Below are 72089 nucleotides of genomic sequence, written 5' to 3'. Positions count from 1 at the left end.
CACCTCGAAGGATTGGAAAGTTGTTTCCAATGATTCTTCCGCTGCTTCTACATATGGTGCGGAGGAGGGGCAGCTCACTAACATATCCTCTTTGCCTGACACTATCACCAAAAGTCCACCAACCGCGAACTTCAATTTCTGGTGAAGCGTCGAAGGGTCCACTCCCAGCGCATGAATCAAAGGTCTCCCCAAGAGGCAGCTGTAGGCGGGATTTATGTCCATCACTTGAAAAACCACATTGCAAGTGTGAGGGCCTATCTGAATGGGGATGTCGATTTCCCCCATCACTTCCCGCCGACTTCCGTCAAAGGCTCGTACCACCATCGAACTGGGTTTTAGACGCGACGCACTAAAAGGAAGCTTCTCCAAGGTGGTCTTTGGCATCACATTTAAACTTGAACCATTGTCGATGAGTACTTTAGCGACGACATGGTCCATACATCTGACTGACACATGTAGAGCCTTGTTGTGCCCTCTCCCCTCAATGGGAATCTCTTCTTCCGCAAACACGATATAATTATTGGTGGTTATATGATTAACAATGCCTTCAAAACCCTCAACTGAGATGTCGTGTGCTACGTGGGCTTCGTTGAGGACCTTCATCAATAGTGCACGATGAGGCTCAGAGTTTATGAGCAGTTCGAGCAAAGAGATCCTTGCCGGAGTTTTATTCAGTTGCTCAACTACTTTAAACTCGCTTTGTTGGATGAGACGAAGGAACTCATGAGCCTCTTCCAAAGTCACTGCCTTTCCTTGAAGACCTTCTTTCTTTTCAGCTCCTTTTACCACCGGAGGATCCACTTCTTTTGAGGGGGTGGCTACGTCTGTGGGCTCTTGGATCATGGGCGCCTTCCCCTTGGAGGATAATTCCGCCGAGTGAGGGGGAGCGAACACCCGGCCACTGCGGGTTACGCCACTAAGGCCGGTGATGTTGGTCACCTTGGCTGACAAAGAGTCAACTTCGGTTACAACTCTTTCTCCAAAAGCGGGAGGAGTATGCTTCCACGGAATGGCCTTATTGCTTTGATATGCAAACGGTGTTGGCTTGGGTGCTGTCGGGGGGTACATGGGCCTGGAGCCGGTCCCTTTCCTAGTGAAACATATTACTAGGGCTTTAGGGGTTGAGGGAACCTTCTTTTCTTCTGACTGCATGCAAATATGTGGTTCTTCCCTACCTCCTTTGGATACTTCGAGCTGCCCCCAGTCCATGAGTCGTTGAAGCAATTCTTCCACCGCGGGACAGGTTTCCATGTCGTGTGACTCCCCGAGATGAAACAAACATTCATCCCTTTCGTCTCCGCCACGAGAGACCATGCATGCCGCTTGCAGCGATTGGTAGATGAAGCGTCTAGACGTAGCCACATCTTCTAATCTCTTTTCCCCTGACGGCCCATGCTCTTCGATGGCGTTTACGCTAGCCCCTCCATGACTGGCTAGTGGGTTGGTTTTAACGTTGGGGCCCTCCTCTTGGAATAATAGCCGGCTGGCATTTATTAGGTGTTGCACCTTATATTTGAACGGCAGGCATGAGTCAATGTTGTGTCTGGGAGCTCCACTATGGTATGCACACTTGGCATCCGAGTTGTACCACTTGGGGTATGGTGGCTGGAAGACCTTCCCGGGTATGGCCACCACCAAATGATTTTCCAATAATGAAGGCCACAACTCGGAGTATGCCATGGGAATAGGAGAGAAATCATCTCTCGGGGGTGGGCGCCGTGCATTATTATAGCTCGCGCCAGGAGTTGTATTATTGGTTGGCCGGGGAGTGGCTGGAGTTGTGTGTTGGGCAGGCATTCTTTCTGTTGCGGGAGGTCCTTTCACTTGTGTTGGGAGGGAGCTCCCGGCTCAGATTGAAAAGTTCGGGGGGTTGTGCTGGTATGAGTTTTGGACATTTTGGGGCGCTTTCATCCATGTTGGGGCGGTGGTGACCGTGTGGGTATCTCCTTCCTTTTTCCTCGTGCCCACACTGGGGCTCTTCTGTTGTTGTTTGGGGCCACGTTTGAGGCATATTCAAACTTGCCTTTTCTCAGTCCGGACTCGGTTCTTTCTCCGACGAAGACGAGGTCAGCAAAGTTAGCTGGCATGTATCCTATCAGCTTTTCATAGTAGAACGTAGGCAACGTATCTACCATAATTGTGATCATCTCCCTCTCAGTCATGGGCGGGACGACTTGGGCTGCGAGATCTCTCCACCTTTGGGCATATTCTTTAATGGACTCATGTTCTCGCTTGGTCATGCTCTGAAGCTGGTTCCGATCAGGAGCCATATCCGTGTTGTATTGGTACTGCCTAATGAAGGCAGTTGCCAAGTCTTTCCATGACCGGATCTGAGAAGCTTCCAGATTGGTATACCATGCCACTGCTACTCCGGCTAAGCTGTCTTGAAAGAAATGCATCAACAGTTTTTCGTCCGTAGAATATGCTCATATTCTTCGGCAATACATCCGAAGATGATTTTTGGACATGTCGTCCCCTTGTATTTATCAAAATCTGGTACTTTAAACTTGGGAGGGATGACGATGTCAGGTACCAGACACAGATCCGCTAAATCCGAGAACGGGTAGTTGCCGAGGCCTTCTACCGCTCTCAGCCTCTCTTCAAGTAAATCAACCTTTCTTTTATCTTTTGCAAAGGGAACAGATTCTTTAACGGGTGCGAGTGGAGACGGGACATGGCAGACTATGTTTGGTTGGGGCAATTTATGGGGGGCCGGATCTTTGAGGGGAAGTAGGGGGCCTAGATAGGCATCTCCTTCTTCATCTTCTTGCAGGGGATAGTCGACATAAGGAGGGAGTTGCCCCTCGAAGGTAGGGGCTTGGCTCAAATCGTCCGGAGTAGTATGGGGAGTGAAGTCCGGAGGCAAACCATAAGGGTAGGCTTGAGGACTATACCTCCGACCTAACACCGTCGTGTTTCTGTCTCGGCCCAAGTTTATTGCGGGCTGTAGCACCGGTTCCGCTTCCCTAGCTGTATTGGAGGCGGCCGCCGTGGCATTATCTTCTATAGTTTTCTGAAGCTTTAGCATGGCCTCCGTGATGGAAGCCATTTGATCTTTTAAGGCCGATAGGTCGGCCTTCATCTGTTCTTGCACTCCCTCTTCATTATCTATTTTTCTGGATCGAGTGTTATAGGGGTGCCTTTGCGCTTTCTTAGTTATGGTGAGTTCCCTAAAGAAACAAACAATGGTGAGTATGCCACCAAAACATGAATATGCTAATGAATGATCAGAGCACTTGGATCAACCTCAAGGCCCCTTTTTAGATAACATGATGAGTTTCAGAACTTCTCGTTTTATAAAAAGGAACAAAGCTTTTATCTTGCCAAGTTCATACAAAAGTGTTACAACAAAACCTAACGGTTTCTAATTATATGGGCCATCAAATCTATCATGTGTTGACAGTAATTGATTAGCCTGTGAATTTCCTCAGGGGCTGAACACACTTCAGTGATGGCCTTTGCTTTGGCTAGTAGTCGCGGGAGGTCTTGACTTCCATTTAAGGTCAAGGCGAACCTATCCATCCACATGGTCGCTTCTTGATGCAATGCATCAATCACCCTCCCTCTTGCTTCCTTTTCGGCGTACGCTTGTGCGAAATCCTCCACTAGCTTTTGTTCATGAGTCACAGACTGGTTTAACTCTTCCTTGTACTGCCCTATGATGGCTAGCATGCTTCGCTCCGTGGCTTCCAAGTGTTGAGCCAAACTCCTCTTGGATCTTGAGCAAGTAGCTAATTCTTCCTTTAAGATCATGCCATGTACCCGTGACTGGTCTGTTTCCTCTCTCCGGAGCTGGAGCTCATTATTTCTACCCCACAAAGCTCCTCGGAATTTATCTCGACCATGTTCTTCCTTGCGGGCCCTCTTGGTTTCTTGTTCAAGGGCTCTTGCAGTGGCCGCGTTTTCCTCTCGTAACTCGGTGCACTCTTTCCGGATGTTCGTAGCGGCTGACTTGAATTTTTCTTTGGCGAGTCTTGCCTTCCCTACCTCTAATTTTAGAGCTTGGATTTCTTCATCCTCTTCCGGAGCTTCGAAGTTCTCCTCATTGACAACTTTCAACTTGGAGAGCCAATCTAACCCTCGCGTATGAACTTTTAGCCATTCATGATAACCACCGATGATGCCATTACGGATGCCCCTAAGTTCTTTATCTTTCCTCAACGGACTTCTCCACGCCTTGTGGACTCTTTGTACAACCTTGAGACTTTGCGCGCCGAAATCTCTCACAAGGAAAGGCGAGAGGCTCTCTTCCGTTGGTGCTCCCCTCATGGGGTACCCTAGCTGTCTTATGGCAAGTGTGGGATTATAGTTAATACAACCCCTCGTCCCTATCAACGGGACGTTAGGGTAGTCCCCACATGAGAAAAGAACTCCCTCATTTCCTTCCTTCCATCGAGGAAACCAATTGATTGTGCTGCCTCCTATTCCAGCCAAGTGTTGGTCCCAATTGACTCTTCTCTTTACGACGCACGAGTGATAACTTTGAAGCGGACACGGGTGTCTTATGTCTTGTTGGAATAGGTGCGAAACCAACCACACACAGAGAGCGGGTAAGCAGTTGACGATCCGTGCGCTGTTCTTCTCGCACCTTCGGTCAAATGTATCAAATAAGTCTGCCAAGATAGCCACCACTGGGCTTTCCTTGCTATGGTGATATGCAAGGAAAGCATCAATTGCGGCTAGGTCCACCAAACCGTCCACGTTCGGAAAGAGGACAACCCCAAAGATTAGCAAAGCTAGTATATCCGCAAACGGAACCCACTTTTCTTGACTTGTCATATCCCTTGCCTTGCCTTCCAAGTATTTCTGCGGTAGGCCCACTACGCCGTTTCGAGTTTGCTTCATGCGATCCAACTCTCTTGCCGAATCTCCGACCACAGCTGCATTCTTACTCAAGGAGGGAAGAAGCCTGGAGAAAAGATACGGTTTTCTTCCCCCAAGAAGGCATCCTAATATCTCCTCAAACTCTTCAACAGTCGATACCATTTGGAAGTCCCCAAATGTGAAGCATCTCAACGGCTGGTCATAGTATTGGGCGAGGGATACAACAGCTTCCGTAAATACCTCCGTTGCGGTCAATTCCAAAATCTTTCCGTACACTTTGCGGAAGGCTTGCCTTTGGAGGGGTCCCATCAACCGTCCCAACTCCTTAAGGCTGGTGACATCTAGACCCTTAATCTTGACTTGATAAAATCTTTTTCCGTTTTGATTTGTCCCCATCATTTACCTAAAAAAGGGGTGGATCAAGACTCCGATATGAATGATGCAATGCGTATGCATGAAACGGAAAGAAAACAAAACAAAGGGGTAATTTACATATACGAGACCAAGAAGATCCATCTTTTTAATACTATGTTTTAGGCATTATGGCGCCTCAACGTATGTATTAAAAAGTGACGTATTACTCTAGAGAAACAAAATATCACTAGCAAAACTATAATTTATGTGCTATTCGTAGAAGAATGCATGAGAACAAATGGCACGGAGCGTGTTTGCTCTATGCCCCTATTTGGGAACCTATAGGACAATATCTAGGGGTCTCTAATAACTACTCCCAACGATTCATAACTCACATGGCTATTTTCTAGAGGTATCATCACTCAAGATAATAATATTGTGGCGGTATGGAATACCAGCGACAACACATTATAAAGAGAGAAAGCTCTAGACGAGGTTTCACTATTGTCAAGCAAGTCGGAGACCTAGCATGACCATAGATTCACCTCCACTCCTTAGATTCCTATGAACCCGGGTATAGGGCCACTTTTTTACTCAAACCCGTGGGTGCTTAGAATGTAGTGTAAAAATGTGGAATAGACAACAATTATTACATTTTACACAGTTCAACAAATGCACACACAAAGTTTCACAATTCCACAATTCCTTAAAACAGGCCTAACTCATAAAAAACAGTCCCCAGTGGAGTCACCAACTGTCGCAACATGCCCTTTTGCGGGCGAGTGAGGTGAAGCTCACGGGTGCGCTTTCCAAAGGAGGAAAATGCGCGGAGTCGCCACCAATGTTTATTTTTGGAAAACATCGGAAAAACCGAAGGAAAACTGGTCAAAAAGAATATTCCAAGTTCGGGAGTTGTTTTTACGTTTGAGAAAGGTATTAGCACCTCTCACGTTTGTCTCAAAGGACAATAGCCTTATTTTTAGAATTGTGTGAAATTGTGTTACCTTAACTTTTATTTCTTTTTTTATTTTTGATGTCGACAAAAGCGGGGCTCTTGCTCCTACGTACCCTCCATTGAAGAGGAAATCAGACCTACGTAGTTCTTTTTAAGGATGAATCAAGTGATTCTTTTTACTTGGAAGACGATCATTTTAAGGCGTTGGACCTTAAAAATGATCCATTTACTTGGTAAGAAAAACTGAGATATTGAACTTTTCAAATCCTTTTTTTAGTGATTTTTTGTGGACGAGCTTGACTTTGCGGGTTGATTTTAGCCTTAGTTTCACTTTAGTTATTAGTCAATTCAATTAAGAAAGAGAAATCCCAAAGAGAAACGTCCGATTGATTTTTTCGCTTTATTTTACTAAAAGGTATTTTTTGATTATTATATTATTATTTTACCTGTTTTTTGATTTCCAACGTGGTTACGGCACGACCGAACGGTCGGATTTCATTTTAACAGAAATTAACGGATATTACAAATCAAATGATCGGTGGAAATTTATTTTATTTTTTGATTAGGCGAGAAATGACTTAAATAAATGACTGAAGCACGTTAAAAGGGGGTACGGAAAGTAAATGAAACAAGAATAAAAGTACACGAAACAAATGGGGACCACCACGGGTACATGGAATGAATTGAAAAGCTCGATTTGGGGTACTTACCGGTTGAAGACCGAAGAAAAACGAAGAACGAACGATGAATGTCGAAGAATGGTTGAAAATCTTCACGGAATCACCCACGGAAACATACGGGAACGTTACGAAAGCGCCTCGGCTTGGATTTCCTTCACGGAAACAATTTTCCTCAGCAATTTCAAGTGAATACGAAGTGCCAAGAAGGTTGAACCATTTTCTTCTTCACTCCTCCCCCTATTTATAGCAAAATAGGGGAGGAGCTTGCCACCCAGCTCGCCCAGCCGAGCCAGGTTGCTTCCTCCAGAAGCAACCGCCTTCTGGAGGAAGAATCTGGAAGGCCCAAGTGGGCCTGGTTTCTATTTGCACCCCTTTTTTGCTAAATACACCCCTCTTTACTTTTTTTGGTGATTCTTTTTCCGTAACGTTACGAAACTTTACAAATTTTGTAACGATACTTATTTTCTTTCCGTAAGGTTACGGAACCTTACGGATCATGCATTTACTCTTTTTTAGCTTTCGAAAAAGTTACGGAAACTCACGGATTGCGTAACAATACTTCCTTTTGGTTTCTGTCACATTACGGAATTTCACGGATTGCGTAACCACGCTTCCTTTTGATTTCCGGCACATCTCGGGACTTCACATATTGTGCAACAGAGGGTGCCATGTACCTCGAAGCGGTCAATCAAAGGTTGCATGCCATCAAGCAATAGTCCCCGGACGAAATTAGGGTATGACACATTGTTTTGTAGATGCATGTTCTAAATACATCAATATTGAAAAATGTAATAATAATTTTGGGTATGCAAGAATTTATAAGAGAGCAAGAAGGAATGCCACTTAATGAATAAAATATAGTAAAAACTTTCCTAAGATGGTTTGGTCATGTGAGAAGAAGACCAATAGAAGCAGTGGTAAAGAGTTAATTTGACAGAAGATAGCCTGATAATTATAGGTAGATGGAGAGAGGAAAACCAAGAAAATCTCCAAGTTAGAGACTATTAAGAAGGAAGACATTGGCATTGTTTGATCCATATAGCCGTCCTTACTTATTGTGATATAAAATATTAAAATTACAGTGGAAATGTGGTTCTAATTCCTTCTTGCTATTGAGTTTGTTTCATTAATCTGGGTAGCAATTGTTACAAGTAAAATTCATTTTGAACAACTAGATTCTTGCATACCATATGCATTATTATAAAAGAAGTAGGCTCATAAAGAAAACAGTTTCATATTCTTGAAATCTTTTGACAGACAGGCTTTCTATATTAGAGTTTCCATGCATTAATTTTATTTATTACTTACTTATTCTTTGCCTTTGTTTGCTTGGTGCCTCTGGTATATTATGGTTTGGTATATAAAATTAGCTTTTGATGTATATATATATATATATATATGCTCAAAATGGTTGGAGGTTAATTTACTCTAAAATCTAGCAATATTTGCATTAAATTTTTTATAAAAATATGTCAAATATCCTATGTGCTTCACACATCTCTTAAGATCATAGTAACCAAAGACTATGCCAAGTTATTGAAGTATGGTGACTCGCTTTACCGGTGCAAGTGTCTTAAGGTTGCTGCTCTTGGCAGCATGTGCATTGTGATCAAGAGGGTTGGCGCGAGTTTGGCTTATTTAGAACAGGTCAGACAACACATGGCTAGGCTTCCCTCTATTGATCCAAATATGAGTACTATTTTGATATGTGGATATCATAATGTTGGTAAGATCTGATGTAAGCTCCATTGGAGCTTGTAGGCCTAGGATCTTCTTCATCAATGGATTCCTTTGCTTCTTGGAAGATGAATGGCAGTGAAATGGAGAAGGAAGAGAGAGAGGAGACGCCACTTCAAGGAGAAGATGAGTCTAGAAGAAGCTCACCACCATAGGAGACCATGGATAAGAGCTTGGACGAAGAAGAAGATGAATCAAGGGAGAGGAAGAGAAGAGCACAAAATTTTGTGATCTAAAAGAGCTCTGAAATCTGAAGTTTAATATTCAAATGATCAAAGTTGAAAAAAATGCACACACATGACCTCTATTTATAGCCTAAGTATCACACAAAATTGGAGGGAAATTTGAATTTCAATTCAAATTTCACTTGAATTTGAAATTGAATTTGTGGAGCCAAAATTTCACTAATTATGATTAGTGAATTTTAGTTATGGTTCAGCCCACTAATCCAAGATCAATTCCAAAATTCTCCACTAAGTGTGCTTAGGTGTCCTGAGGCATGTAAAGCATGAAGGACATGAACAAAGTGTGACTATATGATGTGGCAATGGGGTGTAGTAAGAAAATGCTCACCTCCCCCTCTAGAATTTAATTGGATTGGGCTTTTACCAATTCAATTAAATTTATTTCCAACCACACACATCAAATATTCACTTAGTGCATGTGAAATTACAAAATTATCCCTAATACAAAAACTAGTCTAGGTGCCCTAAAATACAAAGGCTGAAAAATCCTATATTTCTAGGGTACCCTACCTACATTATGGAGCCCTAAATACAAGATCCAAAATTAATGAAACCTTAATCTAATATGTACAAAGATAAGTGGGCTCATACTTAGCCCATGGGCCAGAAATCTACCCTAAGGCTCATGAGAACCCTAGGGCCTTCTCTTGCATCTGGCCCAATCTTCTTGGAGTCTTCTATCCAATGCCCTTGGGGGGTAGGATTGCATCAAGATCTCATTTATTAACAAGATTACAAGAGCTGATGTGGATGTGCATCCCTATGCTTTCACTACCAAGTCTTTCTTTGTGGGTCATACTAATTGTAAATACCTGAGGTACCAAGTAATTGATACGCCAAGGATTTTGGACAGGCCTTTTGAAGATTGTAATATTATTGAGATGTGTAGTATCACTACTCTAGCACATTTGAGAGCTGCAATCTTGTTTATCTTGGACGTTTTTGGATCTTGTGGTTACAGTATTGCTTAGTAGGCAGTGCTGTTTTGCAACATTAAGTCTTTGTTTATGAAAAAGCCATTGATTATAGTATGCAACAAGACTGACTTGCAGCCACTGGAGGGGATATCAAAGGAAGACATGAAGTTGGTCAATGAGATGAAAAGAGGGTTTTAGAAGCTAAAGCTAAGCTAAGCTAACCTAAGCACTGTAATAATGTAATCAATTACTGAATTTCCAATTTGTGCTTGAGTGAAACTGGAACTTAATTTTATTTTACTTTTTTTTTTAATTTGATGCATAATAAATGAGGGAAATTGGAACTTGGGTTTTGCACTTTCAATTGTCATTTCTTTATACTTGTTATTATTAAGAACTTGGATAGGATTGATGTGAAACGAGATTTTGTTGCAAGTTTGTGGGCCTTGTAACTGCTCTTTCCGTTTTGTGTGCAGTTCAAGTTTGAAAGCAGTTCAACTTTTGTTCTTCAAAAGAAAATTATCCTTTTGTTTTACTTTTTCTCTTTCTTGTGTTTGTATAATTGCACTTGTTAATTGAATGCTTGAATTTTGATATTCTCATGTCCAATTAATTGAGGGTCTTTTGGTTGTGATGATATCATTTGGTTGTTACATTAGTATGTCACTACTACCTTCACTTGTTTTTATGTTAAAAAATTATCCATAATGGTCATATACACCTAGAGAGAGAAAGACAAAGAAGAGAAAAGTGTTTTGGACTTCAGCTTAAGTGGATAAATCCAAGAGTGATGTAGGCCAGGGGTAGGACCCCGCAAGTTACTAAAATTTAGTTCAAGAGTCTCAGTATAATTAATTAATTAGTTAGTTATGGTGAACACTTGTTGTCCCATTGAGTTGGAGCATAGGACACTGAATCAAGTGCAGTTCACTCAAGCAAGGGTACATGCATAACTTCTACCTCCACTATTATTTCCAAATTATTTAGGTTGTACATTTGCTTTGGAGGCTTAATTTGTTAATATTTACCTATGATTATTGATAATCTGTGTTGTTTCTTGCAGGAAGTAGTTGCAGAGGTGGTTCAAAAGACTTAGTTGTTTGTTGTATCGATAATTTTCTCAAATAGCTCCCAATTGCTAGCTATTCCTTTTGTAGTAATTATATCTAATTAAGTTTATTAATTTTGTTTTTCATTTGTGAATTTCATGGACACAGACACAATTTTCCTACAGTTTATAACACAGGTTTAGCTTCTTTTCTAGCAAGAAAAAAGATCATGTATTTCATTTTTGGGGTCTTCTTTTCTGATTTAGAGGAGATCATCACTGATTTTCGAGATTAGGTAGAAACTTATATTGTTAGAAATTACATATATGTTTGTGGTGTGGGCAACCATATATTCTTATTCAGTTGTGTGTGAGGTTCCATGCCATGCCATTATGAACCAAAGACTTAGTTGTTTGTTGTATGGGCAATTTTTGACGCCTTTGGAGCCCATAAAGAAACTCGCTTACCAGAATGACCCTTTCATCATGGCAGAACAAGCTAAACAGGCATTTTATGTTCAAGACCCTTGTGATGAAAGATGGTCAGTGGTTCTACACGGAAAAACAATTGGTGTTAATGTTGAAGATGATGATTCATACATTCATACTTATGTTACTCCTTTGTCAACACAAATGTGGCCTAACATCGTTGGAGAAGAAGAAGCTGGCAACGTTCATGCTAATCGTAATGATCATGATGAAGGAGAATTAATTAACATCATCTAATGTAATTTTCTTATTACGTATTTCATTTCAGTCCATTCATTTACATAAGTTATTCAGTTTTGTGATAATATTAATTAACTAATGTTTTTTTCTTTACAAGCAAATGGCTACACCACCCAGCTCTCCTCCTCCTCCTCCTCCTCCTACTGGTGCAACATCACAGTCGCCATCTACCCTGAAGCGGACAAGAAAAGCCACACGACTAAGACCATTAGCGACTAGACCAGTTGGGGCAGAGAGACCGATGGTCCATGTTGATCCTACGACCAGGGATGTCCCTGAAGCATATTTGGGGATCCTCGCTTGTGATAAGGTGGATGTCACATAAGAAACAAGTCCCTATTGCTCAGAAGGATTTGTTGTGGGAGGATATTAAGGTATTTTAGTTAAATCTTGCATTTTGTTGATTGACAATCAAATTGTAATTTAGTAACAATAGAATGTAATTTTCTATTTGTCATGCTGAATTTGATATCCCTGAAGCATCTAATCTAAGGACAAAAAAGAAAATACTTCAGACTGTGGGGGAGAGGTGGAGACAATTTAAGTCTGATTTGACGTCGAAATGGACACTTGCAGCTGACAAGGAAAGTGTCGACGACACTGTATGTGAAAAGCATGACATTAGCAAGGAGAAGTGGACCCAATTTTTTCAGACCTATAGAGACCCTTCGTGGGAGGTAAGTTTGTGATTTTCATTGCTATAAACTTTAAATTGTCTTACTGTTATACATTGTAATGATAACTTTCACTAATGTTTAATTTCCACAGGATGTGCGAAAAAAGGCACAAACCATCCAAAAACAAAACATTGCTCCTCACATGTTGTCTCACGGGGGTTATGAATATTTAGAAAACAAGTTGATGGATGAGAAGAGAAAGATAAAATTGGAGGAAACTACCATTGGATGACCAGAACACCCTGGTTGTGTGCGTGCTATTGGAGCCAGTGTCACAATCAAGCAATACTTCGGACCGGCTCCTAGGACCTCCCACACGTCTTCCTCCATGGCTCCTGAAGACCTGGAGCAGCTAACACAACAAATTAGGGACCAGCTGGAGGAGTCGATCACAAAAAAATGACTCGACAGCTAATGTTATCCTTCAGCCATATGCAGTCCCAATTTCAGTCGCAGATGCAATCACAGGGACTCGTATTGCCTCTTGAGCCTGAGGTTGGTCCTTCAACTACTCGTGTCAGCACAAAAGAGAGTTGTGTTGATCCCTCAGGGAACGATCTAGACACGGGTGACTTAGAAAAATACGGGTTGTACATCAAAGAAAATCCTCCCCACCTAGTTGCCCTAGGAAGACTTTATAAGGGATCCACAATCGTTCACAACATTCCTTTGCTGCATGATCAAGTCAAGGTTGGTGTTGAGGAGGTTAGAGATACAAATGCTCCCATTCCTATACCAACTGAAGAGGTTAAGTTAGTGGGGCAGACACATGACACCTACACATCTTGTCAAGCGTTTATCATAACAGATATTTCAGTGTCATTAAATGCTTCTTTTTTCAATTAAAGTGTTCACTGTAATTAAATTATGTTAATTAACTATGTGGGATAAATATGGAGCTGTGGGACCGACGAAACCTACAAATAGGTCGATCATGATGTCGATGATCCCCTGTATCTGATGACATTAACCATCCCACAACTTTTTTTAATGTTTTTGCAAGTTATGTGGGATGCTACCGTGTTTGGGGTGTTTAATGATAACTTCCCCTTGTACATAAAGCATGAAGATATGTCTGAAATAGCACACGGTGGTCAATGTCTCAGCATCTTTGTTATATAGTTGTGGAGTTTGTAAGTCAGTTTACATTATTGTTTATTACCTAACTTATTGTTTTAAATTCATACATAATTTACTTTATATTAACAACAATAGGCATATGAATGAGACAAGTATCCAAGTGGGGAATGCTGATGTGTATGGATTCCTCGAGCCACAGTCCATCCAGAGATTTCGGCAATCACAATTTGAATAAGAAAGTTACATTAAGAACTAGATGTAGGATTCAAAATGGGATGTGTACCTAGGAGCCTACTTGAATGGGTAAGTTAAACTGAACAAATGAATTTAAATAATGTTTCATAGTATAATAACCTATATTGGTCTCCACTGCAGTGCATATTAACAAATGGTCGTCATTTTGCCTAAGGAAAATGTTGTCATCTAGTTTTGTTCATTGCATAATAGGCCAGACAACTACCTCAAAGGAATAATTAACAGGTCGGTGTTGTTTTTCAATACATTTGCATTAGCATTAGTCAGGAATATCAATATTTTAATTGTACAATAAGCATCCATGTTTGTATTCAACAATTCTTTGAAAGGACTTGACGATACTCCACAAAGTAAATCCAAGGCTGCTGCTAGGTGGATTGTTGTTAAAGTAAGTCATTTAAACAATGCTTCTAGTTATATTTTAGTATTGTGTAGACTAATTTGTACTTAGCATTGAATATCTATATTTTATAATGTATTTAGTGTAATAGACAAAAAAGGAAGCACTGAGTGTGGGTATTATGTCATGCACTAGATGTCAACTATAATCTTATGAAGTTTCAAGAATAATTGGAAAACGGTAATTGTTTAATTCAAACAAATTTCATTTTCTTATGATTGGTACGTATTATATTATTAACTTATGTTTTATTATATCATGCGATATTTCAATGATGCTAGACCATTGGAACCAGAGAGATTGAAGGCGCTTCGCATCTAGTGGACAAAGTATTATTTGAAAGTTAAAAATGAAACTTAGGATGTTTAGGCAATTTTGTAATTGTAGTTGAATTACTTTACATTTTTTACAATTCATGTCTCTTTAACAATAAATATTTTTTTCATTCATAGTAATCAATAAATTTATGGTCAAAACTGTTTCAAAACAGAATGAAAATTATATGTTGTGTGGTTTGTTTTTAAAATTTACAGGTTAATTTTGGAGTTATTGAAAAAAACAGACACTATATTAAAAAAATCATAAAAACAACATCGATTTTTAAATAAAACCGATGTTGTATGTCATTTTAACATTGGTTTTTTAAAATACCGATGTTAAAATTCATTAACAACATCGATTTTGAAAAAAACCGATGTTGCTGGTAATAAAACAACATCGGTTCTTACCAAAAACCGATGTGTGTTATAAGAAAACAACATCGGTTTTTAATAAATGTCGATGTTGTTTTACTAGCAGTAACATCGATTTTTACTAAAAACCGATGTTGTCTTCATGTATTAACATCGATTTTAGTGAAAACCGATGATGATTTGGATATATATAACTTTGTTTTTTGATAATTCTTATTATATAACATTGGTTATTTAAATAACCGATGTTGTAATTTTATATTAACATCGGTTTTTGGAAAATCGATGTTAATGATAATACTTTCAACGTCGGTACTTTCAACATCGGTTAATAACCAATGTTGAAAGTCCTTAATAACCGATGTTGAAACCCTATTTTTTAGTAGTGATAAACTCGATCAACCTAACCCAATCTAACTACATTTCAATGAATTGGGTTCGTTTTGGTTGACCAAATTAAAATTGAGTTGGTTATCAGGTTAATTAATTCCTAACCCAATTAATCCGACCTAACCTTACATATATATTATATTAATAATTAAATAATGAACAAAATTTCACCTTTGGTCTTTAATTTATCTTATTTTTTTGTTCAACTTAGTTTCTTATCTCATAAAAATAATCTAGTCCTCTATTTTCTAAATGATTCAAGATGGTCCCTCCGTCAATTTAAAGATAATATTTTTATTTATTTTAGGATATTGACAGTTAAAAATTATAACAAAACAATACTTTTTTTAAAAAAAATATTCTATTTGCGTAATTAACATTGTGATAGTTTCGATTGTGTTACTATAATATTTAAAAACTCAAAAATATAAAATGGTGTGGCAACCACTCCTCACAGTGCTCGTAGAGCCTGTTTACCCATCCTCATTTTTTCACCACCGTCGGGACAACCATTGTAAGCAACACACAATTGAACAAACAAAAAACAAACTTTGTAATTAAAAAACCCGGGTTGATTGTTGAAACTAATATGACATTTTCTCAAAGAAACGCTAGGGAGAATGGTTGCAACATCAACTTGCTAAGCATGGTTGGGTACCATGGCCCTTAGGAGCTTCACCTTCTGCATTGCCACGCTGAGGTAGCTTAATAGAGATTTTATGGGATAGAAGGTAAATGAAGTTTTGCAGTTGGTGGCAATTGACGACAAAGATGGTGACACTATAGGGAGGATGTGATGGCGTTGAAAGGGGAATATAGGGAATGGATCAAGATGACACCAGATTGGTTGACAGAGTCGATGGCGCAACAAATGGTTTGGAGGAGCATGGTGATGAGCTTGTTGGAGGGGGAAGGGCATGGAGGCTGGACTAGGAGAGGAATTGGAGGAGGACATTGGTGACGGTGGCAGAGGTAAGGTCACTACTAGAATTTATAGATTTAACAAAAATGCAGTGACATTCTGGTAAATAACATGAGTTCATTAACATCGGGTTTTTAAAATCGATGTTAATGAACTCATGTTAACATCGGTTTTACCAAAAACTGATGTTAGCATTAGTTAGCTAACATCGGTTTCTGAAAAAAATGATGTTGTGTTTTACTTAAATTAAAACCCCAAACCCTTTTCTTTCCTCAAAACTTTCCTCCTCAGTTGCCATCACCACTCACTACTGTCACCGCCGTGTCCTCCTCAGTTGCTATCGTCAGTCTCTTCGTGGCTTCGTGGCTTCGTGCAACCCTCTCTCACATTTTTTTCCTGGCTTCCTAGCTTTATGTCATTCTTCACTGATTATTGTTGTTTCAGGTTACACGCAGAACCTGCAACTGTTGGAAGAGTTGCACTTCGCCACCACCGCGAGAAAACTCAAGTTTGAATGTCATTTGGACTCTGACATCATTGATTTTAAGGTACTAGCTTCACTTGTAATTGTGGTTTGTTTGATTGAGATGGTTGTGCTTGCGGGAACCTTTGGCACCAATGTGGTTAACATTGCAATGCTGAATTTGTATTATGTGATGCTGAGATAGGATATTGGGTTATATGTTATTAGGCAAACTGGTGTTGAAGCTTTGTTTAAATTGATCCACGCTTCTATATCACACTATAAGTTCTGCCAACTTTTTTTTTGTTAATTTGATAGAGCACAATAATATGTTTTGAAATTGGGAACTGAATGTTGGCAAGTAAGAATAATGTGTCCTTGCCAAGTGAACCACCGGTAAATTGAATCTGATTTTGTTTACATTAATTGTTGAGCGAAGGAATAGTTTTTGGATAATTTGATGGAGCACAATAGCAGTATTTGATCATGTAACTGAAAAACTAAGCCAAATTTGGTGATTGAATTTATTTTTTAATTGATGTTGTGTGAGTCTGACTGTAGAAAGAGAGGGAGAAAGTTCTTTTTCAACTTCATGATGTGTAAAGTCATTTTGTTTAGTTCATGGCACATTATATGTTATGGTTATGAAATATAGCTGGTGGGGATAATTTCAAATGTGAAAAGTGTGACTATTTGGTGTATGATGTTTGTGTGACCATGAAATTTGATACACAAGTGTGATAGCAAAGACACTAATTCATGTTTCCAAGAATCTTATACGAAAAGGTTTGGGACTTTCATTTATGTTTTTAGGAACTTGAGTTATATGACGAAAGCAATAAACTATTTTATGCTTTATTTTAGACATATTGTGTTGTTAATAAATTTCTTTTGGAATTTTTTTCTATCCTTTTATAATTTTCTGTGTAGGTAGAGTTCATGGTTTTTGAATACTCAAGTCATAAAAAGTTGTTAACACAATTTGGTTTATCACTTAATCCTTTAATTAAAGTTTGGATAAAATTTTCAGTTTTGGACATTGAGTTGTAATTAAAAAAATATCATTTTATCCTAACAGAGAAAACAAAGTGATAATGACATGGACTTATAATTAAAGTTTGTATTTTTAAAGGTTGTTGTATTAACATGCTCAATGTATGTGATATGCACTTTTCATTTTGTTGTTTGCATCGTGATAATGATATTCATTGTTGGAGAATGTTAGCGAGCATTATCACAGGTATGAATGTCTTTCATACTTTTGATAGGCTGCTTTTTCTTATGAGTCCTTTTTAAACTTGTTTTATGTGATTAATGACTATTGCTTTGTATATAATTAATGTTCATCATGAGTGAACCTTAGATTCTCATTTGAGATTTAATACAATGATTCTTGCGGAGAGATTATATTAATCGTTGTATTGAATCTTGAATTGTCTTAGTGCATACTTGATAGTTGGGAATTAATCTTACTGCTTTCATGTTGTGTACTTGGAGATCAATGGGAAATGTTGCCGAAATTTCGTCAAATTTAACAAAAGAGACTTAACCTTGATGTATGAATCTACCATAAAAAAATGTCTTCCTGAATGGGATAGGGCCACACCTTTAATGAAAAAGTAAGATTTTCATTTATCGAATAACTTTGTGAGTATCATGGAGTTATTAATTAGATGGATCAAAGTTGGATGAATGAAAGTTGCATGAGTCCTGCGTACGAGGAAGACATGGAATAGTTCTTGCAATTTGCTTCCGAAAGAAGTTGACCAGATGAGGACGAAAAATATTTTTGCCCTTGTATAAACTATTTGAATGGGAGACGACAAGTACTAGACGACATATACAAACATCTTCTATGTGATCGGATTAAGAAGAATTATACGATGTGGATATGAATTGACAGATATGCAGAGGGGGTCAAAATTTGAAGCGTTTGATGTACAAATGGGAGACCACTTGGAGGATATCATTCGTGATCTTGGACAAGAGTCTTTTTAGCTAGCATATTCCCCTATGTATGATACATTGCAAAGTGATTTGAAGAAGCCTTTGTATCCAGGGTGAAACAAGTCGTTGACGCTGTTGTCAGTGGTGTTAAGTTTGGTTAATGTCAAGGCCAGATATGGGTGGAGTGACAAAAGCTTCATTTCACTACTTGAAGTAGTGCACGATATGCTTCTAGAGGGAAGCACGCTACCAAAAAGTTACTATCAAGCAAAGAAGATATTGTGGCTGATGGGTATGGAGTATCAGAAGATTCATGCTTGCCCTAATGATTGCATATTGTACATACTTGAGTTTGAAGAAATGCACAATGGCCCTTGGTGTGGGGTATCACAGTACAAAGTGAAGGATGATGACAACTGTAGTAGTGACAACAACTAAAAGAAAGGCCCCCCAACGAAGGTATTGTGGTGTGGAGACGACACAAAAGACCTTACATGGCATGCAAATGGGGGAAACAACGATGGAATGCTCCGTCGTCCTACTAATTCCTCCTAGTGGAGGAAGATTGATCGTTTGTATCCAAATTTTGGCAAGAATGCAAGAAATTTTAGGCTTGGAATTGCCACTGATGGAATGAATCCATATGGTAGTTTAAGCACTCAACACAGTTTGTGGCCAGCTTTACTAGTAATTTATAACTTGCCTCCTTGGTTGCGCATGAAGCGAAAATACATGATGTTGCCTATGATGATACCGAGCCCAAGACAGCCAGGAAATGACATCAATGTTTATCTCAGTCCCTTGGTTGAAGACTTGACAAAGTTGTGGGACGAGGGGGTTTCAGTGTTTGATGGATTTCAAAATGAGACTTTGCATGCAATGCTTTTTTGTACCATTAATGACTTTCCAGCATATGGGAATTTGAGCGGGTACAATGTTAAGGGCCATTGTGCATGCCCCATCTGTGAAGAAGACACAAGCTACATACAATTGAAACATGGTAGAAAAATAGTATACATGAGGCATCGACATTTTCTCAAACCTTATCACCCTTACCAGCGATTGAAAAAAGCATTTAATGGAAGTCAAGAGTATGAAAGTGCGCCGATACCGTTAACTGGTCAGCAGGTTTTTGAGTGGGTTAAAGACTAGAATACTATATTTGGAAAGACCCAAAAGAAGGAAAAAAGTAAGAATTGCATATGGAAGAAAAGGTTGATTTTGTTTGAGCTTTCGTACTGGTCCGATCTAGATGATAGACATTGTATTCATGTTATGCATGTAGAGAAAAATGTTTGTGATAGTGTCATTGGGACAGACACTTAACACCTTCATTGCTTGGTCGATGCATCTTGTCAAGCATTTCTCAAAACAGGTATTTTACTGTCATTAAATGATTTTTTTCATTTTAAAGTGTTTACTGTCATTAAATTATGTTAATTATCTGTGTTGGATAAACATGGAGTTGTGGGATCGGGGAAACCTGCAGATAGGCCTGATCATGATGTCGATGATCCCTTCACTACTAGAAAATACACTTTCAACATCGATTATTTAGAACATTCTACATCGGTTCTAAAACCGATGTTGAAAGTGACGATGTTGAATGTATGAATGTTAACATCGGTTTTGGAGAACCGATGTTAACATACATATGACAACATCGGTTCTCCAAATACCCGATGTTAAACACAATGAACAACAGCAAAAAAAGTGTAGGCATGATGAACGTTGACATCGGTTTTCCAGTAAAACCGATGTTAATATGTTAGTTTAACATCGGTTTTCTAGAATAACCGATGTTAATGTATGCCCTTAACATCCGTTTTTCTAGAAAACCGATGTCAACGTTGATGATGCTTACACTTATTTGGTGTAGTTCTTTGTGTATAACATCGGTTAATTATAAATAACCGATGTTACTATTCAAATATTCACATCGGTTATTTATAATTAACCGATGTTAATGTATAATAGTTGACATCGGTTATTTATAATTAACCGATGTTAATGTATAATAGTTGACATCGGTTATCCACAGATAACCGATGTTAAAATACAAACGCTGACATCGGTTATACACAAAAAACCGATGTTAATATACAAACGTTAACATCGGTTTTCTATTATAACCGATGTTGGTTATGATATTAACATCGGTTTTTGTTAATAACCGATGTTGTTTTCAAATATTTTATATATATATATATACTTTCTGTTTTTACAATAAACCCAAAATTGTACCTGTCAAATGCAATTTCAGGAGGCCCAATTCACAACAAATAAACATTTTATTCTGCTTTCAAGCAGTTTTAATGATAATAAACATCAAATAATTGATTTATATATTATAAAGAACAATCAACAAATGAATTCAATGTTCGTGTTACATAGAAAATGTAAAAAATGTAAAAAATGTTAAAAAAATGTCCCTAAATCCTAAGCCTGATCTCTAACTCGGAGATAAAACTGTGCCCACTGAATCCGCAATGCTTTTAATCTCTCGGGCTCCAATGGTCTAGGGTCGTCAAAATACTGCATGATTAAATAAATCATATTAAGTTAATAATGTAATACAAATTATAAATAAATCGATTTTCTTTGAAATAAACTTACCGCTTCCCAATTATTTCTAAAACTTCCTAAAATGATGGTGGACATCTAGTGCATGACATAGTAGCCGCACTCAGTAGTTCCTTTTTGTCTATTACACTAAATACATAATGAAATTTGGATATTAATTAAACAACTAGTGTACAGACACATAAAGAAATATATATAAGTGGAAGTTTTATGTAAATGACGTACCTTGACGACAATCCACCTAGCAGGAGCCTTTGATTTAGGCTGTGGAGCATCATCAAGACCCTTGATAGCACTGTTCCATATGAGTAACAATTAAAAACTGGTGTTGTACGTTGAGGTATTACAATGCAAATGTATTGAAAAGAACACTAACCTATTAATAATCCCCTTAAGGTAGTTGTCTAGCCTGTTATGTAATGAACAAAACCAGACAACTAAGTGTTCCTTGGGCAGGATGACCACCATCTGCCAATGTCCGCTGCAGTGGAACCTAAAATGGGTTAGTACATTAGTAAACATTAATTAAATTTTGTTATTTTGTGACTTACCCATTTAGGTAGGCTCCAAGATACACATCGCGTTGTGAACTCTGCATCCAACTCTTTATGTAACTTTCAGATTCAAACTGCGATTGCCCAGACCTCTGAATGAACTGAGGCTCGAGGAATCCATTGATATCAGAATTCCCCGCTCGCATACATGTTTCAGTGAGATGCCTGTTTATGTTAAGTCAAAGTTAAATATTTATGAATTGAAAGCCATAACTTAGGTAAATAAAAGCCTTTTATATAAAGACTTACAGAATCCACAACTGTAACACTGATATGCTGAGACATTGACCACCGTGTGCAATTTCGGAGAGGTCTTCGTGCTTTATGTATAGGGGGAAATCTGGATTAACGACCCCGAACACGGTGACATCCCATCTAACCTGATAAGGCCTCAAGAAAAGCTATGGGATGGTCAATGTCATCAGATAAAGCAGATCATCGACCTCCGGATCTGGCTTCGGAGGTGGTTTTGGCGGAGACACAACTACCTGTTCATGAAACAAAGTTAAATAGCCTAATTTGAAAAGAAGAAACATATAGTAAGGACAATAAGTACCTGCTGTGATAAAGACTTGACCAGATGTGTCAGCCAAGCAAGGAAGGTGTGAAGTGTTTGCCCCACTAAGGAAACCTCATCAGTGGGTACAGGAACTGGAGCATCTGCATCTCTAACCTCCTCCACACTCACCTTTACTTGGCCAAGCAACAAAGGAGTGTGGTTGCAGTCACGGAAGCGCAGCCCAGTTTGCGACAAACACCAACTAAGGCAGAAGGAGAAACAACAATAAAGCCCTGGGTTAAAACGATGAACGCCTAATGTTAAAACGAAAGGACGTACCTCAATGGATAAGTGCTAAAGACGATCTCCACAAACACGATCTCGACAATGTGGTTGTAGTCACGGAAGCGCAGGCGACTTTGACACAAGGAGAAAGAAGAAGAACGATAGGGTTCAAGCGCAAGGAGAAAGAAGAAGAATGATAGGGTTCAAGCGCAAGAAGAAAGAAGAAGAACGATAGGGTTCAAGCGCGGGTTGTGCAATTTCATAAGTTTAATTTATAATGATAACAACATCGGTTTTTGAAAACTAACCGATGTTAACATCAACTACGTAACATCGGTTATAATAAAACCGATGTTAACATCGACTCGATAACATCAGTTTTTACAAAACCGATGTTAACAATGGCATACTAACATCGATTTTTCCAAAACCGATGTTAACTAAGTCTACTTATTTACAAAAATGCCACCGCGCTTTCGTTAACATCGGTTTTAGCTATAACCGATGTTAATTGGGCGATGTAGAAAGCTGTTTTTTTAGTAGTGCTTACATCTGATGACATTGACCATCCCATAACTTTTTCTAAAGTTGTTGCAAGTTATGTGGGGTACTACCGTGTTTGGGGTGTTTAATGACAACTTTCCCTTGTACATAAAGCATGAAGATCTATCTGAAATAGCACATGGTGATCAATGTCTCAACATCTTTGTTATACAATTGAGGATTCTGTAAGTCACTTTACATTATTGTTTATTACCTAACTTATTGTTTTAAATTCATACATAATTTACTTTATTTTAACAACAATAGGCATATGACTGAGACAAATATGCGAGCGAGGAATGCTGATGTCTATGGGTTCCTCGAGCCACAGTCTATACAACGATCTGGGCAATCACAATTTGAATTAGAAAGTTATATTAAGAACTGGATGCAGACTTGAAAGAGGGATGTGTTCCTAGGAGCCTACTTTGAATGAGTAAGTTAAACTGAACAAATGAATTCCAATAATCCACGCACTATAATATCTTATTGTTCTCCACTGCCATGCACATTGGCAAATGGTCATCATTTTACTTAAGGAAAAGGTTGTCATTTGGTTTTGTTCCTTGCACAATAGGCCAGACAATTACCTAAAAGAAATTATTAACAGGTCAGTTATATTTTCCAAAACATTTACATTAGCATTAGTCGGGAACATCAATGTTTTAATTGTACAATACGCATCCATGTTTGTATTAAATAGTGCTTTGAAAGGATTTGACGATACTCCATAAAGTAAATCGAAGGCTGCTACTAGGTGGATTGTTATTAAAGTAAGCCATTTAAGAAATGCTTTTAATTATATTTTATTAATGTGCAGACTAATTTGTACTTAACATTGAATATATGAATTTCATAATGTATTTAGTGTAATAGACAAAAAAGAAGCACCGAGTGTGAGTACTACGTTATGCACTGGATGTCAACTATAATCTTAGGAAGTTTCAAGAATAATTAGGAAACAATAATTATTTAATTCAAACGTAATTAATTTTGTTATAATTGGTATTATATATTATTAACTTATGTTTTATCATATCATGCAGTATTTCAATGATGCTAGACCATTGGAACCAGAGAGAATGAAGGCGCTTTGTATCCAATGGACAACCTATTATTTGAAAGTTAAAAATGAAACACGTAATGTGCAAGTAATTTTAGAATTGTAGTTTAGTTGATTTACATTTTTTACAATTCATTTCATGTATGCACATTAAATATTCTTTTAATTCATAGTACATATTCGATTTTTATGGAATTTCTACTAAAAAGTGTTTGAAAACATTCTTAAAATTATTTGGTGTGGATCTGATTTTAAATTTGTAGGTTAATTTGGGGTAATTAAAAAAATAGACAACATATTAAAAAAAATTAATAAACAACATCAGTTTTCAGATAAAACAAATATTGATGTTTACAAACAACATCAATTTTTGTAAAAATCGATGTTAAGCTGGACTCATAACATCAGTTTTTAAAAAACCGATTTGTTGAACAACAACATTGGTTTTTTGTGAAAACCGATGTTGTTTAGTAGAACACATCGGTTTTTTAAAAAAAATCAATGTTGGGGAGTACAAAACAATATTGTTTTTTTTTCTTCTAAAAACTGATGTTGTATGTATATATATACATCAGTTTTTGTAAAAACCGATGTTGTAGGTATAACTTAACATCGGTTTTGTTGATTTGTACATATTTGACTATTTTTTTTTTGTTATTTCTTATTATACAACATCATTTTTTTTTTTAAAACCGTTATTGTGATTTTTATGTTAACATCGGTTTTGGAAAACCGATGTTAACGTTATTACTTTCAACGTCGGTACTTTCAATATCGATCAGTTAATAATCAATATTGAAAGTCCTTGATAAATGATGTTAAAATCATATTTTCTAGTAGTGGGAGATGATGTGGATCTCTTTGACTGTTCCTTCATCGACAATGAAGAAGGAGCAGTTAGACAAATGTGTGACGAGGGGTGTCCCGAAGGAGAGAAGGGACATTAGGTGGGATGGGATGAAGAGGATAGGAATAAAGTCGTCTATTTGTTTTTTTTTACTTATTAAAAAATTATTTAATATCAATGTCAACCATTGAAATATTTTAATAATAAATCTAAGGGCTGGTAATAATATTTTAAAAAAGACAGGAGAGCAAATTAAACAAAAAAAGATAAAGGATCAAAAGGGAAATTTAGTCTAAAATAATTTTCATGTTGTTTGAGACATGTCTTGTACTATTTGGGACATGTAATTTTTTTGTAATAGTGTTGGATTTGCACAATTGGAGGAGTAATTCGTTGTTTTCGTACCCTTTTTCTATTTTTTTAATTTCCAACTGAACCAAACATATAATTAAGGCTTGATTTGCTTAAAAAAACGAATCCAACCTAATTAATCCGACCATATTTCATTGGATTAGGTCTTAAACTAGACCAAATCTAATCCAACCCTAATCACTTGCACCCCTATATACCAGCTGTATTTGTATACTTGAAACCACACTATGAATTATTGTGGATGAATAGAAAAAGGTCATATATAGTAGATAAAAGAAATACATATGTGCCCCAAGTTAACTTCTCCTTTAAATAAATAGAAATTCTTATATCTTCAAAAACATTTTTATGATTTCAATAAAGAAAATCTTGATGTATAAAAAAAGTAAATAAAGAAAGAAAATCTTGATATTTTCAACATTCAACTAAATTAAATGAAAAACCTAATAATCTTTGTTGACAAGTTGCTCGAGTCTTTGACAATCTTCAGTTTTGGAAATCATTGCACTATTTGTTCAATACTTATAGGTAGTTGATCCAAAAAAATACACGCACAAAAGGTCAACCTTTATTCTTTCAGCCACTTGACAAACTTGTTGAAGTTCTCTAAAGATTGACCACAGTCTGTTGTGCTGCTTGTTACCTTCTCCTTTAACTTCAGAGACCTTGATCTTATGCTCCCATCACTAAGTAGTTGGTCCAATATCTTCTTAATCTCCCCCCGTGACACAAGCCCATTTTCATCCGAGTTCAATCCCAGCCCAACATTCAACTCATCACATATGTATTTTCTGTTATAAGGTTGGTCACCAAAATATGGCCAGCACAAGAAGGGCACCCCATTAGACAAACATTCTGTGCTTGAATTCCAACCACAATGACTAATAAAGCATGCTATGGCAGGGTGGCTTAAAACCATTTGTTGAGGGGCCCACCCAACTATCTTACCTTTATGCCCTTGGAATTCATTAGGGTATGCCATCTTATTGTCTTGACGCACAACCCAAAGAAAAGGCTTATTGGTTAGGTCTAGTCCTAGAGCTAGTTCATTGAATTGGTTTTGGTCAAAATAAGTGTGACTACCAAATGCAACATAAGTGACAGAACGATGAGGTTGTTGATCAAGCCAACTCATGCAAGAGAGATCTTCTTCCCAAAATTGTCCCAATGATCTTAGAGTTGGATTTGTGTTGTCATAACTTCTCAACAATGGGCCAATTGGGAGGAGTTTCGGAGCAAGGGTTAACATCAAAGGTTCAAGTTCATATGCAGTGTTGCAAAGCCACCATTCTGTCAAATTTAAAGCTGGGGTGCAATGATGCACCAAATAATTCAGGAAATGCGTACTATTTATTGTGTCAGCCATGTTAAGCCAAAAAAAGTTTGTTGTCTCCATCTCTGGCATATTTGGTGATAGTCGAATTGTCTTATTAGAAGTTAATATGGATCCTGCAATAAAAAGTAAAATAGAATGAGCAGTAACATATGCAAATAGTTTTTTTTATTATGTAATGTGAAATTTTGTATTTAAGTTTTTTATTTTGCTTGACAAATTCCCAGAAAATTTCGACAGATCGAGCTTTGCCCATTTCATGTCTATTATAAATGATAGATGTCATAATAAGCACTATAAGTGTCCTGTAAAAATATAAAATAAAATGATACTTCTATGATATTATCTAAGTTTAGAAAAATCCTCATTTATATGCTTGATTAGAAAAATCCTCATTTATACTGAATCTATTTTCAACTTTTGAATGTGATATTTATTATCATTAATTCTCTTTAAGCACTACTTGTATATAAATGTCATGTAAAAATATATGATACAATGCATTTATATGGTATTTTCATAGTTTACCAAAAAAAAAATAAAACCCTTTTATATATAATCTATTTTTAACTTTTAAATAAAATATTTATTATTATTTCTCCTTCATTTAAGATGTATGTATAAAATATTGAAAAGTTATATAGAGATAAGAGATATGACCTAAGGTATTCAGTTTTTTTTTCCAAATGCTAACAATGATTGAATTTAGGAAGTCCTACATATTATTTAAAGACAAATGTGAATCAGTATTTTTAGAACATTCATTAAGAAATTAAAAAAAATTATTAGCATGTGCAAATTTGTACCGTACTTTTTTTTATAACATTTTCTTATGATTTTCTTAATAAATATTTTTTTTTTCTTTTAGTTTCTTAACTGTCTTGACATTACTTGTTAGACCCATATTCAAAATTCAGTGGCCGGCTGTAATGGATGTGAAAGGTAATCAGTAGTGTTGTCTCAAGGATTTAAGGAACAAATAAGCAGAAACAAGCTAGCTGTCAAAAAAAAAAGTAGAAACAATTTTCTTTTATGAGGAGACTTAAAAAGATAAAAGGTAAGATAATTTACATGCTTCATCAATCAATGGGGTTTTCTAGAGTTAATAGAGTGACACAAATATGGACAGTAAAGTATGATATTCTTACCATCAGAATTTATGATCCCATCATCAATAAGCCTTGGAACATTGTACAACATGCCAAACACAGCTGCTGAGGCTGGCCAGAATAGAGCTCCTTTGATTCCCAATTTACACCCAACATTCAAAGCCCATCCCATATTTAAATCTGCAACAATAAAGCTGATTCTGTTGTCACCTTTCAAATGAATATCCTCTATGAGCTTTTCAAGTGTAGAAGGCATGGTGCTTATCATAGCATCACATAGCTTGCCTATATTGCTTCTATCATCATCAGGTCCTAAACCGTCTGAGATTGAGACCAACTTCATTAGTGATTCATCAAGGCTATGATCTTGTTGCTCCACCATGGAACTCAACACTCGCTTGTGATTGAAGTCTGTGTTCACGAAAACGACTTTGCATCCATGCTCAACCAACTTTTGTGATAGGGTTGTCATGGGATTGACATGTCCTTGAAATGGAAATGGTAACACTAGCACAGTTGGAATGCTCATGTTGTGTTTTTGTTTCTATTGATTCATAGGCTCTACTCGCCTAGATTGCACTTCACGGGTATGAGTTTGTTTATATATATATATATATATATATATATAGAAATATAGTTAATACAAATTATGAAAAGCTTTATTCATACCTTTAATTAATACAAAAGAATGCATGATTGTTTGAATACGGCAAATAAGTATGGGTTGTCGGATAGATCAACAGTGGCTGATATTTGTCACGAAAACGATGGAGAAATATAAAAGTTTGAAAAAATAACTTTTAATTCAAAGGAATGCATGATTGTTTCATCACACGCACACGCGCGTGTATATATATATATATATATATATATATATATATATATATATATATATATTCTTGAAAGAAATTATGAAAATCTTTAATCAAATCTAATGTAGGTTGCACTTTTGTGAAATTCTTTACTTATACATCTATATTGTATATTTATTATTTATTCAAATATTAGCGTTTTTCGGTGAAGAAATATTGCTCGTATTAACGTACTCTCATATAAATAATATATTGAGTCTGGTACATACTGATATTTTAGTAAAATTATAGATTGTATTAGAAGAAACTTACAAAATTTAATTCAGAAGGAAGGATATTTCCTTGGCCAATATCATCACAGATTTGAAACTTCAATGGTCACACGAACCTTTCTAATAATTGCATGTTCCCTTTCTTTTGGTAAAATGTGGGTCTTCGATCATATTCAACATGGACCACGTGAAAAGTGACCCGTGAATGAAGTCCAGCCAAGGTTTTTTTGGTCTCTTGCTCCTCCCCAATACCAAATAATCCTAGCATGCATGTGTTGTTGTCAGAACTACCGAGGCACCTTAGAATATTGCTTTCCTACATCAACGGTGGCGTGCTTTGCGCAAGCATATGCTCATGAATTTCTTATTTGCAATGCATAGTCACCCGCGACCTTCACATGCATAAACAGAATCCATGCCTTAATTAATGTTGTCAACAAATTAACTGTTCAACATAAGCAACTCTAATTTCTTTTACTTCCATTTTCATCCTATTTTTTAAACTCATTTGCATCCTTTTCTATTTCTTTATTTTCTTCCATCACATATCAATATCACTTTCTTTTTCTTCTCTAATGGGTGTATATAATGAGATGATGTATCATATCATGTATAACCTTAAATATTAGCCTATTTTTATGCAAAATATAATTTTTCAATACTAAAAATAATATTTTTTACGATGCACATTCTAAGATGGTTATGCGGAACTGTCTTAGAATGTCATGCGGTAATAGTTTTGTAAATACAAGATTGTTCAACGAAGACGATTTTTATAAAACTGTCTTAGAAACACTATTCTATGATGGTTTCGTGAAAACCCTATTAGAAGTTAGTTTTTAATTTTTAATTCTCCTCCTCCTATCTCCTTCTCACCTCACTCCCAGACATCTCGCCCTCCTTCTCCCTCTCCTCTGGTGTTTCTCACCTTCCCTCTCCCTTTTCTCTCTCATTTCTCACTTTCCCTCTCACTCTCCGATTCTCTTGTTTCTCATTCTCCGTCTCACACCCTGACTCTCTCCTTTGGTTCTCTCTTTCTATTCTCTTATAAATTCTAACATTTTTTTCCCTTCCTTTTTTTCGCCAACTCCGGTCGTGAACAAAGAAACCACCACCATCAATTGCCTCTTTTCCATGTCTGCAACAAAACCCCCCTAATTTTAGTTTCTGCTACTATGAAGCGATTCCCGACCACCATGTGCCGCCGTCATCCACCGTGGCAGGGGCCTTGTAGCATGTTGTTGACGAAGTCGAGGATCTAGAAGCTGACAATGAAGATGCCGATGGTGCGGGGGTTGGTTTTTTTGGCTAAGGAGTCGTCGAACATGTGGCTGAGGTCAATAGCATAGCCGATAAGAAAGATGGTAGGGGCAACAATGAGGGAGCCGACAGAAATGAAGGGGCGATAGTGGCCAATTATTAGTTTCTCTAGTGGATTTCACACTCAACTCTTTCAATTCATTCATTCGTTCCCAGGTATTTTTTTTCTCTTTTCTTTTTCTCCGTAATCTATCTTTACACACATGCTTAATTTCAAATATTCTTTTTTCTTTTTCTTTGGGGGGTGGGGTGGGGGAGATATTAAGGAACTAATTAAGGATTATTGTAGCAGAAAAGTGTTGTTATTACAACATTTCTTGGGGTTTTGTTTTGTTAGTCTATAACCAGATATTTCTTTCTTTCCAGGTAGTTTAGCTGTGCTGCTAATAGTTCTATAGCCTACCACGCTGCCTGGTTTGACATTGTTTAATAAATAAATCAGGTTGTTTGGACTTTTTCAAAACCTATTTAATTAAATTGGCTAAGCCTCAAGCCTTTTAAAATATATTTTCATGGCCGCTGGGCCAACATATTGACAATATATACTTATAAGTTTATTGATTTTATCAATATAATATTACAAAAACATTTTCAATATATTGTATATCTTGAAAACCAAGGCTTAGACCTATTGGCTTTTTTGTAAAAGCTATAATGCAAAGTAAGCCTTTAAACAAGCTTTTATGCTAGGCCAACAGAAAAAGAATAGCCTATTTCTTATAATAGACCGGACTCAAACTTTATGTTTGAAAAATAGGCTTAATCTGTATAAGGAAAATATGTTGTTGCTTATTTTCATCTTTAATTGTGAATGTAAAGTTATTTTCACTTATTTTTCTTGAGAAGTTCAATGATTGGCAGGTTTCTTATAGGTAAAAGAATAGTGAAGGATTTATTGCTTTAAAAAGATAGTCGCTTTTGTGCTGATTGCAATGCTCCAGATCCTAAATGGGCTAAGTGTATTCACCATTGTACATTTTTTGTCATGTGTGTGTGGTTTATGGTCATGGTCACTGATTATAATACTCAAAACTGGAGTTTGAGTGTTGATTATTTTCTGGGAAGAATTTATAAAGCATCCTTGTGATTAAGTTGTAGGAAACTAGTAGCATGAATTTTCCTAAAATGATAATGTGGAGTGCATATTACCTCTTAGTTGTGAATCCATTTTTCTAACTGCTTCTTCAGGTCAGCCAATATTGGAGTTTTTGTATGCTTAAAATGTTGTGGTGTGCCCAGAAGTCTAGGCTCTCAAATATCAAAGGTAACTATTCCTGATCCACTTTACCAAATAGTTTAGAAAAGAAGATTTTCACTTTATTAATAAGGAATTTAAACTGAGTTCCTTCTTCATTTGTCTAGAACAAATTAAGAGACTAATATACCTATAGATGTGGCTAGTTATTTTTTGAATTGGGTTCAACTTGATTTGACGAGAAAAGAATCAACCATTCTTTATATATCTATACTCATGAAATATGGTGGTGAACTTTACTTTGTCGGGGGTGCATTATTTTGTTTCATTTTTACTGCCTTATGTTGTGGGAGTTTGCAGGGAAGCCTTATTCTTATATTCCATCCCACAACATGCTAAGATATGATATGTTGTGAAATTTAGGCAAAGAAACACTAAAATTAGTGATATGAGATTAAGAGTGAAAACTTTCAAATAAGGGTTTTTTTTCAATGTGCTATTTATTTATCCTGTAATATAGATGTAATCACTAATATTTATGTAATTTTAATTGTTTAAATGAATAAGATTAGTAGGAATGGAAAATAATGTCTTACAGATAACTTATTACAATGTATCTTTTCTCATGTCTAATTATGAAATGTGAACTTTCAATTTATTGTTGCTCCTTTGCCACTAGATCGTGTTATTTGAGTTTCTCTTGGTCATTATTGTCAAATATGCATATTAAGTAATTGTGTTAAGTTGTAGTAATTTTATAGGTGTAGTTTCAATGAGCATAATAAGTAATAACCCCCTTGTTCTCCAAATAAGCACTTAAACCAATATAATAAGGGGAGGTGAATCTCAACGGAGCTCTCCAATCCTGCTTTACTTTTCATCTTAAGTAATAAGTGGATAATTGGATTTACAGGTATAAAGACATGCTTCTATCCTTATGGGACATTGTCAAAGATTGCTACTGTTGCAAAAAAACAAGCCAATATGTAAGTGAGCTATAATGTATTATTAACATGAAAACCTTGAATCTATTTCTGAATTCTGTTTCATTGTGTTTTGTTTGCTAACAATGCTAGATTTTAAAGCTATCATTATGCACATTCAATATATATATATAGATTTTAAAGCTCCAATAAATGTCTTTTATGGTTGCCTTGACTTCTCTTTCTCTTTCTCCCCCCCCCCCCCCTCTCTCTCTCTCTCTCTCTCTCTCTCTCTCTATATATATATATATATATATATATATATATATATATATATATATATAAATCAATACTAAGGTTTTCTTTATGTTGCAAATATTTTCTGCTTTTTATATTATTCTTACTATTTATTTGGCTCATTTTCCACACTAAAAAATGAGGTCATGCTGCTATAATTTCAATTTTGTGGGTTTTCAGCTTCTGTAGAAGCATGTAATGAATTGATGGCATATAATGTGAACAAATAAATTATAATTTATGAATACATGATGCAAATGCTAATGAAAAAGCTTTAATATACACTACTACAAAAAGTAGATTTAACATTGCCAGATTAACATCGATTTTTCATAAAACCGATGTTAAGATAAATGTGGTGGCATAATTGTAAATAATGTGTATCCGTTAACATCAATTTTCTGAAAACCCGATGTTAATGAACTGATGTTAACATCGGTTCTTGGAAAACAAATGTTAACATCGATTTTTCAAGAACCGATGTTAGCGTCAGTTCGTTAACATCGGGTTTTTAGAAAACTGATGTTAACGTATGATAAGTTAACATTGGTTTCTTCCAGAAAATCGATGTTAACATTAACATTATTTTGTTCACATCGGTTTTGTATTGAAAACCGATGTTGGACTTACATTTTAAAATATCATATGCGAGCCCTATTTTGCTTGTGCTCTCTTCTTCTCCACCTAAGCTTCTTCTTCTTCGTGACCGTATCTGTTTGTATCTGCAACCTTATCGAGACCATGACAGCTCGCCACCTTACCTAGGTAAGTTTTGTGACTCTTTCTTCTCTTTAACATGTTGTATTGAATACCTATGTTTGTCTGGGGAACTCATGCTCACTGTAAGGATCTTTGTTTGTTTCTACTGCAACGATTTGGTTTGTGGAACTTATGCTCACTCCAAGGTCTGTTTGGGGTGCTCACTTTGGAATCTGTTTGCAGTGCTCACTCGTGCTGACAGGGTCTCATTTTGATTGAGGTAAGTCGTGCTCACTTGTATTGAATACCTAGGTGTCCTTTGAATGCTTAATGGCTAGCTAGCTAGGCGTCTGTTGTAATGTGTATAGCACCATGGTAAATATAACAATGTGTATACCTTGGTGTTCTTTTATTGTTGTGTGTTCTGAGCTTTGGATATTTTATTACATGTTATTCATTAAGATTGTAATACATAGTGAAGGATTGCTTTAGATATTCTATTACTTAGATTTCAATGAGACTCATCACTAGAAAATTGCTTTTGATCATTAAGATTTTATGAAATTGTGGATTCATGGTAGTGCATCCACAGTCAAGCATAGTAAGGATTTTGCAAGACATAGTGAAGCTGGTCGGGCTCTACACTATGCAACATAATCATGATTGTAAGTTGTGCCATGCTAATTAGGAGTAACCTTAGCAAGTGTCGCAACTAGGCTGGGGCAGGCACCCCATTCCCATATATGATGCTAGATATCACCACTCATCATATCCCATTAATTGCTTGAAGGATCATGACTGACTAATGCCCAAACATTTTCTATTATAGGATCTAATTTAGTTCTCTTTTGTAATATCCTTCAATGTGGGGCTGATACATGAATCCACACATTGGCTGTTATCACCCACTACTTTATAGCCACATAGAAAGTGTGCTTTTAGGAACTAATCAAGCAATCAAAGAATAATAACATGATCAAATTAATCTATTAAAAATTTCTTTAAATTGTGGCTCTGATATTGCCATATTGGCAATAATTTGGCACAAACTCATGTGCCCATTTATGTTTACCTTTCATTCCCTTCTAGTGAACATAGCAAGAATGCATGAATTTTCTCCCTTTTGCATTAGCAAGTTTGAGGGCTGGAAAAAATCTTCTTATTTGTCCCTTCATTTAGCGTTAGGGGGAACTGTGTGGTGAATGATTTCACATCGTGACTTTCACGTGCTCCTCCTACCAGAGTTAATCAACATATAAGGCCACTTTCTTCATAATTATATTTGTATATTAACTAGGTATATTTGGATGATATAAATATTCAGCCACTTTTTTCATTTAATCCTTTTTTCTTTGTTTATGTTGAACAAGCAAATAATAAACAAAAGGAAAATTACCATCTAAACAACCTAGATTCTCTTTCACTCTTTATTTTATTTTTTTCCCTTCTTATTTTTTATTACTCTTGTCTCTGACTTTGTTAAAGGGTTCAATTTCCAGTTATGCCTTTTGATATATATATATATATATATATATATATATATATATATATATATATATATATATATATATATATATATATATATATATATATGATTATAATTTACCTAGGTATGTGCCATCTGCAAAAGCATGGGTAACATGAGCAGCAGACTAAGCATTGAGTTTTAATTCACTGCAAGATAAATTATGTTCAAACTTGTTCACAAAATCAATTAGTTTCATAATTCGTTAGTACCAAGTTTATGAATTACACCATCAGTGATGTGAATATGTGATTCAATAGATAAAAAGGAATGTCAGATATAGTTGAACCCTTATGTCAGATAAGTGAATGTATTTGTGTATAACTAACCTAAGAGTAAACCAAAGGTAATCTGATTTTTCTTTGGTTACGTTCATTTGCTCAAGTAATGAGTTTAATATTAATGTAGTCCGGTCAAAGTTAGGGATGACATCTTGAAATTGCTCCCATTTATCCGCTGTGCTGAAAGTTTGTATTGAACTTATCATTCTTCTATTGCTCTTTGTATTTACCTATACATGAATGTAAATAAAAGAGTAAAGTTAATCAAACAATTAATCACTAGACTTATTTATAATAATTAAGCATACACACTTTACTTAATAATTCTAACAAGGTGTTAACTTATAGTTGTTGTATTGAAAGTCACATTTTGACAATCTGGTAAAATGCTAATTGATTTTGGAGGCAATTCGTATGATCTGTTGTGGAATTGGACGGTGAACATTTTCACATGATCATTGTTAACAAGGAAAGCAACACATTTTCCTTCTTCTTCAAAAACACAGCCTTGATTGAATTGAAACCAAAGCCCAAATGTAGAGTTCAAATGCAATTAATTAGTGAAATGCATTAGCCTTGTATGTTTTTCTATTTACTTTGTGTTAGGTTCAATTCAAATTAAGTATACAGAGGCAGAGACTAATCCCTTCCTATCAACTCTAGCCATGCCTCTTTTCGTCGCCTCTATCACTTGCCATGGCCTGGCATGCGTGACTGACATAAACTTGCAAGGTTCACTTATAATATTCCACCTGTCAGGAATAGTTGGATGTGAGGTACTCATGTGGGTTATTCTCATTGACATTTTGTGGTATAGTATGGTCAACATGCTTGCTTCACTCGTAGCTTTCATATGCTTCTTCAATGACATTCCTAACATCTTTGTTGATCATGAGATGCCAATTATAGAAATGCAGCCGTCGGAAGAAGAGGTGTAGTAGTATTTGTAAGAAAAGCATGTTGTATGTGTGCTTGTGTATGTCATGTTTTGGTTCGTGTCCAATTAAAAAATAAGGAGGTTGAGATGCTAGAGTGCCTAGGCCTGTGACCCATCCAATAAATAAGTTGTGATTTTATTATTAGTTTTTCTATTCTTTATTGGTTCTCCTAGACCCTAGTCGTGTGATTCCTCTGATACCAATAGAGCTGGACAACTTTATTGGTTTAGCTACATAGTATTATTTTAGTTGCAGTACAAGAATACTTATTCCATTATTTTATTATTTTTTAAGTGAACAAATACTCATTATTCTAAACTTTATTCACTTAATTTTGCTTGTTTTAAGGTCAATAGAGTTCTTAGTTCTCCTAGACCCTAGTTGTTTTATGGTCTTTTTTTTATTTCCTGATAGGCAGGTACTAGTTACATGTATTGTTCATAAATTTTAGCATGCTAATACTAATTGCAGTAACAGTTTCAGCCTTTCAGGCATTATTACTAAATAACAACAAATGAATTATAGTAACACAATTACATCTAGGCATCTAGCATTTCCATTTTTGCCATGTCTTTTACGATACTTACATCTATCAAATGCTAATGAAGTTCAAGCTTTTCCTACCTGTGATTCTGTTTGTTCAGCTGTCACAATTAGGAACTTATTCACCTCTATTGTATTGTCTTTCTTGTAAGGGATCAAGAGGATTGCATGTTATCACTCCAAGTGTAGAAGATTTGCAACAAGCTCATTTGTATGTTTTGAATAACAGTAATGAAGTTTTGCCATACATACTTCACCATGAAGGTTTAATGAAGGAAAGTAATCCAAAAATGTCAAAGAATAGGGATTTGAAAGAGCACAACAAAACTTTCCTGTATTGGTTTAAAGATACAATCTTTGTTGATTATAATGCTTCTAAAACGTTAATAAAACTAGCAAATGGGCCTAAAAGAGATGTTATAACTTGGAAACGATACGATATAAACAAGTATTCCTTCTACACAAAAGCATAAGACGAGAAAAGTACAATGCAAAATAGTGGGGTCACCCTAAGGGCTGAATCTCACCACTTCACTAGTGTACATGGTGAAAATATCTGCGTAACTTCCATCCCTTACTTTGGTTTCATTGACGGAATTTGGGAGCTAAACTATGTCAAATTATTGTCTATGTTTTCAAATGTAAATGGGTTTACAACAATACCGGTGTGCAGACCGATGATGTAGGATTTACGTTGGTAGATCTAAAGAAACTCACTTACCAGAATGACCCTTTCATAATGGCGGAACAAGCTAAACAGGTATTTTATGTTCAAGACCCTTGTGATGAAAGGTGGTTAGTGGTTCTACACAGGAAAACAGTTGGTGTTAATGTTGAACTTGATGATTCATACATTGATACTTATGTTAGTCCTTTGTCCACACAAATGTCACCTAACATCGTCGGAGAAGAAGAAGCTGACGATATTCATGTTAATTGTAATGATCATGATGAAGGAGAATTAATTAACACCGTCTAATGTAATTTTCTTATTATGTATTTCATTTCAGTCCATTCATTTACATAAGTTATTCAGTTTTGTGATAATGTTAATTAACTATTTTTTTTTTCTTTATAGACAAATGGCTACACCACCCAGCTCCCTCCTCCTCCTCTTACTGGTGCAGCATCACAGTTGTCATCTACCTTGAAGCAGACAAGAAAAACCACACAACTAAGATCATTGGCGACTAGACCAATTGGGGCAGAGAGACCGCTGGTCCATGTTGATCCTACGACCGGGAAAGCCAAAGGTCCCCACAGAAAGAAGTTAAGAACATATTTGGGGATCGTCATATGTGATAAGGTGGATGTCACATACAAGAATTAGAAACAATTCCTTGCTGCTCAGAAGGATGTGATATGGGAGGATATTAAGGTATTTTAGTTAAATGTTACATTTTGTTGATTGACAATCAAATTGTAATTTAGTAAATAGAATGTAATTTTCTGTTTGCCAGGCTGAATTTGATATCCCTAAAGCATCTGATCTGAGGAAAAAAAAGAAAATACTTTAGACTATGGTGGAGTGGTAGAGACAATTTAAATTTGATTTGACGTTGAAATAGGCACTTGCAGCCGACAAGGAAAGTGTTGATGACATTGTATGCGAAATTTACGACATTAGTAAGGAGAAATGAGCCCAATTTTGTTAGACCCGCAAAGACCCTTTGTGGGAGCTAAGTTTGTGATTTTCATTGTTTTAAACTGTAAATTGACTTACTTTTATACATTGTAATGATAACTTTAAATAATGTTTAATTTCCACAGGATGCGCGAAAAAAGGCACAAGCCATCCAGAAACAAAACACCACCCCTCACGTGTTGTCTCATGGGGGTTATGAATATTTAGAAAACAAGTTGACGGATGAGAAGAGAAAGAAAAAACTGGAGGAAGCTGCTCAGTCTGGAAGCACTAATACCGTGATTGATCCTCCATCTCCTATCAGACGACAGGTGAAGTGGAAGATGACCCGCACTAAGGAAACTGGGCAAATGACGTCTGAGGCAGCAAAGGAAATTGCTGAGAAGATTGTAAGTCACTTTCAATTATTAATTGCAATTATTTATGTTTATTGTGTGATTGAGTAAACCAATAAATTCGTTCTTTACAAGATTCATTGGAGGAGTAGGTCTCACAAGGTTCCTTTGTTGCCCATGGACGTTAAGATGTACTGACTGCTGCCATTGGGTGACCAGAACACCCTGGTCGTGTGTGTGCTACTAGAGCCGGTGTCACGATCAAGAAATACTTTGGATCGGCTCCAAGGACCTCCCACACATCTTCCTCTATGGCTCCTGAAGACCTAGAGCAGTTGACACAACAAATCAGGGACCAGCTGGAGGTGTCGATCACAGAAAAAGTGACTTGACAGCAAATGTTATCCTTCAACTAGATGCAGTCCCAGTTTCAGTCGCAGATGCAATCACAGGGAGTCATACTGCCTCTTGAGCCTGAGGTTGGTCCTTCAGCTGCTTGTGTCAGCACAAAGGAGAGTTGTGTTGATCCCTCAAGGAATGATTCAGACACGGGTGACTTAGACAAATAAAGGTTGTACATCGAAGAAAATCCTCCCTGCCTGGTTGCCCTAGGAATACTTTATGAGGGATCCACAACCGTTCACAATATTCATTTGTTGCATGAGGTCAAGGTTGGTGTTGAGGAGGTTAGAGATGCAGATGCTCTCATTCTTGTACCCACTGAAGAGGTTTAGTTGGTGGGGCAAGCACTTAACACCTTCCTTGCTTGGTCGACACATCTTGTCTAGCGTTTATCAGAACAAGTATTTCAGTGTCATTAAATGTTTCTTTTTTCAATTAAAGTGTCCACTGTAATTAAATTATGTTAATTAATTGTGTTGGATAAACAGGGACTTGTGGGACCAGCGAAACCTACAGATAGACAAGATCATAATGTTGATGATCCCCTATATCTAATGACATTGACCATCCCATAGCTTTTTCTGAAGCTGTTGTAGGTTATGTGGAATGCTACCGTGTTTTGGGTGTTTAATAAGAACTTCCCCTTGTACATAAAGCATTAAGATCTGTCTGAAATAACACACGATGGTCACTGTTGGATCAAGTGGCCTCAGAATAATTAAGAAGGGGGGTTTGAATTAATTATGAATGTGTCTTGACTAATTAAAAATTATCCTTCTTAATGTTACTAGATTCAATTAGGCTTTACTACTAAGTTATGAGAAAGTAAAGAACATAAACAATAACTTAGACAAAAGTAAAGCGGAAACAAAAAGTGCACAACGAAGAAATAAAGAGTGTAGGGAAGAAGAAAGACAAACACAAGATTTATACTGGTTCGGCCACAACCCGTGCCTACGTCCAGTCCCCAAGCAACCATCGGTTCTTGAGATTTCCAATAACCTTGTAAAATCCTTTACAAGCAAAGATCCACAAGGGATGTACCCTTCCTTGTTCTCTTTGAACAACCAAGTGGATGTACACTCCACTTGAACCGATCCACAAGAGATGTACCCTCTCTTGTTCTCAATATTACAACCCAAGTAGATGTACGCTCTACTTGTACCACAAAGGATGTACCCTCCAATGTGTTAAGACAAAGAATTCTTAGGCGGTTAGTACCTTGAATCTTTGTAAGGGGAAACAAAAGATATCTCAGGCGGTTAGTCCTTTGAAATCTTTTGTTTAAAGGGAAGAGGAAGAATCAAAAGAATTCTCAGGCGGTTAGTCCTTTGAATCTTTTGGCAAGAGGGAGAATGAAGAATCAAAAGAATTCTTAGGCGGTTAGTCCTTTGAATCTTTTGGCAAGAGGGAGAAGGATGAAAAGATAACACACTTTTGTTTTCTGCAGAATTTCCACTTGCAGAAAAACAAAGTTTTGAAACCGAAGTTTAGAAAGCTTTTTGGCGAGAGTTTTTGCAAAGAAAAACAATGGGCAATGGTAAAAAAAGATTTGAAAGAGATATGTGTTTTTTGGATTCTTGTAAAATGTGTGCCAAGGTCTTGCTTTTATAGACCCTTCATGTTGTTGGATCAAGTGGCCTCAGAATAATTAAGAAGGGGGGGTTAAATTAATTATTCCTAAACCTTTACTAACTAAAAAATTACTCTTCTAAGGCTTTTACTAAGTTGTTAAGAGAATAAGGAGTATAAGAGAAACTTAACAGAAAGTAAAAGCGGAAATTAAATGCACAGCAAAAATTAAAAGAGTAGGGAAGAAGGAGACAAACACACAAGAGTTTTTATACTGGTTCGGCAACAACCCATGCCTACATCCAATCCCCAAGAGACCTGCGGTCCTTGAGATTTCTTTCAACCTTGTAAAAATCCTTTTACAAGCAAAGATCCACAAGGGATGTACCCTCCCTTGTTCTCTTCGAAACCCTAGTGGATGTACCCTCCACTAGAACTGATCCACAAGAGATGTACCCTCTCTTGTTCTCAGTCAAACCCAAGTAGATGTACCCTCTACTTATACCACAAAGGATGTACCCTCCAATGTGTTAAGGCAAAGATCTCAGGCGGTTAAAGCTTTGATACTTTGTGAATGGGGATACAAACGAATTCTCAGGTGGTTAGTCCTTTGAATACTTTTGTATAAGGGAAATGGAAGAATCAAAATAATTCTCAGACTGTGTCGTTTTGAATTCTTTGACAAGGGAGAAGGGAGACACAAAAGAATTCAGGCGGTTAGTCCTTTGTTCTTTTGGAAAAGGGAGAAAAGAGACACAAAAAGAATTCAGGCGGTTAGTCCTTGGCGAATTCTTTTTGGCAAAGGGAGAAGAGATTAAAAGAATGAATAGCACAAGTTTTCAAGGTTCAGAAAACCAGAAAACTTTGGAAAGTTTTTGGCACAAAGAAGAAGAAGAAGTTCAAAGAGATTCAAGGCTTGTAAAGGATTGTATAAGATTGATTGGAAAAGTATTAGAAAGATTGATTGAATGAATGATTAAAAATACAAAACAAAGCCTTGCTTTTATAGACTCTTCATGTCTGGTCAAGAGGACCATTTAGAAGAGTTATAACTTTTAGATAAACTTAAAACCAATTTGAAAAAGTCAAAAACCTTTTGAAGAGTTACATCTTTTGATTTATTCAAAAACAATCACTGGTAATCGATTACTTAATCAGTGTAATCGATTACACAAGGCTTTTATGTGAAAGGATGTGACTCTTCACATTTGAATTTGAATTTCAACGTTCAAAGGCACTGGAAATCGATTATCAAAACATTGTAATCGATTACAGCTTTTTGAAATTAATTGGAACGTTGTAAATTCAGTTTGAAAACTTTTTCAAATCCATTTTGCTACTGGTAATCGATTACCAGAGAGTAAAAACTCTTTGGTAAACATGTTTTGAGAAAAATCCATGTGCTACTCAGTTTTTGAAAAAACCTTTTCATACTTATCTTGATTAAGCTTTTTCTTGATTCTTGAATAGCCTTTTCTTGATTCTTGAATCTTGAGTCTTGAACCTTGATCTCTTGAATCTTGAATCTTGATTCTTGAATTCAACTTTCCTCTTGAATCTTGAAGTGTTCTTGATTCTATCTTGAACATCTTGAACTCATTCTTTGATTGACCTTTGAGCTTTTTGTCATCACCTTTGTCATCATCTTTTGTTATCATCAAAACATCTTTAAATCACTCTTGATTCACCATGAAGCTTTGCTTCTACACATGTCTGGTCAAAAAACCATTGGAAGAGTTATGACTTTTGAGAAAATCATGTTAAGAGTTATAACTCTTAACTTTTTCTTCAAAACTATTCACTGGTAATCGATTACCACAAGGTGTAATCGATTACACAATGTATTTTATGAAAAGTTGTGACTCTTCACAATTGGATTTGAATTCCAACGTTCAGATTCACTTGTAATCGATTACTAATATTGTGTAATCGATTACACTATTTGAAAATCATTTTGGAACGTTGCAAATCATTTGAAAATATTTTGAAAACCAAACTGGTCACTGGTAATTGATTATTGCCAACTGGTAATTGATTACCAGAAAGTAAAAACTCTGGTAACTTAGAAAATTTGAGAAAACTCTTTTGTAAAACAAAACTGTGCTATTTGGTTTTTGAAAAAATCTTTTAATACTTATCCTATATGAAGTCTTGACTTATTGCTTCTTGATTTCTTCTCTTGAATCTTGAATCTTGGATTAGATTCTTGATGCTTGATCTTGAAGTCTTGAATCAATCTTGAATCAATGATTTGGGCTTTTGGCATTATCAAAATTGTTGTTCATCATCATGAAGCTTGCTTCTACAGTCACTGTCTCAACATCTCTGTTATACAATTATGGATTCTGTAAGTCAGTTTACATTATTGTTTATTACCTAACTTATTGTTTTAAAGTCATACAAAATTTACTTTATGTTAACAAAAATAGGCATATGACTGAGACAAGGATGCGAACAGGGAATGCCAATGTGTATGGATTCCTCGAGCCACAATCCATCTAAAGATCTAGGCAATTGCAATTTGAATCAGAAAGTTACATTAAGAATTGGATGCAGAATTCAAAACGTGTACCTAGGAGCCTACCTGAATGGGTAAGTTAAAATGAACAAATGAATTTAAATAATGTATAATAGTATAATAACCTATATTGGTCTCCACTGCAGTGCACATTGACAAATGGTTGTCATTTTGCCTAAGGAAAATGTTGGCATCTGGTTTTGTTCATTGCATAATCGGCCAGACAACTACCTCGAAGGAATAATTAACAGGTCAGTGTTGTTTTTCAATACATTTGCCTTAGCATTAATCAGGAACATCAATATTTTAATTGTACAATAAGAATTCATGTTTGTATTCAACAGTGATTTGAAAGGACTTGACGATACTCCACAAAGTAAATCCAAGGTTGCTACTAGGTGGATTATTGTTAAAGTAAGTCATTTAAACAATGCTTCTAGTTATATTTTAGTACTGTGTAGAATAATTTGTACTTAACGTTGAATATCTAAATTTCATAATGTATTTAGTGTAATAGACAAAATGGAAGCACTGAAAGTCAAAAAAATTTCATTTTATTATGATTGGTAATATATTATTAACTTATGTTTTATTATATCATGCAATATTTCAATGATGCTAGACCATTAGAACCAGAGAGATTGAAGGTGTTTCGCATCTAGTGGGCAAAGTATTCTTTGAAAGTTAAAAATGAAACCTAGGATGTTTAGGCAATTTTGTAATTGTAGTTTACTTTACATTTTTTACAATTCATGTCTCCTTAACATTAAATATTCTTTTAATTCATAGTAATTAATAAATTTCTCATGGAATTTCTGGTGAAAACTGTTTCAAAATAGAATGAAAATTATATGTTATGTGGTCTACTTTTAAAATTTGCAAGTTAATTTTGGGGTTGTTGAAAAAACAGACAACATATCAAAAAAATCCTAAAAACAACATCGGTTTTTTTAAATAAATCGATGCTAACTTCCACTAACAACATCGTTTTTAAAAAAAAAAAACCGATGTTAACTGCTACTAACAACATTGGTTTTTTAAAAAACCGATGTTGACTTATTACTAGCAACATCGGTTTTTGTAAAAACCGATGTTAATCTGAAGATATAACATTTGTTATTTAAATAATCGATGTTATATTTTTACATTAACATCAGTTTTGAAAAACTGATGTTAACGATAATACTTTCAACATCGGTACTTTAAACATCGGTTAATAACCGATGTTGAAAGTCTTTAATAACTGATGTTAAAACCCTATTTTGTAGTAGTAATAATTTGTTAAGCATTTGAAAAAATCCAAAATGAAATATTTTTTTAAAGTTTTTAATAGACTAAAAGTTGAAAACTTTTGTAATCTACGTTGTCCTTTAATTTCATTTTATTTGAGTTTGGTGGTTTAACTTTTGTTTGTTTTTAATTTTATCTCTTTTGTTTCAATTATAGCATTTTTTATTGTCACATTTGACAAATAGGATCAATTTTAAAAAAATATATTAAAATGAAAAAAAAAACAAAAGGAAGTAGAAAGTCAAGTCTTTCCTTAAAAATTATTATCTTATTAAATACTTTCTATTTTTTTCTTTAACAAGTTCTCTTTAACTGCCGTGAATAGGACACTTGACCTTATCACGAGCGACGATAGGCATGCCAGAAAAGCTTCTATAGCATGTTACATTATCATGGTTTAACCAACATTAAATACATGTTGGGCCTTTAATGCAGAAATGGACTTCACATATGGTACGTACCGTTCAATTTCATCCCACCATTTCTTTGGCAAAGCACCATTGGTTGTGTTTGGTTCTTAGATTCAATAATAAGATGATAACTATCGATTCTCAATAAAGGGTTGGCGAAACTACCATATCCTATTTTTTAAGCTTGTCATTGGTCTCAAAATTTGTACTAATCTTATTTTGATGTGGATTCAATTATATAGAGTTTGGCATGATGTCCCACATATTTGTTCTAAGGGATAAAAAATTATAGGCATCATTTTTTGCATTGCATGATGAAAGATATATTCACATTATTCCAAGGGATAAACTTAAGAACTATTTTGTAAACTTGGTGGTGGCTATTAGCTAATATATCTAGTATTCTGTATTACTACTTTTTTTGTTTCTTTTCTACTAGAAATTTATACAATTATGTTTATTGGATCTTGATGGATCAATTTACAAGTCGATTGAAAGCATAAATATATATAGTATTTGTTAAGGTTGGAGTACTCTTTGAAATTTAATGTTATATGGAGACTTGTTTTTTCATTTTGCAGTAAAATTTTTAAGAACTTTTGTACCCTCATTGCAATTTTTTTATTCTCATGTTTTTCATTTTTCTTTTTTACCATTTGGCTTTGCTGAGTCATTATTTTCAAGTTTCTATTTTTTTTCTGGTACTCTTTTTAATTGCATTTCATTGTCGTAAGTTGATAATGGACTAATCCACATGGCATTGGGATATTGCTCTTGGTAGCATCATCTATGATACCAATCTAATCAATGCTCAAGTTAAGAGTGACATTTTAATTTGTGTTGGGATATATTCTTAATTCCTCTTCAGGTACCTTCTTTTAATTTTTCCATTAAGTCTATAGAGATTTTTTGTTGGAAATAACTTTGATTTTGTAATTTTCCATAAAAGGTTGCAAGTGCTTCATCCACTTTGGTGATGACATTTTCTGTATCTATGGCAGTGGTGGAATATTACCTTCTCAACGTTTCTTTAATTTTTTTTTAAAAGGCATTCTAAGATGTTTCTCGGAAAAAAATTGTCTTAAGAATTATTAATTTTTTTTTTAAAAAAAAGACATTCTAATGTGGTTCTTTAAAAAAACCATCTTAGAATGTTCAAAGAATCATCTTAGAATTTTCAATTTTTCAATTTTTTTTAAAAAAAGACATTATAAGACGGTTTTTCCAAAATCCATCTTAGAATTCTCAATTTTTATTTTTTTTAAAAAAAGATATTCTAAGACAATTATTGCCTAAAAATTGTCTTAGAATGGTAGTTTTTCTAAAATGATTTTTTAAGAACCGTCGTGAAAAGTCTTAACTTCCCACAACGTTGGCTTCAAAGATGGTTTAAAACCGTCTTTGAATGTGTTAAAAAATCATTGCCAAAGTCTCTTTTTCCCGTAGTGGTATATAATAAATTTGTATATTAGTATTTTTAGGACAAATTTCTAGGAAGATTTTTAGGGATATTTTTTATCACTCATGTTTATATTTGTTAATTTGCAAAGAGATCAATGTTCATACAAGATTGATCCAAATTAGAGTTCTTTACTGTACCAGAGCCACATTAAAGTTTTATGAATGGGTGTGCATAAACATTTAACAAACTGATTGTACCCTTTATCCTCTCACCATGAATTTAAGATGCGAAAAAGCTTGGGTTCCCAATTAAGATCCTTCTACTTTAAAATGATGGCACAAAAATCAAAATGATTAGATACACTTTTTTCGTAAGCCTCATTAAGATATGTTGCTCCAAGTATTTTTAACCAATCCTTTGTGAAAAGAATCTATCAAATCCACTCATCCAACCACTCTATATCACACTAGCTGAAAATGTTATGATTTGTGAAGGAACAGAGCAGCACCATCACAACTACTTAGTGCTTGCTTCTTGCACTAGCACAACTACTCAGCAGAAACAAAGAAAAAGAACAAGACTTTAAATTAAAACACAAAAAAAAAACAAAATGCCCATTTCGCTCATGAGTCACACAACCACAAGCATTACATTTGTTAACATCAGTCCTTTTTAGAGTCAATGTAAAAAGACATATAAAAAGTGTTTTTTAGTAGTGATAATAAGAAAATGAGATATTAAATATGAAAAAAACATCTTTGATATATCACTAATTAACTTGATATTATTATAATGTTTGTATAAATTAATATTATATATGATTTTAATTAATTAAAAAATAAATCCTTTAAAATAATTTTATTACTTCAACTTCGATCCAACTTTGAGGGATGTAAAGAAGACAATTCAAAGAGCATGAACTTTTGCACTCAAGAAAACATAGAGGAACTTGGAGGTTTTAGCATGGACCCTACCATATATTTATCAGTGCACAAGCATCTCTCTTTGGAGAACATGACTGGGTGTTTGTTTTATGGGTAAATGTCTTAGTCCTGGGAATATATGACGAGAAAATTTATCCCGTGTTTTTTACAAACTAATAAAATAATTAATTTTGGATATATTTTATTTTTAGGTAAATCATAATCTCACCTTTAATCAATATTTATTCCCAATGAAGAGAGTAGGAAATATTTATTCCCATGGACAAGGATCACTCTTGATGAGTAAAAATATGCATATACACTCCTTACTATCCACTACCCAACTACCCTCTTTATTGGAATCTTTTTGCTCTAACCAACTACTTTAAGTGTGCTACAAGATAGTTTCCAAATACACCAAGTATGCTACAAGGATATTTTAGTAAGTATAATATATATTTCTAGAAAAAATATTAGACAAGCACATGTTTTAATTATTCATGGACATAAAAAAATTCCCAACCATTTTTAAAGGTTTTTTTAAAAGGCAAATAAAAATTTATTCATTAAACAGAGGCCACGAATTGTGACCCAAGAAATGACAGAAAGTCTACAAGATGAATAAAAAAAACAATCAAGAAACATCCCTAAGACAAATCTATCTGATTATTTAACTAGTAAGATATAGATATTGTAGAAGAAAAAAAGCCAATATGCTTAAACCATATCCATGAAAGCTTCTGAATTTGTGAAACAATAATGGGTACATTAGGCATAGCAATCCATATTGAACAAGAGGAAAAATAGACGAGGTTGAAAATTTGATAGTTGCATTTTATACTTACCTTTGGGTATATATAAGTGCAATTACTTCATCTATCCTTTACTTAAATCCTTGTTTTCACCCTTTTTTAGTTCAAAAGATTTAGTTTTTATGCATATGCTTAGTTGCACAAATTTTGAATTTAGTCTCATGTTTTAAATATTTTGAGATATAAAATTGGAGTTGGGTTTCTGAGAATCTTAGGATCAAGCTCGAAGTAGAATGTTACCACCGACCCAGCCAGAACAAAGAGTGCTGCCCAGCCAAACAGAAGTCAGAAAGAAACCTTTCATGGGAAGAAATCTTGGCCTAGCTGAAATATAGTGTTTGCTATGCTAGAAGTAAGTCAATAGAATTTCACATGTTGGAGGCAATTCTAGTCCATCTAGAAGAGTAGGCTAGCTCAGCTAGCACACTGACAAAGAGAGAATAATTTTAAGAAATGACGTTTTAGTCCAGCTAGCCCATTTGGTCAACCCAGCCAAAATCCTACCAATAAGCATATTTGAGGCTCTGTCCTAGCCAAAACTTAATTTTGGCTTCGCCAAAATTGTCATGCTGACACTTTATGAGCAAGATACAAAGCAATTAAAGGGGATTTTTGGAGGGAGAATATAACTATTCTTCTTTGACCTAGGTTAGGACAAAAAGAGTGAAGCTTAGGAGACTCTCATTCCTCCATTTTTCATCATCTTCTTCTCTTCACCATTTTGGATGCTCATTTCAATTATGATTGGCTGAGCTCCCCTCCCTTGTTGGGGTTTGATCTAACTAAACCCAAACTCATATATATCATGTTTATTATTCCCAATTATGTGTTTTTCTTCTTTGCTTAATGTTTGCTTTGGCTTGCCAACCATTTGCTTGATTCTATGGTTTAAAAGCGTTTGGAAAATGTATTTGGACTATGAACCGGAGAATAGAACCTAATGGGTATTGTTGCTAGGAATAGAGCAAGACACATTAGTCACCTTTGACTCCTTTTCTTAAAAAATGTAACAGGGCTAAGCTATGCAAGGGATTGGTAGTTTACTCAAGGGGCATAGGCTCTTCTTGTAAGGAATTAGAGATTGAGCATTTTTATGAGTTGATGATAACAAAGGAATGATAAACATTTATTAATAGCTTGTGTATGCACAAGGGAGTGGTTTAGTGAAGTCGAACCCCAACATTTTTTATAATTGTTTCTTGCAACATTTGTCTATAATCTAGATCTTTGAAAAAAAAACCCTTTTAGTAGTTTTATTTCAAGTTTTCACCTTAACCTCAACCCATAACCAGGATAAATTTAAATTTACTCTATATTTTGTCTAGTAAGTAAAAAAATGTATGAATTTCCAAATATTTCTCAAGTCCTTTGGGAAAACGAGACTTGGACTTTCCATTTTATGCTACTTGTGTGATTTGGTATGCTTGCCAAAGAAGTAACAAGTTTTTGGCGCTGTTGTTGTGGATTTGCATCTTAATATTAGGGATTTTCACATTTTCGTACTTATCTAGGTTTCATTCTTTTGTTCTTCAGATTTATTTTCCTACTTTGTTTTCTTGTGCTAACTTTTCTTCTTCAGTGTTTGATTTTCCTTGTTTATGCAAACTAGAAGCTCAATTGATCTTTTATTTTTCGACCCAGAAGTTGAGAGGATAGTTAGGAGAAACAACAGTTTGAAAAAGAAAAGGAAAACACTAGAGAGGCTAGCTAGACTAGAGCCCAATTCACTTGTTTTGCCAAACATGAGTGGTGGCTCACAATGTGGAAATAAGGGCATCTCTCATTGGATTGGTCCAACAAAACAAGTTACATGGCTTTGATTATGAAGATCATTATGCCCACTTGACTACCTTTGTGCATATTTGCAATACAGTGAAGATTCATCAAGTGGATGATGATTTCATTTGTATTAGTCTTTTCTCATTTTCACTTGCTGACAAGGCTGAGCATTGGTACCAAGCTATTCCTCCTAGCTTTCCTTTGACTTGGGATGGGCTTTGTGACAAATTCTTGAATAGATTTTTCCCTTAATCCAAGATCAATCAAAAGAAGCCAGTGATTGCTACTTTCACTCAAGGAGTTGATGAGCCCCTTTGTGAAGCTTGGGAGTGGTTTAATAGTCTATTTAAACAATGTCTAGCTCATGGCCTTGATGATGGAGGTCAAATTAACACTTTCTTGGTGGGGTTGAGACCCCAAACTAAACTTATGCTTAATGCTTCAACTAGAAGAAAAATTATGTACAAGACACCAGATGAAGCCAAGGAGATCATTGAGAATAACACCTCAAATGACTACGAGGTTCTTCATGATAGAATTCTTACTCCCACACAAAATGGAGGAGTTCTTGAGTTAAATTCTCATGATGCAATTTTAGCTCAAAACAAGCTACTCACTTAACAACTTGATGCACTAACCAAGCAAATTTCAAAAAATTCTCAACTCCAAAGTGTGCAAGCTACATAATCTGGTACTCAACAAGTGTTAAGTTGCACTCTTTGTAGAGGTGGTTGTCCAAGTGATCAATGCTTCATACTTGGTGGTTCCCAAGAAGAAAAGAATTACATGGGAAATCAAAATCAACAAAGAAACTATAGAAATCCTCCTTACAACAATGCCTTTAATTAAGGGTGGAGGAACAACAACAACTATGATTGGAAGCAAGATGTTGGTTCCTTCAATAGACAACCACCTCATGGTAATCAAGCTCAACAAGGCCATCCATATAAACCTCTTCATCAAGACTATACTTCTAAGTTAGAAGACACTCTTAATCAATTCATGCAAATCTCTGTCACCAACCAAAAGAATAAGGATGCTTCTAGCAAGAACCTTGAGGTACAAATGGGACAAATTGCCAAGGAAGTGATAGAGCATAAAAGTAGGCCTCTTGTCACCAATACTCAAACTAATCCTATGGAGCAATACAAGGCCATTACTACAAAGGAAATGTACATTGGTAGGTGATTTGAGTAAAGAAAAAAGTGAGTAAGAAGTTGTAGTTGAGGAAGTCAATAAGGATGAGGAAAATGAGCTTGAGGAAGAAGGTGAGAAAAAAAGTGATAATACTGAAAAACATGAGTAAGAAAAAAAAAAGAGTGAGAATGAGGTAGTAAAGAGTGGTGGGGAGTTGAAAAGAAAAAGCCAATTAATGAAAGAAAAGAAAAAATGTGGTGATGAATCCTTCCCCCAAGGATCTTCCATATCCACATGCTCCTACAAGGAAGGACAAGGAAAGAAAGTATGCAAGGTTTCTAGAGATTTGCAAAAGATTGCAAGTCAATGCTCCTTTTTTGGAAGCTCTAGAGCAAATAACCGCATATGCCAAATTTATAAAGAGCTTCTCACCAAGAAAAGATTCATTGAGCAAGATACAAGTCAATTGTCGGCCTGATGTAGTGCATTTTTCCTAAAGGATTTGCAATCAAAACTCCAAGATACTAGTAGCTTCACTATTCCAATAATTATTGGAAAACTCAAGGTGGGGAGAGCTTTACTTGACCTTGGAGCTAGCCTCAATCTTATGCCTATCTCTTTATCAGCAAAAATTGGTGATCTTGAACTTAAGCCTATACAGATAACCCTCTAATTAGTGGACTGTTCCATTAAGTATCCATATGGTGTTCTTGAAGATGTACTTGTCAAGGTGGATAAATTCATTTTTCCTGTCGACTTTGTAGTGATGGACATGGAAGAGTACTCTGAAGTGCCACTTATTTTGGGAAGACCCTTCATGAACACAACTAGTATTTTGGTTGATGTGAATGATGACCAAATAAAGCTTAGGGTGAATGATGAAGAGGTCACATTCAATGTGTTAAAGTCTATGAATCACCCAAAAGATGAGAAATCTTGTTTTCTGGATGGATGTTCTTGATGAAGTTTTCGTCCACTCTAAGAAGAAATTGTCTAATGCTTCACTTCTTGAGAAAACCCTTATAGCTGCATTTGAAGCGCTAAATGAGGAAGAGGAGAAATAAATTGAAGAGTGTTTGAAGAGCTTAGAGTCATCTGATGCAATCCTACCCCCCAAGGACATTGGATAGAAGAATCCAAGAAGATTGGGCCAAAGATGCAAGAGAAGGCCCTAGGATTCTCATGAGCCTTAGGGTAGATTTCGGGCCCATGGGCTAAGTATGAGCCCACTTATCTTTGTACATATTAGATTAAGGTTTCATTAATTTTGGGTCTTGTATTTAGGGCTCCATAATGTAGGTAGGGTACCCTAGAAATATAGAATTTTTCAGCCCTTGTATTTTAGGGCACCTAGACTAGTTTTTGTATTAAGGGTAGTTTTGTAATTTCACATGAACTAAGTGAATATTTGATGTGTGTGGTTGGAAATAAGTTTAATTGAATTGGTAGAAGCCCAATCCAATTAAATTTTAGAGGGGGAGGTGATCATTTTCTTACTACACCCCATTGCCATATCATATAGTCACACCTTGTGCATGTCCTTCATGTTTTACATGCCTCATGACACCTAAGCACACTTAGTGGAGAATCTTGGAATTGATCTTGGATTAGTGGGCTGAACCATAACTAAAATTCACTAATCATAATTAGTGAAATTTTGGCTCCAAAGTTTGGCTCCACAAATTCAATTTCAAATTCAAGTAAAATTTGAATTGAAATTCAAATTTCCCTCCAATTTTGTGTGACACTTAGGCTATAAATAGAGGTCATGTGTGTGCATTTTTTTGAACTTTGATCATTTGAATATTAAACTTCAGATTTCAGAGCTCTTTTAGAGCACAAAATTTCATGCTCTTCTCATCCTCTCCCTTCATTCATCTCCTTCTTCCTCCAAGCTCTTATCCATGGCCTCCTATAGTGGTGAGCTTCTTCTAGACTCATCTTCTCCTTGAAGTGGCATCTCCTCTCTCTCTTCCTTCTCCATTCCGCTGCCATTCATCTTCCAAGAAGCAAAGGAATCCATTGATGAAGAAGATCCTAGGCCTACAAGCTCAAATGGAGCTTACATCATGTGGTACCAAGAGCATCTTCATCTACGTGATGTTCTTATGCTTCCTCTATCTTTTTGATCGGTGAATTCTCTTTAATTCCTTGTTCTCATCTTATTCTCCATGTATATCCTCCATTGTCTTGTGGTTTGGTGATGTTTAGAGTAGATTCAAAAAAATAAACCGATTAAATCTCAGATCTACACTTGTTCTTGCATTTCTATGGTTCAAATTTTGTAGATCTACTCTTGAATCATGTTTTTGTGTTGATTTTAGGTTCTATCATTTTTCATTCATAATATTCTTGTGCTGAACCTTAGATCTAAATTTTCTTCCAAAATATTGATTAGAAAAAAAAACACAAAAATCTAAGTGTAAATCCCTTAATCCATGTTGTCTTAGAGTCATGTTTAGTCATAGTAATTGTCACATTATGTTCTAAGTTTGTGTTGAATTTTTATTTTTGTTGATTGAATTCTAGATACATTTTTTCATGTATTCTTGTAATTCTTAGCCTATCTTTTGAATTTTGAGTCTAATTCATGCATGTTATTTAGTTCATAACATGTTCTAAATCAATTCCTAGAAGTAGTCTTGTTGTTGAACTCTTTTTTGTTTTCTAAGATTCCTACATGATGCCTATGATGAAGTTGAGTTTTGGTGCTGAGTTGTGGCTGGATTTGTGAATCAAATAAGTCTTAAGCTCTCTTGAATTGTGTTATTCAAGATAATTGAGCATAAGCAAACACAAATTGTAACTATCCAAGCCTTAAGCAACATAAACACCACTCTTGATTTCTAGGTTGAAATCGCTGGTGTTGGCAGCTTGAACATACGAACTTGTATAAATTACTGGGAATTCGTCACTATGTTTTTTGAGCTGAATTTTTTATTGAATTTTCTAGACATCTGGACCAAGATTATAAAAAAAGATCCAAGCGATTTGGATTAAATTAAAAAATAATAAAAATCACACAAGTTGGCAGAAAAATCAGTGTCCAGGAATAAAAAAGTGAAAGGAAAGTGTGCTTGTTGTTTTGGCTCAAAATTTGTTCTATAATTGGTGTCTATTTTATAGCAATCCTAGTTCTGAAATTCCAATTGAAAATTATTGTGAAAACAAGTGCCAAAAATAGAGGTTTCTTGAGTCTTTTTTTTTAGTTTTTTTTACTCTACTCTAGAGTCATTCTAAGTTTCTCTTTGAGTCCTACCTTGCTTTTATGTGCTTTTCATTGCTTTAATTGTTGAATCATCCTTGAAAATCTGCCTTGTCAAAACACTTTTGGTTTAGCTTTCATCTCATTTTTTGGTCTTTAGTTATTGCTTGTCTCTTTGTTTCCTTGTTTGTGAGTTGCTAGGGAATTGGAAAGGAGGATTGGTGTCATCCCTTGAAGAATTTGAGTCAAGAAGCAAGGGGCCAACCATCTTAAGAGCTATTGGAATAAGAAGCACTCCAAATTGAGTGAAACACAAAAGAGAGAATAGCCACCAAAATTGAGGACTTCTTTTTTTTTTTGTAATTTGTAATTGGCAATTTTCTTTGCTTTCAAACTTTGTAACAAAAAGGCCTTTCATTGGAAGTAAGTTGGGAGCCTCCAATAGGTCACCCTACTTCCATTTGTATGTAATAATTTTAGGCAATTTTCCCTTAGGATAGTGAGTGTTTTGTTGGGAACCTTAAATGAGGTCATCCAAACACTCTTAGGATCCGCCTAGTTTGCATTTCTTGCACTTTAATTTCTTGCTTACTTTCATAGCTTATTTCCTTCACCCTCCATTGTCAAACCGCCTAGATAGCTTGCCTTTTACCAATTAGTTTTTACCTTATCTTTCACACCTCTTTTAGTGTTTATTTTGGCTAGTTTCAACCATAGTTTCTTTTACCTTTTTTTCAAACCCCCAACAAGAAAGAACCATAACTTAGGAACCAACATGAGTCGTCATTCTTCATCTAGTGTTAATGGTGAGGGTTCTACTCCTAAGGACCCCTTGTATAAGATATTAGATGAGTTGAGATCCCTTAAATTGTGGAAAGAAAAAAAAGAGAGAAAAGAAAAAGAGTGGAAGAAATAAGTCAAGATGAAAGAGAGAAAATAAGAGAGGAAGAAAGAAGAAAAATTATGAAAGAAATGAAAAGAGAAAAACATGCCTCCTATAGTAGTCATGACTCTTGCAAGAGTTTAAGTGAAGAACTTAGCGACTATTATAGAGGGCGCCATAGTTCACATACTAAACATCACTCCCAAAGAAAAGAAAAGGATAGAAGGTCTCAAGAGGTTAACATTAGCCTCTCATATTTCCATGGAAAAGATAATGTTAAGGCCTACTTTGATTGGGAAATGAAGGTTGAACAACTCTTTGCTTGCCATCATATTAGCGTAGAGAGAAAATTTCCATTGGCTACCCTTAGCTTTCAAGGGTATGCCCTCTATTGGTGGACTTCCCTTGTTAGGGAACAGAGAATTCATGGGGATCCTCCAATAGAGTATTGGAATGATCTTAAGAGTGCCCTTAGGATGAGGCACATTCCCTCCTACTATGAAAGGGGGCTTATGGACAAGTTCCAAAGGCTTAGACAAGGGAGTATGAGTGTTGAAGAATATAGACAACAAATGGAACTACTCCTTTTAAGAGCTGGACTTAGGCAGGAGGAAAGAACAAGCATAGCTAGGTTCTTTAGTGGGCTTAATATGGAAGTGAGAGACAAGGTTGAACTCCTTCCATATAGGGACCTGGATGAGCTAGTCCAACTTTGTATAAGAGTGGAGCAACAACATAAAAGAAAACCCTCTTCAAAATCTTATGGCTCTCACTCTTATCCAAGGAAGGACCAAGCCCGTGGAATTTTGGAGGTTGCACCTTCAAAACCCAAGGAAGATAAAGGTAAGACCATAGAGAAATACACCCCTAAGACTAGTTCCCAAGAAAGGACTAGCAACATTAAATGCTTCAAATGTCTTAGGAGAGGTCACATTGCCTCTCAATGCCCCACAAAGAAAACCATGATCATGAAGGGTCAAGACATTTATAGTAGTCAAGAGGAGACTACTTCTTGCCCTTCCTCTAGTGGAAGTGAAGATGAAGTAAGGGGTGAAGAGCCTAGTGAGGAAGTCTACCCCCATGAAGAATGTGACCTCTTAATGGTTAGAAGGCTCCTTGGAGGTCAATCTTGTGATCTATCTCAATCACAAAGAGAGAACATATTTCATACAAGATGCAAAATTTTAGATAAAACTTATTCTCTCATTGTGGATAGTGGGTCTTGTTGCAATTGTTGTAGCACAAGATTAGTTTCCAAGTTGAACCTCACTATCATTCCCCACCCAAAACCTTATAAACTTCAATGGCTCAATGAGCAAGGGGAAATGATAGTTAACCAACAAGTGAAGGTACCTTTCTCCATTGGGACATATAAGGATGAAGTTAATTGTGATATAGTTCCCATGGAGGCAGGGCATATTCTTTTAGGAAGGCCATGACAATTTGATAGGAAGATCATTTACAATGGCCTAACTAATGAAATTACCCTCACCCATCTTGGCACTAAATTTGTGTTGCATCCTCAAACACCTTCACAGGTGGCCAAAGATCAATTAACTATGAAAGATAAGAGGGATGAGGAAGAAAAACTAGAAAAACAAAAGAAAAAGAAGGATAGTAAGGCCTTGTCTTCAAAGGCCAAGGGGAAGGAAAAGGAGAAAAAAGATTCCTCCAAGAAGATTGTTAAGAAGGAAAATCATTTTGCAACAAAAGGTGATATTAAAAGAGCACTCCTTCTTAAACAATCTTTCTACCTTCTCCTATCAAGGGAAACATCCCTTAGCACTGCCATACCTCTTGAGCTTGAGGTTATTCCTTAAGTAAAGGAGTTGTTGGATGAGGGTTTGGTTCGGGAGAGCTTAAATCCTTGTGCTTTGTTGGTGCCTAAAATAAGTTTTATTAGGCACCAAATCCCTATGATAGGCATTATGATGAATGTGTTGAGTGGTGCAACACTCTTTTGTAAAATCACTCATGCACCCAACATCTTCATGATTTGTGTACATAGGGACTCATTAGGTAGGTTTGTTCTTATTTTTTGTTTCAATGCAAACCTAGGTGCTCATGTGGGACACCTTAGGTTTGTTGTAATTTTTTGTAGGAATAATCAACATGAAAATAAAGAAAAATGTATGTTTTATTCCATTACTTTCCTTGACTTTTTAAATAGTGATAAAGGGCTTCCCATGGATCCTAAGAGAATAAAGGTCATTCCTGAGTGGCCTACTCCACCAAGTATAAGGGAAATTTGGGGCTTCAATATCTTAACAAACTTTTACAAAAGGTTTGTCCCATGTTTTTCTATACTTGTAGCACTGCTCATTGAGTTGGTGAGGAACTATATTCTCTTATGGGAAGATGGCCTGGAAAGGGGTTTTCAGTCCTTACCGTACTCTAACATACCCAACATCACTAATACATATGTTTTTATTCTTTTTACAGGTGTTGAGGAAAGAATTAATGAGTTTCAAGAACCTCTGGATTTGAGGTCAAATCCTTTTCAAGGGGGAGGGAATGATGCAATCCTACCCCCGAAGGGCATTGGATAGAAGACTCTAAGAAGATTGGGCCAAAGATGCAAGAGAAGGCCCTAGAGTTCTCATGAGCCTTAGGGTAGATTTCGGGCCCATGGACTAAGTATGAGCCCACTTATCTTTGTACACATTAGATTAAGGTTTCATTAATTTTGGGTCTTGTATTTAGGGCTCCATAATGTAGGTAGGGTACCCTAGAAATATAGAATTTTTCAGCCCTTGTATTTTAGGGCACCTAGACTAGTTTTTGTATTAAGGGTAGTTTTGTAATTTCACATGAACTAAGTGAATATTTGATGTGTGTGGTTGGAAATAAGTTTAATTGAATTGGTAGAAGCCCAATCCAATAAAATTTGAGAGGGGGAGGTGAGCATTTGCTTACTACACCCCATTGCCACATCATATAGTCACACTTTGTGCATGTCCTTCATGCTTTACATGCCTCATGACACCTAAGCACACTTAGTGGAGAATCTTGGAATTGATCTTGGATTAGTGGGCTGAACCATAACTAAAATTCACTAATCATAATTAGTAAAATTTTGGCTCCAAAGTTTGGCTCCACAAATTCAATTTCAAATTCAAGTAAAATTTGAATTGAAATTCAAATTTCCCTCCAATTTTGTGTGACACTTAGGCTATAATAGAGGTCATGTGTGTGTATTTTTTTGAACTTTGATCATTTGAATATTAAACTTCAGATTTCAGAGCTCTTTTAGAGCACAAAATTTTGTGTTCTTCTCTTCCTCTCCCTTTATTCATCTCCTTCTTCCTCCAAGCTCTTATCCATGGCCTCCTATGGTGGTGAGCTTCTTCTAGACTCATCTTCTCCTTGAAGTGGCGTCTCCTCTCTCTCTTCCTTCTCCATTCTACTGCCATTCATCTTCCAAGAAGCAAAGGAATCCATTGATGAAGAAGATCCTAGGCCTACAAGCTCAAATGGAGCTTACATCATCATCGAAGAAAGTCCTCCTGGAAATTAGAGAAGAAACCACTATTTTCATCTAAACTCATCTAATCCTTCCACCATATGGATGAGTTAGTATGAGCGGCCACACCAATAGAGCTATAAGATAAAGAACTTAAACAACCATACCTATGGTTCAACAAATTATACCATATATATAGGATCATGATTCACCAGGAACCACCAACGCCACTTGGTAAGTAAGATGATATTGAACTTGTCAAGATCCTTTATCCCAAGTGCTCCTTTGGATTTTGATAGACAAATACTATTCCAATTTATCTAGCAAATATTTTCTATACTAGAACATCCACTCCATAAGAATCTTCTATGCATTTAACCTTTTTGGAGCCCCTATAAAGGAGAAAAAATGTAGAGGAAAATTTGACAAGCCGGAATTTATTAAAGTAAGCCTACAACCAAAAAATAAAAGCCATTCCTTTCAACCACATAACCTCCTCCTAAATAACTCTAACATTGGCTACTAAGTACACTACAAGAAAAATGCTAATTATCGACGGATAAAATTCGAAAGATAAATTTAAATTATCAACAAATTTTAATGATGGATTAAGAATATGTGGTAGATGTAAATTATCGGAAAAAAAGTTGAAGGATAAAAATTCATTGGTAATTTAAATTTACCCCAACAAAAATTACCGACGTATATAAAGTCAAAAAAATATTTGAAAGATTTTTTATTTTTATATTAAAAATGATAACATTATAATATTTTTTATCTTATCATAAAAGTGTATATGCTTAAATATATTATTGGTTCTTGATAAATTAATGTATTTTATTTTGGGTCCCTGATAATTTTTTTTGTTTTTTCCTTCAGCCGTTAATAAAACAAAAAATTTGTCTTTAGTGCTTGTTATTTTATTTTAGTCCTTCTAATATATCTATTTTTTTCTTTCAATCCTTATAATTTTTTATTAGTCCCTTTGAAAAAAAATTGATAGGTACTAATAGCAAATTATCTACATATTATGGGACAAAAAGCAAAAAAAAAAAAATAGATATATTAGGAGTCAAACAAAATAATACAAAAAAATATATATTTTATTGGGGATCAACGCAAATGAAAAAAAACCATTTCTAATTTGTCAAGACAAAAACATATTTAAGTCAAGTATATATATAAAATTCAACATGAATCGTAAAAAATCACTTAAAAAATGAAAACAAAAAAGAAAAACAAGTTGATGAAACTTGCAGATGTTAAATTCATCACAAACCATCATTTTATGATGTGATTTGAAATCTCAGACTCAATTATCATTCAATTTTTCATTTTATATTACTCAAAATAGGGAATTTTTGTTTTCAAACATGTTGAAGGTACAAGAAACATTGTTGTGAGTGAAGAGTAGGAAACACCAATAGGTTATTATTTTAACCAATGTTGAAAAACTTTGTTTAAATGGTTTCAACTTAGAGGCGATGCAACAAGCATATGTGTTTGCATCGGTTAAACAATAATCGATTTAAATAAGTTGCAATTATTTGTAAAAAATGTCACTACATCACTTTCCATGTCGGTTATTTAACAATTGATGTAGAAAACCTGACATAGAATGGTATTTTTGTAGTTATGATAATCAACTAGTATTTAAACATTTCTGTAAAAAAATAATTGAACTATTGTAACACCCTCTATCCCGACATATATATAAATAAATAAAATATATAAAAATATCGGTAACTAAATTCACACGGGTAAAAGGTTCACATTCACTTCACTATTATCAATTAAAACTTATTAAAACATATTCGGATCAAAATAAGGCCGTCAAAATTTACAAAAATATTTTTTTAAATCAGTGAGATAAAATACAATAGACTAACATCATGCAATTAATATAAAAGCTTATGCCCCACTGTCACATCCTATTAGAGCATTGTGTCTCGACGTCCTTCAGCATAAGGTTCCTTAAAGCACTTCACCTAGCCATCTGCTCCCCCGAACACAAAGTTCAAGATAATCACAGGATCCAAACACAAACAACATACAGGGAGTGAGTTATCACATTCCTAACTAATAGAGAAGCAAGACAACTAGATATACATATCATATAAACAAAATAAATTTTAATATTTTTTAAAATAATTTGTCAATAATTAACCATAACAATGTATTATAATATAAATTATTTATCATAATTTTAAATTATAAATTATAATTATAAAATAAATATTTATTCTGGGCCATGCACATGCTAAAATACTAGTTAAATATATAAGTATATTTATGCTCTCATTGTTCCACTTTCCCTCACATTCAGCCATCTAGTTGTTTCTCTTCTCACAAAGTGTTGGACTTCACTCTTCTAACATGTTTTGGTATATTTTTTGTACTTTTAAAATCAACAGAACAATTTAGCTGTAACTGAATATCAGAAACTAATTTCACGGGTGTATATATGGTTTAATTATTTTGAAGGTCGCTATACTTTAACTAAATTTTTATTTAATATTAGGTTCCTGAACCTTTTTGAAATGACTGCATGATTTATTGAGGATCATATATACAAATGATCACGGTATACCGTAGAACAAACAAATCCAAACCCAGAATCAACATATGCAACAAATGTCAATTCTTATTCTTTTATACACTTGACAATCCTATCAAGGTTCTCATAAGATGGACCTCCTTTCGCTATGTTGTTCATGACTTTCTCTTTCAACCCCATAGACCTAGATTTTATGTTCTCATCATTGAAGAATTGCTCCACTTTCATTTTAAACACCTTGCGTGACACGAGTCCATTTTTATCTTTATCAAATCCCAGCCCAACCTTCAACTCATCACAAAGATGTGTTTTGTTATGAAGTTGGTCTGCAAAGTATGGCCAGCACAAGAAAGGGATCCCATTGGACAAACCTTCCATGATAGAATTCCAACCACAATGGGTCACAAAACAAGCTATGGCAGGGTGGTTTAGCACCTTTTGTTGAGGAGCCCAACCAACAATCTTACCTTTACTCCCCAAGAATTCATTAGGGTATTCCAACTTGTTGTCTTCACGCACAACCCAAAGAAAAGGTCTATTGGTGAGGTTGAGTCCAAGAGCTAGTTCATTGAATTGGTTTTGGTCAAAAAGAGTGAAACTACCAAAGGCAACATACAAGACAGAACCATGAGGTTGTTGATCGAGCCAACTCATGCAAGAGAGATCTTCTTCCCAAAATTGTCCCATTGATTTTGTATGGCTTCTCAACAATGGGCCAATTGGGAGGATCTTGGGAACAAAGGATAATGTTCCAGGTTCAAGTTCATGTGTGGTGTTGCAAAGCCACCATTCTGTCAAATGTAAATTTCGTGTACAATGCTCCAAATACTTGAGTACTTTCTTACCAGTTAATGGGTGACCCATATTCAACCAAAAAAAGTCTTCTGTGTCCATCTCAGGCATACTTGGTGATATCCGAATTCTCTTTTCCTTTGTCAATGTTAATTCTTCAACGAAAATCCAAAAAGAGAAAGAAAGAAATCAGTAATATACCACATATTAATAGTTATTTATTGTGCTTCTCTCTTGGGCTTCAATGGCACAATAAAATTTCACTCGTGACTGAATGTTCAATTTTCCGAAAGCTGCATAACTGGTCGCTACTAAAATGTATTCAATATACACAACTGCACAAGGATTCAGTCTACATTATCCTATGGTGTCATTTCTTTTATTAACTTTTTAACATCTATAAAAAAAAGCTAGGCTTCCCAATTCATATTATACCTTGCATTGAGTTGTATTAGTATATGCTTATATACTCAGTCATACATGTGAGTATTTAACAAATTTAATATAAATTCAAGCATGCGTGATAATTACCTATTCTTTATTAACAATAAGTAATGATATATTTATAGTTTCAATAATCAAATCGGTAAAAAAAATTGGATCATTAATTTATTGGGTTAATGATCGAACCATAATGGCCGATGTATATAAATTTATATATAAAAAGCTTTTTTCATAAATAATCTAACTTGATAACTTGGTGTAGTGATTAGTACCACTTTAAGAATATCATGACCAAGCTATAGATTGTCGGTTAAATCGGTAGGACAGATCCAAATCTTAAATCACTGGATATACTAATTAATTAATTATGAGTATTTCTATATATAATCCCATAAATTTTTAAAACTAGTATTTTTGTATGTTATACAACTTTGATTAAGAGTAAATTAAAAAAAGTAAATTTAATTTATATATAGTTTATTAATACCATACGTGTAAAAAAATAAGAGGTGTCAGAAAACTTTCGATCTCAAGAATAATTAGTGTAATTTACTAGAAATATTCTTACCATAATCAGAATCTATGATCCCATCGTTAATAAGCTTGGGGATGTTGTACATCAACGTAAAAAGAGTTGATGATGCAGGACACAAAACAGCTCCTTTGATTCCAAATTTATTCCCAACATCCAACGCCCAAGCCATGCACAAATCTGCAACAATGAAGCTAATTCTATTATTCTCACCTTTCAAATGAATAATATCCTCTATGAGCTCCTCAAGGGCTTCTGGCATGGAACTTGGAATAGCTTCACATAGCTTGGCCTGATCGTTTCTGTCATCATCAGGTCCCAAACCATCAGGGATTGAGACCAACTTCAACAGTGACGACGAATCATCGAGGCTATGATCTTGTTGCTCCACCATGGATCTCACCACTCGCTTGTGGACGAAATCTGTGTTCACAAAAATGACTTTGCATCCATTTTCAACCAACTTTTGTGAGAAGGTCATCATGGGATTTACATGCCCTTGTGCTGGGAATGGTAAAGCTAGCACAGTTGGAATGTTCATGTTTCTATATGTAGATTCTGATTTTTTAGGTAAATTTTACGTGCCCGCCGCTTTTTAACTATATAAAGGCCCAACCCCCCACATGTCACAATCAAAGTTGCATGTGACGATATTATACTCAATCATATTCCTAAATTTAAAGTTTAACGAATTACTATCTATGTCATGCATGACGTACATTCTTATCGGCTATTCAATATTCATTTCTTTGAATTCATGTAACAATATTATTTTTAAATCAGCAAAAGCTTAACATTAAAGAGGAACCAAGGGTACCAAACACATCTACAAGGATTGATACAATGGAAACCATTCAGCAAAAATGCTCCCGGCATTGGTTATAGAGTATTAATGCATAGTTTCGCCCCTAAATACCAGATAACCAACACATTACACGTATCAACATTACAAGCAGTGATACAACCAATGAGAAAGACAACTGAAACGGATCAGGGGAATGTAGTTACATAGGAAAATACAAAACCAAAGTATCCTCGCCTGATATATACCTATAACAGCACAAGTCATAAATGAGGAAGTGGAATATATCTATTAACTATTAAGGGATATTAGGTCCGCATCCACACCATAGCCGCTTGATCTGCACAAAATTATGACTTCCCACCGAAAAATGATATTATTCTCAAAAACACTCCTTTAAATATCCCTCTTATTCTCTCTATTTCATTATAATTATTGTGTAAGAAATTAATTTTTGTTGTCCCAAGATAATTGTTACTTTAACTTTTTAATATATTATTAATTTTTTCCTATTCTTATATATTAATAATGAACTGTAATATTTAGAAATTAATTAATCATGATGTTAGGTTAATTTTATAAAATTATTATTATTATTATTATTATTATTTTATGTAAAACAATTTAGAATGATCATTATTTTCGAACGGGAAATATAAGGAATGTTGAATATTTCTTTATTAACATTAATGACGTACAGAATTACGTTGTTATGTAAATTAAGAGAAGTTTTCATATTATAAGAATATATACTTCTTCTAATTTCATTTAAGATGTAGTAGGTGTATTTGACCGTAAGATGTAGTAAGTGTATTTGACCGTGTTCATTTCACCTAAAAGTACATTTCTAAAGGTTTGCGTATATTTGACCGTGTATAAAGCACATTTATAAGATGTAAATTAAAAATATAAAATATACCTCCTTTTATGGAAAAGTTAGCGTATCAATTAACTTACTTTCACATCTTAGTTCAAAATTTGTGTTCTGACTGCCTAGCTAATAAGTTTCCGAATATTATATTTTGGTGTGAAATAAGGTATCTTTCGGTCAAAAGTAAGGTATTATTCCTTTGAGATATTGATATTTATTCAAGGATTGACTTCTTCTATACTGATTTTTTTTTTTTTATGAATGAGGCATTTGAATCTTTATATTTGGCATCCAACTAATTCTCTTCCCATTACATTGATCCATTTTGAAATAAAGTGGTTTCTCTGTAACTATTTGTATTTAAGAAGAAAAATATTGTTATTTACTAAATGATTTTCATATATAAAACACACAAACGAACATATGGTTTCTGTCAAACTTCCTTTTTTTTATTCATATAGGTTATGTTGGGTAAAATATTTTAGTTAGTTTTTAGATTTTTATTAATTAAAAAGTTTTTTTTATAAAAAATTTTTTTAGTAACTTTTAGCGTTTTTTGAGATGTTAGTTGAAGTCACATTTTTTAAAATAAGAATTTTTAATTTGTTATATTTTCTCTCATTTTTATTCTCAATATATTTATCCAATTTTATTATTTTCATTTTTAATTAAATTATGAATTTATTATTTTTCTATCATTTTACATTTTTTTAGTTACTTTAACATGCACGAACAAGCATTTAGTCAAAAAAGCTGAGTTGGAAACCTGAGTTGATCGGCGTCGGGTCGGGTTCAGGATGAGATTATTAATATCCGACCCGAACCTGCCCCCAAACCCGCCCCACTAATAAATTTACAAAAATATCATTATATATATATAACACACTAAAACATGAAACTATTAGATTGGATTTTATGCTAGTGGTGGATTGGATTTTATGTTGTCATGTACAATTTAAAAATATGTTATGGTTGCTATTTAAAATTATATATTTTTTTATAAAATTTTATAAGCATTTCGGGGGCGGGGCGGGGCGGGGCGAGAATAAGGGATAAATCTACACCCCCATTGGGTTTCGGGGGTGGGGGCGGGGAAGGAAATGGGGAGTTGGGGGCGGGGGTAGGGTACGCAAAACCCGACCTCGACCCGCCCTGTTGTCATGTCTACTTGTAGATAATTAAATACCTACTAAAAGATAAAGTGGTTACAGTATATTCAAATAATTAAGAGGTTAGAAATAAACTATCTATTGGAGAGCCCGATTGCTACGGGTCAGACGTCTGTGCTCCTGTGCCAAGATTGGTATGGAGAAGGGACACATGTTGGATCGAGTGGCCTCAGAATAATTAAGAAGAGGGGGTTGAATTAATTATTCCTAAATCTTTACTAATTAAAAATTTACTCTTCTAAGGCTTTTACTTATGTTGTTAAGAGAATATGGAGTAGAAGAGAAACTTAACAGAAAGTAAAAGCGGAAATTAAATGCACATCGGAAAGTAAAAGAGTAGGGAAGAAGGAAACAAACACACAAGAGTTTTTATACTGGTTCGGCAACAACCCGTGCCTACATCCAGTCCCCAAGCGACCTACGGTCCTTGAGATTTCTTTCAACCTTGTAAAAATCCTTTTACAAGCAAAGATCCACAAGGGATGTACCCTCCCTTGTTCTCTTTGAACCTAGTCGATGTACCCTCCACTAGAACTGATCCACAAGAGATGTACCCTCTCTTGTTCTCAGTCAAACCCAAGTAGATGTATCCTCTACTTGTACCACAAAGGATGTACCCTCCAATGTGTTAAGACTAAGATCTCAGGCGGTTAAACCTTTGATACTTTGTGAATGAGGATACAAAAGAATTCTCAGGCGGTTAGTCCTTTGAATACTTTTGTGAAAGGGAAGAATCAAAAGAACTCTCAGACTGTGTCATTTTGAATTCTTTGACAAGGGAGAAGGGAGACACAAAAGAATTCAGGCGGTTAGTCCTTGGCGAATTCTTTTTGGCAAAGGGAGAAGAGAATGAAAAGATGAATAGCACAAGTTTTCAAGGTTTAGAAAACCAAAAAACTTTGGAAAGCTTTTGGTACAAAGAAGAAGAAGAAGAAGAAGAAGAAGTTCAAAGAGATTCAAGGCTTGTAAAGAATTGTAATAGATTGATTGGAAAAGTGTTTAAGATAATTGAAATGCAAAACAAAGTCTTGCTTTTATAGACTTTTCATGTCTGGTCAAGACAACCATTAGAAGAGTTATGACTTTTAGAAAAACTTAAAAACCAATTTGAAAAAGTCAAAAACTATTTGAAGAGTTACATCTTTTGATTTTATTCAGAAACAATCACTGGTAATCAATTACCAAATTAGTGTAATCGATTACACAAAGCTTTTATGTGAAAGGATGTGACTCTTCACATTTGAATTTGAATTTCAACGTTCAAAAGCACTGGTAATCGATTACCAAAACATTGTAATCGATTACAGCTTTTTGAAATCAATTGGAACGTTGTAAATTCATTTGAAAACTTTTTCAAATTCATTTTGCTACTGGTAATCGATTACACCAATCTGGTAATCGATTACCAGAGAGTAAAAACTCTTTGGTAAACATGTTTTGAGAAAAATCATGTGCTACTCAATTTTTGAGAAAAACTTTTCATACTTAGCTTGATTAAGCCTTCTCTTGATTCTTGAATCTTGAGTCTTGAATCTTGATCTTGATTCTTGAGATCTTGAACCTTAAATCTTGATTCTTGACTCTTAACTTTCTTCTTGAGTCTTGAATTCTTCTCGATTCTATCTTGAACGCTTGAATTGTTCTTGATTATATCTTGAATATCTTGAACTCATTCTTTGATTGACCTTTGATCTTTTTGTCATCACCTTTGTCATCATCTTTTGTTATCATCTTTGTTATCATCAAAACATCTTTGAATCACTCTTGATTCATCATGAAGCTTTGCTTCTAAAACACATGTTTCAGAGTGCCATGTAGGATGCCACGTGTATTTTGTGGACCCTGGACACTACATAATGTAGAAGCAAAGCTTCATGGTGAATCAATAATGATTCAAAGATGTTTTGATGATAACAAAAATGATGACAAAGTTGATGACAAAAAGCTCAAAGGTCAATAAAAGGATGAGTTCAAGATGTTCAAGAAGGAATCAAGAAGAATTCAAGACTCAAGAGGAAAAGTTGAAGAACACTTCAAGATTCAAGAAGAAGGATGAATTCAATGGGTCAACCTACACACTCTTATGTTTTGCAGGTTACAGGTTGTACCATCTGCGGTGAGGCTCATGAAACAGGCCAATGTACTCCCACTGAAGAAAACACTCAAGAAATTCATTATATGGGAAATCAACAGCGACAAGGGTATACTTGATGTAAGCTCCATTGGAGCTTGTAGGCCTAAGATCTTCTTCATCAATGGATTCCTTTACTTCTTGGAAGATGAATGGCAGTGGAATGGAGAAGGAAGAGAGAGAGGAGACGCCACTTCAAGGAGAAGATGAGTCTAGAAGAAGCTCACCATCACAGGAGGCCATGGATAAGAGCTTGGAGGAAGAAGGAGATGAATGAAGGGAGAGGGAGAGAAGGGCACGAAATTTTGTGCTCTAAAAGAGCTTTGAAATCTGAAGTTTAATATTCAAATGATCAAAGTTTAAAAAAATGCACACACATGGCCTCTATTTATAGCCTAAGTGTCACACAAAATTGGAGGAAAATTTGAATTTCTATTCAAATTTCACTTGAATTTGAAATTGAATTTGTGGAGCCAAATTTTGGAGCCAAAATTTCACTAATTATGATTAGTGAATTTTAGCTATGGTTCAGCCCACTAATCCAAGATCAAGTCCAAGATTCTCCACTAAGTGTACTTGGGTGTAATGAGGCATGTAAAGCATGAAGGACATGCACAAAGTGTGATTATAAGATGTGGCAATGGGGTGTAGTAAGCAAATGCTCACCTCCCCCTCTAAAATTTAATTGGATTGGGCTACTCCCAATTCAATTAAATTTAATTCCCACCACACACATCAAATATTCACTTAATGCATGTGAAATTACAAAAATACCCCTAATACAAAAACTAGTCTATGTGCCCTAAAATACAAGGGCTGAAAAATCCTACATTTCTAGGGTACCTTACCTATTTTATGGAGCCCTAAATACAAGGCCCAAAAATAATGAAACCTTAATCTAATATGTATACAGAAAAGCGGGCTCAAACTTAGCCCATGGGCCCGAAATCTACCCTAAGGCTCATGAGAACCCTAGGGTCTTCTCTTGCATCTCTAGCCCAATCTACTTGGAGTCTTATATCCAATACCCTTGCAGGATAAGATTGCATCAATACTCAAGGAGGATTTTCAGGCTTCCAGCAGGATTTATATAATCAACAAGGACAGTGGAGGACCCACCCTGGCAATCAGTTCAACAAAGACCAGAGTGGGCCTTCAAACAGGCCAATCTAATAAGGACCTAACATATTCCAGAGAACTACTAAGCTGGAGGAGACCTTGACTCAGTTTATGCAAGTAACAATGTCAAATCATAAAAGCATTGAGTCAGTACTGAAGAACCTTAAAGTCCAGGTGGGACAACTGGCCAAGTAGATAGCTGACAAGTCATCCAACAATTTTGTGGCAAATACAAAACAAAATCCCAAGGAGGAATGCAAAACTGTGATGATAAGGAGTAAAAGGTTTATGGAGGTTAAGGATGAGGATAATGTTGTGCATAAGATGAAAACTGCTGACAAGAAGAAGAGTACTGATGGTAAGAAAAATGAGGTGAGAGGTGAAAGTAATCAAGAAAAGGAGGAACAAATAATGGTCAAGAATAAAGAATTGAAGGACCAAGAAAAAGAAATAGAAAATGAAAAAAATGAAAAAGAAGAAAAAAATAATATGACTGCAAAGAAGAGTAGGAGTGAAAAAGCTATGGATGAAGGTATGGAACTACCATATCCTGTGGTACCTTCCAATAAAGAAAAAGATCGTCATCTGGCGAGATTTTTAGATATTTTCAAGAAAATGGAAATAACCATGCCCTTCGGAGAAGCTTTGCAGTAGATGCCACTCTACTCTAAATTTTTGAAAGATATGTTAACAAGGAAGCACAAATATATTCATCAGGAAAACATCATAGTGGAAGGAAATTGCAGTGTTGTGATCCAGAAAATCCTTCCACCCAAGCATAAAGATCCTGGGAGTGTAACAATTCCTTGTTCAATTGGAGAAGTCAATGTGGGAAAAGCTCTTATTGACCTAGGAGCCAACATCAATTTGATGCCACTCTCCATGTGTTGAAGATTGGGAGAGTTGGAAATAATGCCCACTCGAATGACTTTACAATTAGCTGACCGCTCCATTACCAGGCCATATAGAGTAATTGAAGATGTTTTGGTCAGAGTAAAATATTTTATCTTCCCAGCAGACTTTGTGGTAATGGATATCTCTGAAGATACTGACATCCCTGTAATATTGGGAAGGCCATTCATGTTGACCGCAAGCTGCATAGTTGATATGGGGAAGAGGAAGCTAGAGCTAGGTTTTGAAGATCAGAAAATTGATTTTGATTTGTTTGTTGAAGACAAGCCTGCTCTAGAACACAATGTTTGCTTACAGGTAATGGAAGGAGGTCAAGAGGTTCTGAAAGTAGGAACCAAAACATAAGATCACCCAGTGAGGTAAAAGTGTCAAGCTAATGATGTTAAAGAAGCGCTTCCTGGGAGGCAACCCAGTTTTAAATTCTGTTATCTTTGTTTTTTATGCATTTAAATCATTTGGAACTTGCTATATAATCTATACATAGGAGTATATCAGCCAATCTTTGAATGCTTAACATAAGGGTTTCAATCTCAAGGAAAAAGGACTGAAAAATAACTTAAAAAAATATATTCTGAAAAAAAACAGTCATTTCGCTAAGCGCAAGCCTCGCACTAAGCACATCTCTGTTCATGCGCTAAGCTCTGAGTCTTAAGCGCTTAGCGCCCAACCCTTGCATCTGAGGCTGATTTGGTCGCTAAGCTGGCCAAGGTTGAGCTAAGCTAACTTAAATTCGATCTGAATTCGGCTAAGCTTCAGCCTGATCGCTAAGCGACAGCTTGTCCGGGGCTAAGCGGGACCAATTGTCGCCAAGCGCAATTCCTTACGGCCTTAATTGAGGTCCATGACGCTAAGCGCCAGTCTTGGCAGCTAAGCGAGATTCATTGCGGCAATGTGAGCGCTAAGCGAGTCCATCGCAGCTAAGCGCATGCTCCTCTGTACTTAAGATACATCATTTTAGCTAAGCTGGCTAGAGTCAGGCTTAGCGAGAGTTGCAGCTTTTCTAATCTGCAGACCTTGCTAAGCGAACTCACTCTTGCGCTAAGCCAAGTTTTTGTGTGTTAAAAAAAAAAACTAATTTTGAATTTCAAACGTCGGCTAAGCGCACGGGTCCGCTAAGCGAGTCTTATTGAGAAACCAAACGTCTCTCTTGCTCGCTTAGCGCAGCGGTCCGCTAAGCGAAAGTATCGAAAAACTGCTTAAGTGAGTGTAATAGCAGTTACACTCACATTAGCCAGATTCGGGAAACTTTGTCTCTGTATTCTCTCTCTCCAAAAAAATTGCACATTTTGCATTTTGGCTTTCTTTGTGCATTTTCAACTTTGAAGCATCAATCATACACCATCCAAGTAAGTTCATTGATTCTTTTTCTCTTTTTCTTGTCTTAACTTTAAGGTAGAAGACTTCAACTGTAGCTTTAGATTTTTATGGTTTTTATGTTTTGTTAGAATTAGTTTAAGATTAGGGCTATGTATGCTTGTATACTAAATTGAGTATGACGCATACATTGCATGTCTAATATGCCTTTTAGAGACTTGAAAAGTGCGAGAAAACAAACTGTGTTTTCTGGAAAACGCGATGAACTCGCTAAGCGAGCATGCTGCGCTAAGCGAGTTCATCAATACTCATTATATGTAAGCATTATCTGAAGAACTCACTAAGTGCGCTTACCGCGCTAAGTGAGTTCATCTTTTAAGGATAAACACTAATCCTCTTGCTGAACTACCTGTGGCTAAGCAAGGCTGAATCGCTAAGCCCAAGTAACTTAATTAATTTTTTGGTTGATAGTCACGCGCTAAGCCGAGCTTTGCTGAGCCAAGCGCAATTGGTTGAGGCATCCACTGAGCTAAGCGAGCTTCACTCGCTAAGCTCCCAACACTTAGTGAAATTTTTGAGGAGTTGGTGCCACTAAGCGCAACCTTTAAGGAGCTTAGCGCAAATCCTTGCGGCATATGTTCAGCTTAGCAGACACTTTCCCGCTAAGCCAATTCTCCAGAATCTAAAAATTCTGCATCTTCCGCTAAGCGGCTCCACGTGTCGCTAAGCGATAGTTTTTTTTTACAAAGGCCAGCTAAGCGGACCATGTCTCACTAAGTGGCCAGTGTCTTTTTCAGTTTTATTTTTCAGTTTTTAAAATTTGAATAACTGTGTCCTGATTAATTGTTGGGTTCCTCTGTCTACAGATGGCTTCTAAAAAGAGAAAGAGCATTGGTACAAGGCCCACATCCTAGTATGACACAAGGAGATTCTCTTCATTAGATGCTTGAACTAGATACACTGATAATGTTTTGGGAAGAAATATTTTACCTGAGAGGAAAGTAAAGCTATATCACACTGAGCTAGATGACTTTAAGGCCTAGCTGGAGAGGCGTAATTTCTATAAACGCCTCACCAATTTAGCCGATGGGAACATAGACCTGGCTTTGGTGAAAGAGTTCTATGAAAATTTATATAGTTCTGAGGACCATCCACCAAAGCAGTCCAGAGTCAGAGGTCATTTGGTGAAAATTGATGCTAACAGTCTCAACACATTCTTGGAGACACTTGTTGTATTAGCTAAGGGAGAGACTCTACCCGCCTACCCTAGATACTACAGGTTGCCTACAGACTTCAGAGAGATAGAGGCTGCCTTATGCATACTTGGCCGAGGGTTCATTTTGAACTTTGAGGGCCAACCGG

The 72089-nt window shown here is 35.6% G+C and overlaps 2 protein-coding genes and 1 pseudogene across 2 annotated transcripts; all 3 read right to left on the bottom strand.

Annotated features, from left to right (window-relative positions):
- Nucleotides 1-25446: 25446 nt before the first annotated feature.
- LOC114413628 (UDP-glycosyltransferase 83A1-like) lies at nucleotides 25447-28094 on the bottom strand. Its single transcript, XM_028378127.1, has 2 exons — nucleotides 27543-28094; nucleotides 25447-26510 (listed from the first exon to the last, which is right to left on the bottom strand). The coding sequence occupies exons 1-2, from the start codon at nucleotides 28030-28032 to the stop codon at nucleotides 25630-25632; spliced, it is 1371 nt and encodes a 456-aa protein (XP_028233928.1). The 5' UTR covers nucleotides 28033-28094; the 3' UTR covers nucleotides 25447-25629.
- A 21572-nt stretch (nucleotides 28095-49666) lies between these two features.
- Nucleotides 49667-49767, bottom strand: LOC114368435 (annotated as a pseudogene).
- Nucleotides 49768-60573: 10806 nt separating this feature from the next.
- Nucleotides 60574-62973, bottom strand: LOC114413621 (UDP-glycosyltransferase 83A1-like). Its single transcript, XM_028378113.1, has 2 exons — nucleotides 62446-62973; nucleotides 60574-61588 (listed from the first exon to the last, which is right to left on the bottom strand). The coding sequence occupies exons 1-2, from the start codon at nucleotides 62948-62950 to the stop codon at nucleotides 60729-60731; spliced, it is 1365 nt and encodes a 454-aa protein (XP_028233914.1). The 5' UTR covers nucleotides 62951-62973; the 3' UTR covers nucleotides 60574-60728.
- Nucleotides 62974-72089: the final 9116 nt, after the last annotated feature.

The sequence above is a fragment of the Glycine soja genome, chromosome 1, assembly GCF_004193775.1.
Source record: "Glycine soja cultivar W05 chromosome 1, ASM419377v2, whole genome shotgun sequence".
Lineage (NCBI taxonomy): Eukaryota > Viridiplantae > Streptophyta > Magnoliopsida > Fabales > Fabaceae > Glycine > Glycine soja.
The sequence above is the reverse complement of the archived record's forward strand: the minus strand, read 5'-3'. Positions and strand labels throughout refer to the sequence as shown.

Excerpts from the sequence above, each read along its gene's own strand:
- LOC114413628 (XM_028378127.1), bottom strand. The coding sequence starts at position 28,032 with ATGAGCATTCCAACTGTGCTAGTGTTACCATTTCCATTTCAAGGACAT. Across the intron at positions 26,511-27,542 it reads TGGGATCATAAATTCTGATG|GATCCATATTAACTTCTAAT; the intron begins GTAAGAATATCA and ends TTTTTATTGCAG.
- LOC114413621 (XM_028378113.1), bottom strand. The coding sequence starts at position 62,950 with ATGAACATTCCAACTGTGCTAGCTTTACCATTCCCAGCACAAGGGCAT. Across the intron at positions 61,589-62,445 it reads GATCATAGATTCTGATTATG|AATTAACATTGACAAAGGAA; the intron begins GTAAGAATATTT and ends TTTTCGTTGAAG.